A 60948-nucleotide genomic window follows, 5' to 3' on the forward strand; every position below is an offset into this window, starting at 1 on the left:
ATAGCTGGAAATCAGATCAGAGACCTACAGACCCAAATAAGGGTGCAGGTGTGTTTAAACAACCCAAGGTCAATGGGATTTACATTATGTTTTTTATACACTACACACAGGGAAGGTCATTTTGTGTATGTGTGTGTGTGTGTGTGTGTGTGTGTATAGCTCTATAAACATTGTTTAAAGCAATTTCTTTCTTTAAAATTCGATTTTCAGTGGGAAGAACAGAAATTATACAGCAAGTGCACAGTTAAATGAGCTCCAAAACAAAATGTAAAGGTGAGAAAATCAAGCTCTACTCCGTTTGGAACTTATGACCACAAATGCTTACAGAACACGCAAGTAAAGGTTCAGAATGTGGACACTGTACCTGTAGGGGAAGTTTTGCAATGTTTGGTTGATGATGCCCTAGGTACTCCTTAACCCAACAGCACACACACACACACACACACACACACACACAGTTGGCTCAGTGATAAATTGACTTATTCTGCAAAAGTCAACACTGTAACCACCACCTTTGCTCTTTATAGAATTCCTAGTTGACTGCATGATAAATTTAAAACGGGGACATTTGTGTTTGTGTGTCGTGTATAATGTGCAGCAATCATTTGGTGATGAGGTTGTGTGCTAATGCTCGCTCATAAAGCTCTAACAGTACCAGGAGTGTTCTACTGTAATGGGCACTGTGATGTTGAGGTTGTTGCGTGATGACGAGGCATCAATAAGTCATTGCACATGCACAAACGGAGCAAATCAAAAATACTAATATATATTTATAGAAATGCAGAAATTTGCTTTATTCCTAAATTATCAAAATACAGGGCAAATAAAAACGGAGGCCAGAAGGTCAAAAAAAGAAATAAGATGCCTTAAAGCACAAAAGGCAGTTTTATGCAAGAGACAAGTAGAAAGTAGGAAAAATATTGATTAGGATAAAAAGTTTGATTTAGCAATTAGGTTTCAATTATTCCAGCATATATTTCTTTGTGTTTATGTTGTGCTTGAAATTACAGCAGTTGCTGTACATTTAATTACTTACGCAACCAAAATGCTGTTTATGTCCAGTTTGATTCAAACTCCAGGTGTAAGGAAAGGCCGAAACAAGGAGAAGAAATTGGCTTCGATCTCGGGAAACGGGACCAAGCTGTGAAAGGGGAGCAGGACGAAGAGGAAGAAAAATGAAGCAAAAAGAAAGACTTGCAGAAGACAGAAAAACTCCAATTAAACAGAGTAGACGGAGACGTGGGAAACAGATGAGAAAGAGACACAGAAAATATGCTGTAACACTGAGTGGAGAGAGTTTGTTGCCACTGAGTGATGAAAAGTCTGTATGTTACAGAGCCATCATAAATTATGTCCCACAACGTATGGTGGAGGGGGCATGGGGCTTGGTGTGTGTGTGTGTGTGTGTGTTCGTGTCATCCAGAAATAGGACACCCACCCAGCTAGTCAGACAGCTAGCCAAGGAAACAAATAGCTCTCCTCGCTACCAGGACAGACCTGCTGCACCTATGCCTGCCACACCTAGTGCTGCACACACTCTGAAACACGCTTCCATGCGCTGGCTGCCACCTACATGATCTCAACTGAGACATTATGCCCTCGAGGATTTAACAGAAAGATGAAAAAAATGAGAGAGGGGGCAGATTAGATCTCTGAGGGTACATGCAAACATATGGTATTTATTCATACTTTAAGCTGGACATGGTGGAAGGGGACAGGTGAGGTGCATAGTGCAGAAGAAGTCATAAAGGGGCACAGGTAGCTGGGAATCTGAGTGATGAGACAGAACGAAGCAGCACGTTCAAGTGAGTCCTGGTCCGAATGCAGCGTGGAAGTAAGAAAAAAAAAAAAAGAGTTCAACAACTACAGCCAGTCTGCCAGTTAGCGCCGCAGATCACCAGCAACGACGGAAAAAGACTGGTTACATCACCATGCTGTGAATGTAAATCAATGAGGTAACCAATGCGGGACTGAATGCAGCATCCTTCCTGACAGCAGCCATCAGAAGAAACAATAAAGAAAAATTGCACATTGCACATGTTACATCGCTAATTTGCACAAATTCTCCTATTTTTTTTTATGCTATTTTGGTTTTTTTAATCATTCTTTGAATCTTTTCTGTTGTTGTTTCTAGTGGGCTGCTGTAACAAAGTAATTTCCTACAAAAGGATCAATAAAATATTATTCTATCGTTCTAATCAAGGCGGGCTGTGGCTTCGGGGGCAGTGAGGTCAGTTAACGGTAAATTCCTCAGCTCGTCCTGCGCATGTGTCTACGGCCGTGTCTGAAATCTCCACCAACTCACCGATTCGCTACTCGGTGTGCACCCAGTAGTTCACTCAATAGTGACCAGTCTATTGACATTTTGCACACTTAACAACCGTTGTCACGTTGCGTCATCACTAACAGCTGTTTGAGTCGTGCAACAGTAATTTTGCTCGTCTCTGAAATGAAGAGTATTGCATTGTGGGAACTATAGTTACCTGCAATACTAGTATTGCAGTGGTTCCCCGCTCGCTTCCCAACTGGTGCACTACTCATGTATGTAATGTAAATGTAATGTAAATATGTTCTTCATTTCCCAGAAATAAAATGATTATCTGAGTAAACTCATGTCTCGTGTGCAAATCGGCATATGGAATATAAAACACTAAATACACCACATGCTCCCTAAATGTTTCCAGAGGAAAACAAGGAAAGTATGAAGCTAACAGCAATAACACAACAACCTGTGGATCTGCTCCAGTCTGCAGAGCAGACATTTGGAAGATACATGGCTCATCCGTCGCGCTGTAATCGTTGCTCTGACCCAGTAGGACACAGCCAGAGGGGGTTTGTGATCTTGCCCCAGCATATGATCCCCAGACCACAAACTGCAGCATTGCTACCTGACTGTCTGTGTCCCTGCTCTGTTTGTGTGTTTACCAAATAAATCATCCCATTACACATCATAAGTAGGCCATCATAATTAATTGGCCAGTCGAGAGAAGCTCTGACAACAAGCCCCCAGCAGCGAGAACGCTCACACACAGACACACATGCTGCACATACAAGTTCACGCACACTTTGTGCATAAGTACGGATAGAATGTGGTCATGCATATCATGAACGCGAGCACATTAAAGTGAAGATGAAGTTATTGTGTTGCCTCTTACGTGCGGTGCAACGTGCCATAATGTTTGGTGCATTTGCTCCTGCTTCTACGTGATGGCTTCAAGTCAAAGACAAAGTAAATTCTTAACAGTATCCTCCCTTCCTCTGTCTCCTCTCTACCTCTCCACACTCTGCCATCTGCCTTTGTCCCCCATTGTTGGGTGACACTAAAGAAAGTTGCACGGAGAGCGATAATGCTTCACATCCTTGCAGTCTATGAGAAGGTCAGGAGGTATTCAGATACATGGAAACACAGGAGGAGAATGAACAATGTCCTGACACACACAATAGAGCTCACTGCAGGGGTGGTAAAGCTGTTCCATTCTGTGCGTGTGTGCGTGTGTGTGTGTTTGCGTGAGTGTGTCTAACCCTGGGTGAGAGAATCTAAGCATGTATGCACATGGCTGCTTAATTTTTTTAATGTCTGTGTGCATGCACATACAGTATGTAGCAGCGTGTGTCCATGACAGCGTCCTATATAACATTAATGGAAGAGATGGGGAGTTGAAGTGTGAGAGTGTGTGTGTGTGCTAAAAAGAAACGTGTAAAAGGTGACCCTGGAAGGAAGAATGAATGACCTCTGATACCCATCTTTAGATCGGAGGAGAGAAAGACACCTGATTGGGTTCTGAATAATTTAAAGGGACATTCCACACAGACGTGTGACCCCACCTCCTAACATCGGGCTAAAATAAACAAATGTTACTCTTGACTTCAGGTGAATGGTTGATTTAAACCATTTGTTGCTTGTGTAATTTTCCAGTTTTATTATTTTTTAAGTTATTTATCATTTCATTCGTTTTTTTTTCATACATGAAGGAGTTTTTATCTAAACTAAGCCGTCTTCAGCAGGTGCAACCTTTTGTTTCTAATCGCAGCCTTTTTTTTACAGACCTGAAGGTCACAGGGACAGAAACGTGTGCGTTAGTGTGTCTTTGTGGAAACACATTGGGCAAAGGGGAAATTGAATCAAGATCCAAAAACATATTTGTGACAGAAGACGTGAAGCAATAAAATCCAGCATGTGTCGCAAACGTACTGCCAACAAAAAAAAAATCTAGCAGAAGAAGTTACTGCACAGCAAACACATGGCAGCCCCATAAACTGGGACATGCAAAACTACTGTGAGTGCAAGTCAACAAAACCAAAACTGTACCTAAGTACACGTACAAATTAACAAAGAATTTAGTACTCAAGTAAAGTAGAAGTACCCGCTGAAATTTCTACTTAAGTAAGAGTAAGTCAAAACATGATTTATATTTTACTTTTGAAAGACTATTTTTTTTTTTTTTTGGCTCTTTTCTGTTGACCAGTGCTGCTTCAATGTGTGGGGGGATATGAACTAATTTAGGTTAATAGACATAAATGATGGATTAAATCTGACTATACGATCTGATGTTTTCTTCAGATGTCGAGTGAGAAGTTCAGGAAGCCAAAGAGTAAAATTACTGCATACCAGCTGAGTACTGCTAATATGTCAAATAAGTGTTGGAAGGAGACCATGGAAGAAGAAAATGACCATATTTTATTAAAAAAAAAAACAATGGAAAAGTGTTTTTTTATGAAATGGGAAAAGTGACTTGATTGTAACACAACTTTACTTGGAAATGTAGTGGACTAAAAGTCAAAGTAGCCATATTTACATCTACTGAAGTAAAGCAGAGATGCAGGACAAATGTACAGACATATCATCAAAATGTACGTGAAAAATTACAGTTGTGTTTCGTTACTTTCCACCACTGCACAAAATGAAACAGAGACAAGCCATCACATACAGCTTTAGCAATTATTTCTGAGATATTCTTATACCTTTTACATATTAAGGACTCACTATGTTGCCATGCAAGCTCAAAACACACAAAAAAGATTTATTGGCTTAATTTGCTGACACGTGAACACACACACACACACGCGCACACGTATGCGTGAGAAAGGAGGGTCTTCAAGGTCAGGTTTAACAGGGTCAAGTTCAGTCCATCTCCCTGCTGCATTATATTATGCAGTCAGCTCACTGAATTAGCATGACAACTGGATTTAGCCAACCCTCCTTTGCCCAATTCATCACTAATACACATGCACACACACCTGCACACATGGGCTGTAGCGCACAGGTTTATTTGTAATAGATAGAAACATTGGTTTTTAATCCAATAAACCTTCTGTGTTTGTTGGCAGTCACTGAGGACCACTGTCTGAAGATGCGGAGAAAGACAGACAGGGCACAACACAATGTCATCTTCATTGATCAGAAATTCAATTCAAAGTCTATAGACAGATATAAATGATCTGTGCCGCCAGAAATGCGGATGCCTTGAAATATACTTGGGCGACTGCAACTCCGAAGAGACAGCAATACTTTCATGAGATCAGGCGATGTCATTTTTAGTACAGTACATTATGATGATTATGTCTGAGGTACCACATGACTGCTAGCGGATGAGCTCATAAATGGAGATAACGCTACTCGACATTACACAAAAGCGCCTGTCAAACAAGCACTGGAATCCTGAAATTCTCCTGAGTTTGTCCAAATGGGGTCTATGCGAGAACGCAAATATCTGAGCAAGAAGCTCTCGACATTATCCCGACTAAATTTTGCCAGCCCCCCTAGTACAAAGTCTGTAAGAAGAGCGTGAGGCCGTGCATGCAGCACGCTGCTCTGTTCTGTATTGTCGAGAGGATTCAAAGCGGGTAAATGATGAAGATCACTTTTCACTTTTTTTTCTATCACGTTGTTGATCACGCACTGCAATCAAGCAGAGCATTTCCCATGAGGACACATGGGGGATCTCCTGCTGTGTGTTACATGTGTGAAACACAACTCGGGACAATGTCCAGAGTTCTTTGGCCACTAAAACCTAATCAGTTTAACCCTTAAGTCCAGGTAAATGTTCGTCCCATATTTTGAAGGAATTCTCTCAGGGCGCTTCTGCGATGACACATTATGGGCCAGATGTTTGGATAGACCACCTGGGCTCATTCCTGAGGCGTCAAAAAGCACCACTTTGTCCAGTCCTTTCGCGTCTCATGCCTGACACGCAGAACTTTCAGCCGAGTACAATGGAGACCCCGGCACTTCCATATTTGACCCCTAAAGCAAAGACGCTCTCTATAAAGCGAAAAAGTCCCATAGGGAGGTGGACGGGTGGTGGATGTCACAGCAAGACACGGGAGACTGGGGTAGGCAGTGCAAGACACTGTGCACATAATGATTGTTCCACAATGTTCCGCATATGATTACTATAGTAAGGAAGTACTTGTGTGACGTTGTTACTATTGCAGCGTTTTCTTTTTATGTAATTTGTCTTTGTAACGTAAACCCACCCTGAAGTTGTTTTTCCTGACCCTAACACGATTGTGTGTGTATATAAAGTTTTTCCCGTGGCATCAAATGGTGGGCATCCCGTGTCCAACAGTGACGTCAAAGGGTACCCACGGTGTCAATATGAAGCGCCAATGGACATGGCAATTTGACACTTTAGGAAACATCATTATCTTATGCCGTGGGATGACAAACATGTTGGACGGACCAACAAGTTGTGGAGAGGACGTAAAATCAAAACAAGTGCTGCTGTGGTGAGACATCAGGGTTAAAGAACAAGAATAAATACTCGTGATTCATTGATGCTATAAAAAAAAGTGAAGAGCTGGTGAATGAGTTTCCGAAAAAGACATGTTGGCTAGTGGATTTAAAAGTTCATTTCGCACACTAAACTGAAAGGAAACAACCAAAGCAAGCAACAAACATCATGCCTGAATATGCAATTAGCCAAAGAAACACAGGCAGAGGAACAACTGACCATCCAGCAAAAGAGAGCGAGAGCGAGAGCGAGAGAGAGAGAGAGAGAGAGAGAGAGAGAGAGAGGCATGGAGAGAGGAAAAAAAAAGGCTAAGTCTAAATTAAGATGTTGGATGCTGGCTTTCCAATAGGACCTTGACACAGAGGTTGACCTACTCATGACAGGATCCCAGTGCCGCGGATTTGGAATTCTATTAGTATTACCAGCCGTAGGGGAGGGGGGAAAAATGTCATGCAGTCATCAGGAAGAGGCCAATCCATAGCTTCTATCCATCAGCCAATTACTGGTGCTAAAGTGGAATTAGATAGGTATTGACAATGAGAGGAGGTGGAGGGAGATTAGGTAGAGAGATGGAGAGAGTAGTGGGAGGAGGTGAAGTGAAGAGGAGGTGGGAGGAGAGGAGCAGAATAAAGGAATGGAAAGCCAAAGGGACTAAAAGGTGCAGGAGATGACATAGGGACTGAAAGGAGGGGGGGGGAGTTAGAGAGGTGAAGGGAAAATGTAAAAATAATTTTATTTTAAATCACAATCTTGAAACTAAAAGACTGGACGTTTGTGCCACATATGTTAAAAGAATATTTAAAGTATAATTTTATAGATGTTATCAGTTTTAAGTGCTGGGTGTGGTCGTTGCATCCTGAGGCCAGTCGGACGCGTTGGCAGGAAAACATCACAACGGCAACTCGAGCAAAACGGAAGATGGGAAAACACGGACTGCAGATACACAGACTGCAAACCGAGCAGCATCACCTCAGCATTTTCACACCACCTCCACTTACCACACACTACTTCTAATTGAGGACATGTCCGAGAGGAACTTCCGTACTGTACAAAATACATGAGACACACTGTGAAACATAAACGGGCACATGCTCACCGACTGACCGACGTGGTGCGTCACGGCCATTAAACTGTGATGACGAGCACAACAAGACCATGACTGGAAATAGAGAATAGGGACAGAGCGAAGGGGATGGAGGAGAAAAGGGGGGAAAAAAAGGGAGGGAACATAAACTCAGAGCTATGTAATGAATTTATGCCTGACTGGCAGATCTTTATAAGTTATTGGAAAAATAGCCGGGGCGGCGTATTGACACAGCTGGGCCCGAGATCAATACATCGAGAATGGGCAATACATTTTAATTTAAAACTGTTCAAACTTTAGCAGCAAATCTATGCGGCTCAGTGCAGCCTCTTGCCCCACGCAGATACTTAGACATACTCTCAGACACACATGTGCACGCGCACACACGCACGCACACACGCACGCACACACAAAGACAGCAGGTCGATCAGCACAAACACACACACGCCGGACACGGTAGGATGGTGAGAATACTGGACAACAGTTGCAATTTTCAAACTTGTTTTGGGCTTATTATCAGATTAATCACATGATCCTTTGTGGTAAAAATACATTTATATCATTACCAACATCACGTTTCGAGTCCTACATGTTCTTCGTGTACTTGTAGTTTGAAAACTTCTCCATTGTGACGTTAACCTCAGGCTGGTTGAGCAGGTTTAAAAGTCCAAAGGTCCAGTTGCAAACAGTCATTCAAGATTCAAGATCCAAGATTATTTTGAGCATGGGTAATATGTACTGACATCAGTGACAGCAACTGAAGCTTTACCTCCATGATTTCACCCCACATCTGCACTTTGATTGTCTTTTTTTTGTCCATCACTGCCAATTTTGTTTAGGTCAAACGATGCGCAAGAATTTCCAAAATTCTGCAGGATTTGCTGGGTTGTCATCAAATGTGTGCTCCTTCGACTGTTAGAGACTATTCGTTTTTTAGTTAGTCTTCAGGCGTGTCCCCACTACTATTTGGTCCACCAGTGTCTGTCCAGTGTCTCTCATCAGCTTAACTGTTCAGTGGATTGATGGAGGATTTTATTGTCCACCAGCTAAGAAAAGTACACTTACTAAAAATGCCCAGTGAGGAACAAACACACGCCAGCGGCAAATTGGGGTTCAGTGTTTTGCTCAAGACACTTCGAGACTGAAGGAGCTGGGGACCAAAACAACCGATTATTAGATCTTTCATAATTACTGTACGTGGATGTTATTAGATGCACAGAGAAGCCAATAACCCCACATGATTATTTTTTAAACTTGGAGCATGCACATTTTTGAAAATTGCTGTAAATGTGCCAGAGCTGACACGAAGCTAAGTAAAATAAAAAAATAAAAAAATAAATAAAAGGAATTTAAGAAAATATTAGGAATTTCCAGTGTATGAAATGTCCAAATTCTATGCACAAACACTTTAAACAAAGCTAAAATACAAACCTAACTTCAGAAAGTTTTTAGTAACACCACACACACAAAACTGTCCACCCATCCATCCAGTATCTGCAAAGTGCTTGTCCACTCCCACTGCCATTCACACCTGTTAACTTACAGTAGCTACAGACTGTGGGACGGGACTGAAGTATCAGACAAACAACCAGGTCAGGATCTAAACACAGGACTTCATGCTCCAGCTCACTGTACATGCTCCATCTTTTGGCACCCAAGGTTTTCATTTCAAAATAAAGGCATCATGTTACCCACAGGTCAAACTCATATGTCCTGAGTGCCTGTGTCAGTGTGACCATGTATTCAAAGTTATTTTTAGAAACCAATAGCCTCTGTAATTAAATGACCAGTTTTACCCAGGGATGAATGGAGGGGCCACTTTCGACAGCTGTTTTCATCCAGCTCAATTAGCATAATTAATTAACGTTAATCAATCCAAACAAATTATTTTTTAACACCTAGAATAAATCACAGCACATCTCTCCATTCCTCAGCCCCGACTGATCCAGCGCTCTGCAAAGCATTCATTGATCACCCAACAAATGAGACAATACTGGGCGATGAGGCTTATTGTATTGTATTCCTATGCTATTGTGCTTTCTGAATTCTTACATCATCCATCATTATCCTGCCAGAGACAGATAAATTGTCATTAGAACGTGGTAAAAGGTATAAAGACAGTTGGGCAGCAAGCAAGGAGGAAAAAACTTCATTTATTTTGCATTTTCCTTCTAATGTGCTTCAAAGATAAGTGACTTGAAATATAGACAAATTAACATGAATTGAAGAAGTAAAAACAGCTGGTTAAAGAAGCAGGGCAGAAAAGTCGGCACTGGGGATCGTGAAAATTAAAAGCAGAGTTATGAACTTCAGACTTGTACCATTTGTATAGTGGCCCTGAGAAAAGCTCATAGCACTGCAAGCTGACAAAACACATGCAAATGACAGTTGTCTACAATGGTTCTGGGGGACACTAAAATATGACAGACACAACGGGGACAAAACTTGTTGCCATGGTTCCTTACTGGCGTCGATTCTCCCTCAGTGGGCTGGGAAATAAGCCGGGCGACATTTAACGTTTTCAGATCACTGATGACTATTACTAACGTACAGTAGTATTAGCATTTTGCTAATTATTATCGTGCTGACTTGATTAAAATTACAAACTGCTGTTATTGTGATAAGCACAATCAAGTTCTCATAGATGTGATGCAATCAGATTATGACACTCAGGATCTTGCCCTGGGCCTGTGCCCCCTGTATGTTGTGTTGCTGCTGCATTTTACTGCCTTGAAACCTGAAGTAAACTTTAATTGTATGCAACCATCCTCTTTCTGCAGCCTCACATGTTTAACTAGTTCTGCTCGAGTCTAGAGGACTTTGTAGCATTTGCTGAAAAACCTGATTCGGTCCCTATTTTAAATCACTCGTGCATAAAATTATGTTTCCATACAACTAAACCGCATAGACAAATTACTTTTTGTGGGGAATTTTATTTAACTGCAAGATACTTACATTTTCTATTATAATAAGTGAATGAATGTTGGCAGATAATGTAAATGGCACAAATCTCAATATATTAATAAAATGTTCCCAGTTGTTGGTGTTACTGCATACGATGGCTGTGTTTAGACTTTTCCAGCACTTCGGAAATTAATTCACTTAATCTCTAATCTGAAGTGCTTTTCTTGCTTAAATCCAATCCTGCATGGGACTTTTGCCATCTGCTTTCTGTTACTTAATTTTGTGCTTCATTCATTGAATAAATATGTTGCATCCACTGGTTATATTTCCTACAAAAACATAATTGCATTTTCAGTTTAGCTGCAATGAGACATAATTGCATTTTGAGGCAAACAACTAATTCTGTGAAAAACCACAGAATGTCTTGGGAAGACTTTTGTCTCACAAGAGCCTCAGGGGCAGGTGTCACCACATCTTATGGTCTCTGTAAAATCAGATATAATTGACAGTTATCACGTTTCATGGCCTTTAGCCGACTGGGAACAACTGGCAACAACTGGTTTGTGCATTAAAAATGTGCTACAGTGATGGTATTTCGGTCTCATCAGCTGCTGCAGTCAGTGTGTGAAACCCTGCATTTTAAACTGTGCTGGCCAGTACAGAAAGTAAAAACCTATTTAGTTAATATCTCTGTCCCCCTCTCTCTGTCCCTTCCTGCAGGTGGCCTTGGAGCTGTGTGTCTTCCAGTGTGCAGCTACTGGTCCTACCAACCTGCCCGATGTTTTTCTTGTTGCTTTTTGTTGCTCTTTTCTTTTCTCTCTCCACTTTCGACATCACCTTTACCTGATGGCCACTGTGGCCTAGTGCTGCTCAAGGGAGATTTAGTTTGTTCCACATATCTGTCTAGTCTTGATGTAAAGTGACCTGAGATCACTATTTTGGACTGGTTCTATATAAATAAAGTTGAATTGACAGTGTCTCCTTTTTATATTTACTATTGCTCTTTAGATCAACGTCATTCGGCTTGTCCCATTGGGGACTTTGATTTGTTGTGTTTTTATGCCTCCCTGCCGCAACCCTCCCATTTTTACCTGGACTCGGGTCCGGCGCCAAGGTTGACCTTGGTCTCTTGGGGGGGCCAAACCTGGTGGGGTGGGATTCAAACCCGCAGCCTTCTGCATCCAAACTCAATGCTCTACCAATGAGCCATCAGGCCCCCATTTACTATTGCTCTTTAATAAAGCAAAATTACTTCTTATCAGATTACTTGATAAATCAATGGAATAGTCGATAGAATATTTGATTACTAAACTAATTGATAGCTGGAGACCTATTTAATTGATGTTAATTTTTTGTTGCAAATAATAATAATAATAATAATAATAACAATAATTTATTATTTATTATTAATATATTACTATAGATGCCCTGTTTTCAGTCATTATCTCATTGAAATGAGGTTCCATCGCCACTAGATACTATAAGCACACACACACACACACACACACACACACACACACACACACACACACACACACACACACACACACACACACACACACACACACACACACACACACACACACAACACATTGATAAGCTCAGTACAACAACCATACTCGTACCTGTAAATATGGCTGTGGATCTATCCTGAGGGTTTTATGATAAGACAAAGACAGTTTGAAATGGACACACACACACACACACACACACCTACAGAAAGCTTCACATACACATACGTATGCCACTAATATTGTTATATTGCTGTCAGGTTTTCAGTGGTTGGGTTAATCAGTAAGGCAAGGGGAAGGGTGCTATCTACTCACCACACTGCCACATTTATCGATTCCATTTACACACTAATAAACACACACACACACACAGTGACACCCATTTTCACCACAAGAACAGGCGCCCATAACACCCCTTTAACTATTCTATTGGCCCCAAATAGATTTTCCCATTTTACGCTGTACAGGCAGGAGAAACACTGGAGCAGAACTGAAAGTGATATAAATTTATCAAAAAACAGATGAACAAACATTGGGGGAAGATTTATTACTGGGGATTTTAATAAAAATTGGAGGCGGATGAATTGATTTTGGTTTAAGGGAGGGTGTTATAAGGAACAATTTATCGGGATGGCCCAGGTAAGATGCATTATTTTCCGATTGTTATCCGGCTTCACTGTTTAAGGGCCTGATTTGTGTTGTGTATTGCATTTTATGGGGAAGAAGGAAAAGGGAACTTTCGATGATTTAGGTGGGATGTATTAATCAAAGGCAGCCGGTGTGAACCATAGATCGCCAAGCAAAGGAGGTACAGGTGACAGCTCATTCTGCTAAGGAATGTTTTGGAGCTGCACATCACCGCCTCTTAATTCTCCTTTCTTCTTCTCCCTCCCCCCCCCCCCACCAACCTCACTATGTTTCCCGTCTCATCATCTAAGTCCTTTTCTCTTCCCTTCCTTCCTTGCACTCTTTCTATATCCCTGCCTCTTCTCCACAGTTCGGTGCACATTTGGTTTTAATTTTATGAGGCTGAGAGTAGCTTTTAGCCATCCATGCGGCAAATAAACGGGGGCTTAGGACTATTTAGTGTTTTCCTCCCCCCTAAAAGCCTCATACTTCCTGAGTGCTCAGGGACCTTTTCTGCTGGCTCTGACATGAAGAGACAAACCCATCATCCTCGCGTTTACGCATTCACTCTGCTCTCAGTTTGTATGGTAGTGCTTGTCAGTGATGTACTGGTTGCCTTGACATCAACTGCTTGGTTTCGGCTCTGTCTCGCCTCTGGGTCGGCCGTCTTTGTCTGGGTCTCAACAGTTGTTAACGTTTTTGCTGCATCTTTCTGTACTGACGGCACAATATCAGCACCAGGGGACATTGTGGACCAACCTTTATGACTGATGAGGTAGTAACATTGCAGCATAGGTTCTGCCTCAGCCTCTGTCTAGAAGGGAATAGGCAGCTCTGGAGCTTGGGCACAAAGGCGTGGACACCAGGGTTGGTTCACCTAGGAATTTCTCTCACATACCTTATGGAAGAAACAACACTTGCAGTGTGATTGTGCACATGTTTGAGCAGAAACACAAGGTCTGTCACAATGTGCACACATTTGGATGAAGCTGAAAAAAGGTGATCGGCTGTGTGCCATGACGCTTGAAAGGTAACTAGTCATTTCTAGAATTAATTGTGCTTTTAACAATATCCACACTGCCCCCTTAATGATCTATCCCTCATTCACTGAGCTGCTTGCTCCCATCTGCATACTTTTGTTGTGCACATGCACTGTTGGAGAACGCACATTAGAAACCTGGTTACTTAACTCCAATAGTGCGTTTAATGTACACTGACTTACGTAACTAGGTTACGATTGGCTTTCTCTGGAAAGCTGGTTTATTAACTGTCATGTAAATGAGAAAGATGGTTTCCAAAATCCTCAAGGTCCTCGACAGTTTCTCCTTATTGCACAAACACATTGCCTGCAGGAAATCAAACCGGTGCTTATGATCATTAATATGCACTTGAAACACACACACATAACACACTTTAATATGATAGGATAAATGAGAAATGTTGGCCACGTTGCAATGTGCAATAATGGGACTTTCAGTGTTAGACCCCCCCACCCCCTTCTAAATCCTCTAGTCTAGAGCAAAACAAACAGGCCAGCACACACACATGCACATAATGAAAGGCTATTTGTCCAGGCTAGTCACCTGGGGCCAGCGCTGATTTCTGTTGATTTGAAAGTTAGACTGATCCTTTGATGAATGGGCCTTTTTCTGCAAGTGGGCAGAATAAATGTGTAACAGACTCTATGAACTCTTTTTGCAGTAACCTGATTATAGAATGCTCACTCTAATGCAAATGAGTTGGAAACAAATTATGTGCAAAACAAACAGATTATTATCAAGTAATCTTTTGGTTTTTTTAGAATGAATCCAGTAAACCATATTTACATATGTGAACATGCTCTATGAAGACATTTTAAATTAATACATTAATCGTCCAATTATGAAAATATGTTAGCAGGGAAATAAAAAAAAAAAAAAGAAAACTCACCTGTGTGGGGATAATACCCAAAAGGCCAAACCTACTAAATTTTCCTTGGACACGCACAGTGAACCACAAATACAAGTGCCATATTGCATATTATAGTGTGGTCACTTGCAGCCAGCAACTACTTTACATTCAGAAGCATGGCCAGAGTCAAGCACAGAGTGTGTGAAAGCCAGCATGTGACTGCCACAGTTCACCACCACACATACATACTGTTCTCAAACGTAAAAGTATTTAACATAAACAGTTAAATATGGTTCTTAGTATACTAGCATGACATAGTCCGTTGGACACATCTAACATTCAAGGATTATTTTTCTTTGTTTAGGTAATGTCATTTGTTTCTTTAGGCTTATCCTCCGTCGTGTGTTATAAGTGTCTTTGGTGTCTGTGCTTAAAATGAAAAGGTAACTGCACTGAATGAGCACATGTGCATCTACTCATAGACACTTTCACAGCATAAACGTAGAAATGCGATCAGGGGCCTCAGGAGCTTGTGAATCAGTCCCACAGGGGTCACAGGTGAAGGTCTTCACGAGAAGCTCTGAAACTAAAGGTACGTAATGCATTTATTTGCCCCCCCTGCTTTCCTTTTTTTTCTCTCTCTCGCTCCCTCATTCTGGTCAGATAAGAGTAAAGCAATTTCAAGAAAAGTATGTATCCACCCACAGGGATGATGATGGCTGTGGCAGTAGGGTGTGGTTTTGGTATCAGTCTGCATTGGGAGGGAAATGTGGCTGGCAGGGCACTGCAGTCACAGCTGCTGTCAGTTGGTAATTAGCACTCGTGTCAATTTATCTGTCTACCAGAGAGAGTGAAGCCCGTTTTCCTTTTGACCACACCACACGTGGGCACACCTCCTGGACTCAGAAACAAGCATCTGAAGCTGAAGCTGAAGCTGAAGCTCAAGTTAGTGCCCAGTGTTAATGATTGTGTGTCAGAGAGCACAACTTCACTTTAGCTCCTTTACACTGCCAAAAGACTGTCAAAGTTGTCTTACCGATGGCCAATGGGAGGGTAAGGGTGCACAATATGGATCTGCAGCCATGGGATCAGCCTCTACTGGACCAAGCTGGGCCTTACTGCAGGAAAACACTGATGGAGATTCCTGCATGGTCTTTTCTCTGGCACACAAATACAGCTGAAGCAATAGATGATTTCTGTAACCCACATAGATAACTTCATTATTTTGGATGACAACTGGGAGCAGAATATGCAGATGGTGGCTGTGGTCCTGGAATCCCCAAGGCAGGACTCCTAGCCAACCCCTAAAAAGTGTGGAATTGGGCGGGAGGAGATTCAGTGTCTGGGGAACTTGCTGGCCCAAAGGCAGGTGCGCCCCTGGCTAAACAAGGCCATTGCCATTACCACCTGCCTGAGGCCAACGCTTAAAAATGATGGGGGGTGGTTCAAATGGCAGGGTGGCCTCTGGCTGTCGGGGTTTTATTCTCATTTTTGGGGTTGACCAATACCCCCACGCCTCATCATGCTTGAGTCTCATTTCGGAGGGTGGATGATGAGGAAATGTACCAGAGATCAGATTCAGAGACGGGTTTGGGACCAAATTACATGTTGGATTTGTAGAGTGATTTTTTTTAAGCGTGTACTACTTCCAGGATACAAATCAGTCATGTTCTTAAACTCTGCATATATCCAGCATTACACAGTTTACTGTAGACACAGTAGAAATCATCTGCATTTCAAATGTGCACAGATTCCACAGGAGAAGAAGAAAACTCCAGAGGGGCGGCCTCTGGAGTTCGGCAAGCATGCAAAAACTTTGACAATAGCAACATATGTAGGTACAGATGTTCACACAAGAAGAGATTCAATTAATCATCAAGTCAGTCCACATGTCACTGCCACAGCTAAACAAGGTCCAAAGTATCTGAGCCAGAACCACAATACGTTCCTGTGTGTGCATGTCTGTGTCCCTGTTGTGTGTCATAGCTGATTGCTCTTGACTTCATTAATCTCTGCAGTGTGGTTATGATTAGCTCTCTGAGGCATGCCAGAGGACATCTGACACACACACACACACACACACACACACACACACACACACACACACACACACACACACACACACACACACACACACACACACACACACACACACACACACACACACACACACACACACTGTCAGAACTGGCCACCTCTTCAGCCTGTCTCTCTCACAGCCCAACCAATTAGCTGTGACCAAAGAGGAATAGACTGGCTCCTGCAGTAACTGGGTGCACGCACGCGCACACACACACATACACACACACACACACCCACACACGCTATAAGTTTGTTACACTTGACACGGAAGCCATAAAGTGTGTGTTCCGAATACCAATACAGCAGTAAAAACAACTGGGTGTTTTGGAGCTCTGTGCACTAAAAATGTTTGAACACGTTTTTATTATTGTTAGGATGCCTGAAGAGCTGGGTGACCCTGCAGATTCCAACTGAAACTGATCAAATATGTGGATCTCAATAAATTGTTGACTAATAGCAATAATAATAATAATAATAATTTGCCGATAATGTCACAAAGAAACACGTTAAGGGAAAAAGAAAGAGAGGGAGAAACAGAAGTTTATATACCGAGCGGAGACAAAGCTGAAGACAGAGCAAACAATGTAAACCAGATGGAGCAAGCAAAAGATAGACACGAATCCGAACAAGAGAGCAAGTGATGAGCATATTAGCGAATGGATATGGGTAGATGAAAAGAGCAAGTGAAGTGTAAGTGCTACAGAGAGGGTGAAGATGGAGAATCCTCAGATGCACGTCTACTCCCTGCCATGATCAGAGTCTGCACTGGATGATTTATTTTCTCTCTCCAATACCGAGTCCATAGAAAGAGGAGAAAAAAAATAAATCTACATTCCTTTAAACTACTGAGGGTTTTATTTTGAAAGGAGAGTGTGATTGTGGGTGTGGATGTGCGAGGGTAAAGGAATGGCCATCAGATGTGGCAATCATGCAACTAAAAGTGTCTCTCGTTATCTTTACTCCCTTCAAATTCCTCTATTCTCTTTACCCCCTTCTTTTTATAAAAAAAAAGGCAATAATAACGGACATTGTTAAAAAAAAAAAACGCTTCAAAATAAAACAGATTTTGCAGCCACATTCACTTAGTTTCCTACACAAAATTATTAAGAGAATTTGCTCTTTGTATTCTTGGGGTAATTTTACATATTCTGTACATTTAAGGGCAAATTGGGCAAAAACTGGGAAAGCTTTATAATAAATGTAACTGGTGTAGGGGTTACACGACTGAAACGAAATACCTTTATTCCTGCATGTTTAATAGCAGCCCAAGCACAAGTTTTGAAATGTTATTGCATTTCATCATGGCTCAAACTGCTGCTTTGTAGTTCTGGCCCTGAACATCTACACAGAAAACATGCTGCCAAATGTTTCGCTGTGTGTGTGTATGTCAACACAGACAGCAAAATGACAAATTGGTGAAAAGAAGAATGAGGAGTAATGATGGAACAATAATGCCACATGTGTACTGCAGCCCCTGTGTGCGCGCGCGCGCGTGTGTGTGTGTGTGTGTGTGTGTGTGTGTGTGTGTGTGTGTGTGTGTGTGTGTGTGTGTGTGTGTGTGTGTGTGTGTGTGTGTGTGTGTGTGTGTGTGTGTGTGTGTGTGTGGTGATGAATCTCTCATTGTGACAGTGGGGCCGGCAGCAGTGAATGTCCTTCTGGGTGGGACGCACACACATGCACACGCTGAGGCAAGCATACACAGATGGAAACGACCACGCTAATGGATCACCCCTGTCTGCACGCAATCCGCCACAAATAATGATGAACCACCCCTGCATTTAACTATTTTACACAATGCTCAATTCATTACTTCTCTCTCTCTCTCTCTCTCTCTCTGCCCATCTCTGTGGGTATAGGTGAGCTAATAAAGGTATGATATTTCTCCTCTACCGGCACAATCATAGTTTTTATCCATTAGAAGGATATTAGGATGGAGAATGAGGAAAGGTGGGAGGGAGGGAGTGGGATGGAGAGGGGAAAAAAAAAAGAGATAGCTTCAAATTGGTTTAAAAGCATTACCACTGTAAAAAGTTAACCGCAACTCCAGCTCGACAGTGTGAAGATACAATTTGCATAGTTTGGCTACAAAGACCCGGGCTACCCTCAGGCCTTTCTGGGTCTAGCTGAGCATTTTTTATAATTCGCCTCTCCATGTTTTTACAAGCATTTTAGTGTAGTGTGTCATTGGGAGGATGGTGATGGGGGGAGAAAAATGTTTCTCATTTTACAGAAACAAGGATTGTGGTTTTCTGTTTTGTATTTGTCCATGTCTTAAAGTTTAAAATGACAACATTTATTCTTAAAAATTATTGTAAGTACATAGTAATTATTTAGTATATGTAGTAGAGTATATCTGTATAAGTAAGCATAAAAAAGAAAGTCCTTTAGAAACTTTGTGCACCAAGCAATAATTGTCATACACATTTCCCCCCTTTTTAAATATTATTTATTTATTTACAAACTCCCCCAAATATAGGCTTTTAGTAACAAGCATAGACATTGAAATGGGCATAAAATTGGCTGTTAACTAATTTAGGACAAAGGCTTTGCAAACATGCAAAAGTTTAAAACTTTAAATGCTGATGTAGCAGGTGACATCGGAAAGTGGGGTGCGTGCTGCTCTAGTTTTCGGATGCTCTGAGCCAGCATGCACCAAAATAACTCAGAGTCATACATCTGAGCTGCTATGCTTCAGCCTAATTGATTCTCATGGAAAATTTCCACATTAATCTTTGGTCGAGTATATGGTTAATCACAATACTTTTCTTTGGCCTTTCGATTGCTTTATTTTTATTTTTATTTTTTTTAAGCTTTGCGACTAATACACCAATAGACAAAAACGACACAGGTAAACTCATTAACTTGATTAATTAGTGTCAGGAAACACACTTGCTATGTTTTATTTTTCGCAAAGTCTAGATTTTGCAAGTCACCTTAACGGTGCATTAGGCTCTTAAAATGTGCCACAATGGGTGAATAAATTTGACTCGAGAATATTTCGATAATAGCTGATAAAAGCCTGCTTTTCTCTCTAAAATCCACTTCCCAGCTTCACTTTGCTCAGTGTGGGAGAGAAGAGAAGAAAGAGTCATTATGGATTTCAATTAAGTGATCCCTGGGCAGAGAGGGATGCGTCAGAGTGGGGGAATTAATGTGCTGCGGACAGATGTTTAATAATAATGGCCGGACTGGCCCTGCCGAGAAACACACATTCCACCCGCCGCACCCTACTGTGGCTGTAGAAACACACATGCACGCACAGACACAGACACTCATGCAATCACTCATACGCTGACACACACAATAATGATTTATACACATGTAGCGCAGAGCAATGTGTGACACACTCTTTTGATCTCACACACACACATACACAGTCACACACTTTGAGACACTAGTATCACCACTGCCGTGTGTGTCTTTATGACCAGTGCTGGTCACAGCGCATATGGACCTCATTTAGGAACAATGGGCATGGAGAATGACTGGTTGGATGAGCTTCCTGACTGTGAGAGGTGACTGGAGGCATGTTAAATGACATGCCCCGTATGGAGAGAGAGAGAGAAAGAGAGAGACAGAGAGAGAACTGGCGTACACGAGTGATCCCGGGGTAAGGAATTACTGCCTCGCTGAGTAACAAAAAAATGTCGTGATTGAGAAGGCATGGAGGACGGGGACAGGAAATGCGAAGCAGAAAAGTGAGAAGAGCAGGTACAATAACAGAAGACGTGAGATGAAAGGGGAAGATGTCAGGAGAGATGAGAGTGGATGAACTGGCTTGATGGAGGAGTGTATTACAAGTGTAGAGGGACACGAGGAAGATAATGGTCTGGCTGGGTCTCGAAGTGGGTCATTAGACAGCGTGTAAACAGCATGTGTTTGTATGAAGCGCTCTTGATCTTTTTTGTGTCGTTCTCTCACTGATACACACCTGGTGACACCTAATCAGCGTTGCAGAAGGACAAATGGCTTCCAGCTGTCCTTACAATCTTGTCAAAAACAACACTTCCGTAGAAATCCCTCTCTGTCCCCTCTCTCACTCACATACACTCTTGTCGCAACAACATTTCTCCGGTAATTACCAGGGTGGCCGCCCTCCTGCCGTCTCTGGATGGATGGGCTGAGCCACCATGGGTTCGCCCCTCCAGCCATAACTCTAGCATGTCTACCTACTGCTCCTCACCACATCGGTGGAGCTCAGACAGCAAATTGGCCTCAAACACAAAGAGGCGGAAAAAGAAACTCAAATAAGCGCTGCCTGGCTCACAGAGTAGCAGGCTTACCGCTGCAGAGACATGAAAGAGCATGGAGACAGATACACACACACACATTCACTTTTGCTATTTGCTATTTGTCATGTGCCTGTCTCCAAGGAGTAATCTATAATACAGACAGTCTTTACCTGCGACCGTTGGCCCAACAGATATCTTTCATTGCACTGATACAAAAAAAAATGCACACACAAACACAGACTCACCCTGCTGAGGTGATCATTTTGACAGGTGAGTATGGCGGAAGAGGAGTGGAGGAGTTAATAAGACGAGGGGCAGAGCAGGGGGGAAATGAACTGATAACTGTAATGTATGATGAAGGGTGATAACGTCAGGAAAGGAGGGAAATAAATGGATGGATGGATGAAGCAAGGCACCTGGCAGATCAATACACAGATCCACAATCTGCATCCAGAGACCATCCAGAGATTTTTTTTAAAGGTTTTTCTCATCATTTTTACACTATATTTTTTGTACGGTGTAGGAGTTGGGGAAAGCGATAAAACAAACAAATAGAGCACTGAACAACTTTCTTTTTATATATTCTTTTTGATATTTTAAGCATAAAAAATGGGTGCTGTGCTATGTTTTATGGCGACCACTGTCAAGGGATTTCTCATTTGTTTATGATTTTATTTCCACGTGGAAAATGTTTTACGGATTTTTCCCAAAACCTGTGAAAAACAAGACAACGAATGTTGCATAATGTTGATTTCTGGTGCAATATCGTTCGAACCAAAGTGAGGGTTAAAGAAAATTGGCTGCTTATATTCTAAAAGAAGTTAAAAACAAACATTGACTACAAACATAACCTTTACCTTCACATAGATTTAAAAAAAAAAAAAAAAAAAAAAAAAGGTGAACAGTCAATGTGTTGCTCCTGATTCCTACATGACGAAAACGTCTCACCGGTTACCTTCGAAACAACTGGGTTGTCAAGACAACGGGTAAACTGATTGACGGCTGAGGAAACATGGCGGAGCTGTTGAAAATAAAAAGTGAGCTTGAAGAGTTTCGAAGGGAATACTTTTATCGAAACAGGTGGGTGTCGTGTATACACGTTATGGTAATCCAGCGTTTGCTAGCTGTGTGGCAGTTTGGCAGTTCTACAGACCCCTTGGCATTAGGTGAAATGGTAACTAACTTAGCTAATGCTAGCGTCAGTTCACCTGCTCTACACTAATGTCCGGTTTGTATTTGCTAAACGTTGATGATAATATCGGTCGACATTAGGTCACCTTATTATTTAGCAAGCAGCCTTGGCTCTGTGTTCTGCTTTACTAACTGTTTAATCTCCGAAGCACCTGCCAACCAGAAAGGTCCAAATGAACCTTAACGTGGAAGAAAACACTTACCTTTATGTACCTGTGTGCTTTAGTCAAGCTGAGGAGAACAGACAAAGAGAGTACGAGGCCGCCACCCGGATTCAGAGCTGGTTCAGAGCCTGCAAGGTGCGGGCTTATCTCAGGTATTGTGTGTGTGTGTGTGTGTGTGTGTGTGATTTAAATGTCGAAATCAAAGAACAGACTTTTGGTACTCCTCATTATGCCAGAGGCAGAAACATATAACAATAATAATAATACAAGCCTTAATGTTTTATATACCAATGTGAGGTTTTCCGTTTTTCTTCAGGGGTGGAAAACACCTGAGCTGGACTCTTATGAGTTAATTGCAAGGAAAACCCTGCTACTAGCTCGCTCCCGTAATTATCCCCTTTCTAGAGCTTTGCAAATGGCCTGGAGGGATAAATGTGGCTTGCACTATGTGCTCCTTCCACACACAGAGAAATAAATGTCTCTATCTCTGTGCCTGTTCCTATACTGTGACCCCACCACCATTCTGCAGGGTCAGCAGACAAACTTTCAGACAGTAGGTTAATTCCGATTACTTTAGTTAATTGATCAATGTGTTAAGTGGATAATTAGCAACAATTTTAGCTGCCTAAGTGCAACTCTGGGGTTGTGCTATCCCCACTCTAAGCATTGATTTTCTGGGCATATAAATGGCCTTTTGGAAATTGATGGCCTCATTGGAGGCAGAGAATCGCAGTGTACTTGCATTTAGAGTATGTTTGAAGATGAATACAAATGTGTGCCACTGACTAAACGGGGTGAAAGGCTCATCGGACATGATCGAGAAACCTTGGAGGAGCAAAAGTGTTCTGTGTGCCTGTGTTTGGAAGTGCAGTGTTTCCCTGATCTTTTAATTGAAGGTTGTTTTATTTCTTTATTTATTTTTACTTAGCATTTTGTTATTTTTATTGCTGTAATTACATTACAGCAGTGGCGATGTTAGGGAATATTGATTATTATATATGATTTAATAAGTTACATAACTACATTTGTAACTTCTTTACATTTCTAGAAGAGCTTAAATCTCTTGGACCTTAGGTTTTAGTTTTCTTTTTGTACTCAGTGTGTGTGCATAAACAAAATTAGAAGTGTTCGAATCGAAATATACAATTCAACGTCCTTGCATATGTATTGGAAAAAAATATTTTCTTAATATCAGAGTTTTTCTTCCCTTCCAACCAACAAAGAATATCTGTCCAATTCTCTCTCCACTTTGACTTTATTACAGACATCTGCACAAGAATGCAATCATTATACAGAAGACATGGCGGGGCTTCTTAGCAAGGGCATGTTTCAGACAAATGGTGAAGGTAAGCCAGCGCCTGGAACAGCTATAGATATATTGATTATGTTATGATAGCATGCATTAGAATTCAATTGTTATATTTCTAAGTCCCTGTGTGTGACCTTAAGAAATATAATTCACTCATTACACATTGGGAAATTAACACTTAGGAAATATGATGCATTGTGATAAGGAATTCCATTTATATTCCAACTCCTGGGATGCATACTGTATAGCAATAGTGTGGAGAGGAATAGAGAACGAAAGAGTAAAGGAGCTGTGTGTATGGTGTGTGTTTGTGTGTGTGTGTATGCTTTAGTAAAACAAGGCCCCATTTTCGGCATATTGCCTCCAACTGCTTCTTAATTGAACAGATTGTTGATACCGGATCCAATACCCAGCGCTCTTACGTATAATTTTCCCCTGGATTGAGTTTTGTAAACGTATCACAACAAGCTATTTATCATGCCTGTAAATTGACTGTTTGCTAAAGCATAACTGCCAGCCGCCGTTTGGGAGGCGTTCAAGAAATGGAAAGGGGGGGGTTGTTGAACTAAACGATGAAGGATGTGTCACAACACACATATGGGCTAAAAAGAGGCTGTTTGGTCTCATTTGGAAACAGACGAGCACTAATTCAAATCACTCAAAATTGCCACCGTGCACTATTTTGAATTAGCCCTGAGAGATTCTATTCCTCCTCTCCTCCCTCTCTTTCTCTGTCTGCTTTTTTTCCCCCTCTCGCTCTCAAAGACCTTATCATGTGTAATGTGACGTGCACAAAGCCTCATCGCAAAACATCAAGCTGAATTTACAACCTCCCTTCAAGTCTTTGTCTTCCTTCCCCTTCTCTCTCTTCCCTGTCGTTATTAAAGAAGACGTGTTGAGATATGAATCCCTTTTATGGCCGACTCTCCAGTTTGCTCCTGAAATGTGCCCCCAGTGGTCGGCCGGCACGTTTGGTGTGCGACGGCTTGTCAAGTATGCCGCTGCATATTCTCTGGCCTTTTGTTAGTCTCTTCTGGCAGTCCTGTCATTGATTATGAAATCCAAAGGAGAGCGTTTGGCCGTCATACATCTCCATTAGCTCACTGCTTGACTACCATAGATTTTCTTGGCCCCTGCCTGCATTGGTGTATTAAGGGAGTACTGTCATCCCCTTGGTACAAAGTCCCGCTAACCACTCTCTCATTCTCACTCTCCCTCTCTCTCTTTCTCTCTCTCCATCCCCCTCACTTTTTTCTCTTGTTCCTCTTGTCTCTCCTGTGTTCCCTCTCTCCTTTTCTGCCCCACACCCTACCCCTCCCCTCTACAGTGGCCCTATCTGTGCTGCTTCTGTGCAATGTATTATGTATAAAGAGCTCTTTATCTTTGACGCCTGCTGTGGACAGATCAGAGGGTTAGGAGACAAGATGTAACGCCATCTTTCCCTTTGTGTTCACAGGAGGCATATTTTATCATGAAGATGAATTTCTACGAGGGGATGGCGGTCAGGGTAAATATCACCACAGTGTCTTGTTATAGCAAATGGAGTGTCGTGGTGGGGGGACTGTACATTTTTGTGGGTGTGCTGTGAATTGGGAGGCCCCATTATTAGCAGTCCATAAGCATGTCGTCACACAAATTGATTCCAAAAATTATTGATCATAGAAACTTGCAATCAAAGTGCTATATTGTGCATTTTGTTTTTTATTCCTGTACAATTAATTTAGACTTCACTCGGGTCAAGTAGAAACAGATACAGAAAAAAAAAGTCTTATAATGTTATTTCCAAATTGGCTAAGCATCGTCTGATCACAGCTGCTCAATTTACACATTGTAAACATATGTAACTTTAAACCTAATCTCATATATTGACAGTGCTTAGTCTTCGGAATCAAAATGCTTATTATTTAACACTGGCCTTTCTGTTAATATCTGGGCAGTATTTCAGTTCCAGCAGCATTTGTTTTTATTTTTCCTCACTGATCATGTCCATGAGAAGTTCCGTGTATGTACTGTATTTAAGTTCAACCCATAAAGCAATGAAATTGTACACAAGGATATTGCACAGAAACCTTATATTGTTACAATTCCATCAGCTTTCTTTTCTGGCTAAGAGTTTTTAAGAGTCTTTTTAGACAATTAAATTATTTGATGTGCCAACTAAAAGAATTCCACTTATTAAACAGGGTGTGTTTGTTACAGTATTTTCATACTGGGCTTCAAGTTTGACACTTAATAGAATTTCCACATATTAAACAGACCACCCTAAATGCCCCATTATAGGAGAGACGCAGATCAGGCGGTAATGTTTGACCCTGCTGCTTTAGGTCACAAAATGAAAGGAAAGGGTGATGTCACCATGCAGGTCAAACTACAACTTTTGAAATTCGTGACAAGAAACATTTCTTACTGATATAAAATAAACAGGTTTTCCTCTAACAAGCCATAGAGAATTTTATGGAAAACTAGGATTTGTGAATCTGGGTTAAAAGTGGCTCAGTGGTCAGCAACTCAAAAAGTTCCCGGGTTTGAACACTAAAACAGCCTTTTATGTGGTTATTTATTTATTTTTATTTTTGTGTGTGCATTTTTTTCTTTGTTTGTCTGGATTTTTCAGATTGCCCTAATTTTATCCCATCATAAGATGCATACATTAAAGTAATAAGAACAGTTTTGTCACTGTCCTTGAATGAGGCCAAAGGACAGTGGGAAAAGGGGCTTTGCCTCAGTCAAGTGGCACAAGTGGTAGCTGCACTATGCACTGCCCACTGCTCTTAAAGACGTCATGAGGCGAATGCAGATTCCCCCAGACCAATAAAGTGCAACTTAAAACGTCAAAAGGTCAAAAATACATAATAGTAAAAGGTATTGCAACATATATATCTAGTTCCTGAACCTGGGCCTGTCTTTTTTTAACGATGCCACCTGTTGAAAGCTTTAATGATACAATAAGTTAAAAATAGATTGCTTTTATTATTTTTATTTCGATTTAGTGCGAGTGCTACACAGCAATCTCTTAATCCCTTCTGATGCTCTCGACAAACTGAAACAATGGCAATTGCACATGTGCGTGAAACTTGCATAAAAAGAGAAGGAGACCTTGGGAAAAATGAGTGATTGAAAGACGTGTACTCACTGACATAGAAATACTCAATAGGTAAATAGAGAGAAAGAAAGACAAAAAGAAACAATCATCTCACAATCCCCTGGTGACACTTCCTTTGATTCATTTGAGATATTTTCTCTCTATCCTCCTGATGTCTTTATCATGGCATTGTAGCTAACAGAAGATAATGTATTATGGCCATAATAGAAACCAGTGTTTACATGCCGCATCTCGGATTTGTATTAGATTCAACAGCATCGATTTCACTAGTCAACAAAGGTCAGCAAGAACTCAAGAGGTGGCAATTACTTTATTTAAAATTATCTATTGACTGGCAGATCAATGCTAATTCTCATTTTGGTCTTTGTTGTTTTTTTTCCCATGCTCCACTCCTCTTCTCTCCTCCTCCTTCTTCTCATAGTGTGATTATTCTTTTACCTGCCATTGTTTTAATCTTCTAATTAGTCTGAAGGACATCCACCCCCTTGTTTTAAAATGGTCCACTGGTGTGTGGGGGTGTGTGTGGTAGCTAATCTGCAGCCTCCACAATCAATGTGGACTGATACAGTTAAATGTACGGAGCTGTGACAGCTGTCTGTCCCACCTTGGACTGTCCCTCCATCACAACTGGGAGAAAGCACGTCTAATCATACATGGTTTAACAACCTTCTAACATACACGTGTTCATCTATTTGATTATGTAACGTTTAACCATTGCGAGAAAATCTAATGAGAAAAAAATGGTGTTTTGTGTAAGAGAAAATTAATGCAATTGTATAGAACAATGTTTTGTTTATGTGAGTTAGTAATATGCTAATAATTCTCATTGTTATTTGTTGGAGGAGGAAAAAGAAAAAAAAAACAAAACGTGAAACATTAAACCTAATTCCTGTCCCCATAACTTTATTGCTCGGGTTCCCATCTTTTTGGACTGCTGCTGAGAAAAGCCTCTGTCATGCTTCAATCACTCACAGATCCAGCGGAGATGGAGAGGATTCTTTGTGAGGAAGTACATCCATAACTTCTATGCGCGAAAGCGCTATCTGGAAGGACTTTCCCGGACAAATGAACTTGTCAGGTAAAAATAAAACACAACAAAAGGTGCTGTATTTGAAAGGGCAATCAATTTGACATAATTACTATTGAATTAATGTCAGCTCCACATTTAATTTCAATTTATTTAAAGATGAACAGTTTGTATATAGCATTAAAGCTCACATCTAGTTTCGTTGTTTTTAATGTATTTCAAAATTTTAAAGTGAAATTGAAAATACTCATAAAGAGATTGGATGTTACACACACTATACAACAGCTGCCTCAGTGACCCGTAAGCTAAGTATATGCTTTTGTAAAGTGTCGTACAAGGTTGAAAGGAATGAAAATAAGGACATTAATGACTAATGATGCATCACGATTTTCTCATGCTTACAGGTTTTTTATCATTTACCTTTTACAGTTTAGGGAATAACTTCTTTTTTGTCCAGGAACTGCTATAAGTTCAGGAAGGGAGTCCGCTGGTGTGCGTCAGTCAAAACGAATTGATTTGATTAATGTAAAAAGTTGTGTGTTTAAAGAGGTGCTTCTGTACCCATAACCTTAAATTGTGTGTGCGTGTGTGTACGGGGGGGTGATGTTGGTCTGTACTTGCATAGTTGTTACCCCAGAGGAAGGGAACAGGGGCGATGGAAGAGGGAAGGATAAGTGAAGGAATGAAAGAGACACAGAGAGAGAGAGAGAGAGAGAGAGAGAGAGAGAGAGAGAGAGAGAGAGAGAGAGAGAGAGAGAGGGAGGGAGAGAGAGAGAAGTCCTCTAAAGTGCTTGAGGCTAAGGGAGAGAAGTGAACGATGTGAAGAAATTAAAAATTAGCCTCTGATTTGAACTGCGGCTCCTGCATTAATAAAATATCCTGTGCTCCAGGGCTTACTGCTAGAGATACGCCATCTTTTATTTTTGACAAAAAAAACCCCATCACGTTTAGCTAATAGTCACATTTTTAATGTTGCTAATATATTTTACCAGAAAATATCTTTAGGCCTCTGCTAAAATTAAATGTAAATTTGTTAAAGTGCTCCTTGGATCACTGACTTCCCCCCTCACTTCCCCACCAGCATACTACCTTTCCTCCACACTCCTTGCCGCTTTTAAAGGTAGGGGGGGACTGTCGGCTCTTAAAGTCCATTACCGTGTGCCATAGACATGCGAACACGCACAACTTTACCAAGTATAGTAATGACACACAAGTGCTTAAAGATTAAGAACTTAAAATGCACATTTTCAAAAGTAATTCTAACATTTCAGTATATGAATAAGGCTAAAAACCACACAGTTTATAAAACTGTAACATAAAACGGATAAATTGAAAAAATAATATGCAAAAGTAAATATTTTGATTTATTTTTACATTTTTGTTTAGATCAGCAGCCCATAAAAATTTGACAGTTTTTTACCTTATCTAGACAAACAAGAAGGGGTTAAATTAAGCTAAAACTAAGCTTCTTTGTTTTTACTAACCGTTTTTACTAACTAAGTGACTTCCTGATTCTCCCCTTACACACACACACACACACACACACACACACACACACACACACACACACACACACACACACACACACACGGACACATATACACAGAGCCCCTCCTCCACAGCGATTTGGGGTGTTGAGGTCACTTTCTCTGCAGTTAATCACATGTTTATTTAGTGCTACTTGGGTCACAATCAATTAACGCCGTGCTGGCATTTATTTAAAATATCCTTTCTGTGTTAGCCACTGAGCCCTCACATCGCACGCTGCCCGATCACTCACTCCACAAAGGTCCACTTTTTAATCCACCAGCATGTTCTCTCCCTCTGTAAGTCTGTCTGTCTGTCCGTCCAACCTGCCGCATAAATTATTCAAAGACGCACTAATGGTCCCCATTTAGTGCAGGCTGTTCTGCTGTGCATGGTAATGATATAGGGGTAATACATAGACTGTTGAACCCCTTTCTGTTCTGTGGCTCTCTTTTCCAGAGCTTTTTTTCTCGCTTGTGACAGATCTCCCCCACATGAAACCATCTGTGTCATTTCGTCGGGGGCAGTATCTAGCTAATACATGCTACTTACACTGCCCTCTTTTATTTACTTCGCTCACTCTGCCTCTCTCCCACAAGCCGTTCCTCTGTCCGCTCTGTTTCTTTTTCTCTGTATATTAGTTCTTCTTCTCTCTCTGCCACTGGTTTACCTGTGTCTATCCTCATTCATCCTTCCCCTCTTTATGCATAGCCTAATGAAGTCAAGACCCCAGTGCAGTCCCCACCATGCCACAGTTTTTCTTGGTACCCCAACAATTCATCACTTTGTCAGGGAGACACTTTAAGTTCCTGGGCTTTAATAAGGGCATGCAGTGCGATGGTGGGGGCAATTAGGAAAGCAGTGCAAGCTTACTTTGCATGTTTACTAAATGAACTGGTGTCATCGCTGCTGCCACCAACATGGCCTGTTGACTGGATGACTTATTCCTGGATTTGCACTGAACGGCTGGGTAATTATTACTGGCATATTCAGATAAATACTGCTCTATGTGACACTGCGACACGGCAAAATTTCTTAACTTACCCTGAAGAGAAGAGAAAAGAAAGAAGCTCAGAATTTATAGACTTGCTGTTACTAGGTTGGGCAGCAGTAAGGACTTGTTTTTTTAGTTCTTCTCTTCTTGTGCTACAGTATCCTGTCTCTCTACTTTATCCTCGTCTCTCTTTATTCTAGCGATCTCTGTTCCTCCCTCTCTTGTGTCCCTCTCAAGGACATTCATAAAAGGACAACTGCTATGGTGGAGAAGAGTGTGAGCCTGCCTGCACGCCTGCCCTACCATCACTCTCTGCTTCTGTGCATCCGTCTTTCTTTTGCTGCTCTTTCTTTCTGATCCAGTTCGGGTGGAGACAAGTTCACTCCTTGAGACTGATTGGATTTGTATATATTCTGTGTGTGTGAGTGAGTGAGCAACTGTGTGCGTAGTATAATCTGGGTGCTCTGCTCTCCCTGCCTCTTTAGGAAATTACTTTTGAGAGTGATATAATTGAGAAACTATGGAAAATGCATGAAACATAAAGTCTTTTTCTGTTTTAGAGTATTATGCACATTGATTGGAGATCATCTCAATGTTTCACTGAAGTGTTGTTGGCTTCCACACCTTTCATGTTTTACTACTTTAGTGAATGAGTTAATCAATCAGTCAGTCACTTAAATGGAAAAGCTTTGTTCTAAGGGTGTTGAAGGCTCGATACATTGAGCTGGTCACTGTCTGAATTGACCGGCTGACTACTCTCTCTTTGCCAGCTATTGAATCATTTAATTGGAGCAATTAAAACAGCCAATCAGGTCAAGGCTCCATTAAATATTTAGAACCTGGCCAATTAGCTGCTCTCCTGCTGGCCTGGATGACCGCAGGTGTGGCCTGCCGTCCCATAATGCCTCGGTCTCTGATATCCCACCAGTTCTTGATGCCCCATTGTGAACCAGAGAGTAAATAATGAAGGAAGAAGTAGAAAATGTAGCTGTACTATCTCATCTATTTAAATAGGGTAATAGTTCAGGGTGAGAATGTCAGTTAGGGTTTCAGTTATTAGAAAGTAGTGCAGCTATGCTTGATTAGCGTGTCCAACAGCTCAACAGCCATCAAAAGTGCGCTAAAACATTATATGGCATGATAAGCCCATCAGAAACATCCCATGATCATTGTAATAGAGGAAATGTAATACTAAAATAATATTACAAATTAAGTAAGTAAATAACTATCATTATAATCTATGTATCAAATTAACAGTTTTACATTTTACTGCTGAACTGAAATAATATCAAATCTGAATATATTTTCCTGTAACCAGACCACATGGAATTGCTGTTGTGGTTATAATTATGAAATCCATATTCTTTATGTTTTGGGGGGAAAACATTCAATGATATCTGTGGGTCGGTAAACCTTATACTTCTACCAAACAACTTTTAAAATTAAGCTTTTCACATCGAGTCTAACGATATTATATGTGCTCGAAGTTTAAACTCAGTAAAGCCAATAAGGCCTCGAGATATTATTGCTGTCTTATTTAAATCACCAAAGCCTATGTTTTCCAGTGTTTTAACTGGCTGGCATGCTTATAATAGTGACAGCTTAAAGCAGGGATATAGTCTCTGGCCACTTTATTAGGTACACCTGCACAATCTAATGCAGTCAAGTATAGCAGCTCCGCAATGAATTCTACTTTTACAATGTTATCATTTCTTTTAAGTTGAAACCATTAGAAAGGTGATAATTTTACTCTCTATTTATTATTGAGGTTGAAGTGGGTAGTGGAAAGTACTGACGTGCGTTATATGAAGAAGCTGCTCTAATGTTTTGTCCACCTCATTAAGTTTAAATCTTTGGTCCTTAGGTTTTTTTACCCCTTTCTTTCACTCTGTCAAACACAAAAACACACAGAGGGCACGTGCCACATGCCGAACAGGGCTAATGAGGGTTGTATGTTGTGGTGGCTGCTTGGGTCGACACAGATCGAGGTGCCTTCAGCCGTTACAAATCTGTTTGGCTTTTGTCCACTACACAGCAATTAATAACACTGAGGCTGGGGGCAGGGAATCAAAGGTCACCCATTCAGCATGACATATACACACACACACACACATGGGCTTCCACACACACACCTACACATGGATGCAGACGTGTTAACACAGATACGAGCAAAAGCGTGCAAATGCATACTATGAACATTGATGTCCATGTGTGTCATGTGTATGCCTGCACACACACATACACACTCATAGTAACACATAAACACTGACCCCTTTGACACGTGCTCACGCGCGCGCACACCCACACACACACACGAACACAGGTCCTGGCCCCCGAAAACATCGTCAGGGAGCTTTTAAGGCAGTATTAACACACACGGTAAACACACACAATTGGTTTGTGAATCAGACTGTACCACAGTAAACTAAAACTTGATATTTTACAATAATACGTTAGCCATGTGGAAAATAGAGGCCAAGGAACCTCTATATTTACACACAGACATACAGTATTAAATTGCCGTGCTTAATATTATATAAACACACAGACATATTTAGACCTGCTCCCCTTCTCACACCACATACACACACAGACACTTACACACACACACACACACAGTGCGGTGCATATTGCATTTATTTTGTAATTTAATCTGGTGCTGAAGAAGGAATGAGAACGCAAAGGCAATGAGAATGGTTGTTGTGATTTCCTTTTAAATGTCAGCAGCAGCAGAATGTGTTAACCTCACATTGCAGACACACTATGAATATTCTGATTCTTCTGTGGAGGCTTGTAATTGAAAGCAGAAACTGGATATAGAAGGAGACAAAAAAGAAGGGAGAGGAAAATAAAAAAGAGATGGATTGTTGATGAGCTTTGGCTAAACTCATATTAGGATTGCTCTTGTGAAATTAGATTGGTTTTACTCTTAGCTTTGTGTGTGTATGTGTGTGTGTGCGCGCGTGTGTATTTTCACATTACCATTGCATGTGTGTTTTAGTAATTGTTTCCAAGTTCCGTTTTAAGTTATTACCCCCTTGTAACAATAAGGCTGTGTGATTGCAGAATGAAATTGCTTTGTATGGGCTTTTAATACATCCCATTTAGCTAGCTTTACTTAACAGATGTCACAGACAGACCTGTCCTGGCTGCAGTGATGAAATATATCCATCATCCTTCCATTTACAGCCTCTTGAGCTCTCACATAGCTTTTTTTTTTCCTTCCATGAAGTCTCATTCTGTTGTTTTTCTCCTTCAGCTCTTCTGCCTTTACATGTTTATCCCAGTCTTTTTCATATCATTAGGCATGTTTTCATCCATCAAAAGGAGACTTCTGGGAATTGTAAGCTTTATGACAGAAGAAATACACACTAGCACATAAGTACTTGCATTAATTTTCTGCTGTGTTCAGGTCTTTCAGTATATAATGATCGGACATAATGTCAGCTTACTCTTCTATCTAAGAAATGTTTAAATGAACAATGCTTTGTTTAATTTGATCAACAATTTACAGCAGTTACAATTTTGAGTCTTAAGGCAAACACTTAACAACTGTAAAGCTAATGATGAATGTTATTTGGCCGTGAAGACTGGTTGGATATAGTTGGTCCTGGTCAGTGCAGTGCAGACAGTCAGCAGAGAAAATTGTGTGCTGTGTAAAGACTCAAGCCTCACAAAGATTTAGGAAAACAAAAAGTTTAATATTTATGACCTTTATCTGTGACCGATGACATCACAACTGCAGCTTTACCTGAATGTAGCAGTGTTTTATAAAGTTTTTTTGTCCATGTTAAGCCTCTATAGTTTGCATTGTATCACTTTTACATGATTGTGCTGCTTTTTTTCCATCTTTTGTTCTTTCAAGTAAAAAAGTCAGACTTCCAAATAACCTCCATAACACAAGAACACATGAGAATCATCACTCTCGTGGTATTTGGGGGTGTGTCCATTGCTAGGACTTCCAGATGATCCTGACCAATCATTAATTGTGTTGCCAACCCTTTACATTATCCGTTGTGTGCACCTACCTGTGAGAGACTAGAAATTTGTGATGGAAATGGTCTTTATGTGTGAATTGTCCGATCTTGTCTTCAGGTGTGACCCCAGCCCAACACTGTGTATGTACCAGCACAGAAATATTTATACACATTCCTTTTGTCAGCTTTATAAAGAAACATGTTCACCTTTATTTTACATATCAACAAGTGTGCCGGCTCCACCACTTATTAGACCTGTCGATGTGAAAAATTGGCAATAATTAGTATAGAGTTTAATTTATTGCGCGACTTTGATGATGGCGTCCAATAGCTCCAGATTGGTTATCAAACATGACTGTTACGCACATTTCTGTCATACAGAACCTGTAACACTGACTTACAGTATCACATAAACAGTAACTATAAGCCAACAGCACTTTGATATCTCAGTCATCATTATTAAACAATATAAAGATGATTGATTACTGGCTTATAGTGCTTAAGTTGACTCACAGTGCCCAAAGAGGCTATTTCAAAGTTTAGGATATTAATAGATCACTAATAAGGAAACTGTTTGCATCCATCACTTATGAAAAGTTTATTAAGGTGTGTATGAATCCATCCCTTATCTATAACCACTTATCCTGTTCAGGGTCTTGGGCAGTCTATCTCAGGGCCAGCACAGAGAGACTTACGTAGAAGGAAATCCATTTACGCTCACATTCACACACTGACATTCTAGAGTCAGCAGTTAACCTAACATGTGTGCCTTTGGACTGTGGGAGGAAACCGTAGTACCTGGAAAGAACCCACGTAAGCATGGAGAGAACATGGAAACTTCACACGGAAAGAGCATCGTTTTAGTTGTAAGCTTCAGGACATTTGTGTCCCCCCAGTCTCCCCTTCAAGACTTCTCTGCATTCATAATTCCCTCAGTTAAGACCAGTCTCTCCATCGCTGCCGCTGAAAACCACGGCCATAGCATGATGCTGCCACTGCCGTGCTTCGATGTTGAGATGGTATTAGCCTTGGTGCTCGGAGGTGGCAAAATTAGTGTTATTCCTCTCTCTGCTTTAAGAGTCCTTCAGATGCCTTTGTCAAAATAGACTGTCATATGCCTTTGATTTTAAAGTTGCTTCAATCTAGCCATTCTACACTAAATTACTGTTTGATGTACAGCTGATGAGATGGCTCTTCTTCTGCCAGGTTTTACAATCTGCAGAGGAATTTTAAGTTTCATTAGAGCTCACTGACTAAGGCCATTCCTGCCCAACGTACCTACTTTGGCTGGAGATGATCCGATGGTTCCAGTCTTTTCCATTCACAACTTTGCTCTTCGCCACAATTTTATTTTAGAAAGTTCCTGTTGGAAGGTGTTGGTATTTGCTTTGTCTTGTAGTGTGAATTGTGGAGTCCTGTATTGGTGCACAAGTGATTTTTTTGTGCAGAAATATTTTTTTAAAACATGAGACATATATCATCAACAATAAAGGCTCCACATCATTAACATAGCAAGTACATTGAAATAGAAGACCCAGCTAGTCATTAACTAATAAAATTAATGCATTACACAATGTGGATTTATGTGAAAACACATTTGACTCTGATCCTTGTAAATTACCTTAAATAAGAAATTAAGAGGTTTTTGAACGAATTGCAAAACTCTGTGTGTGTGTGTGTGTGTGTGTGTGTGTGTGTGTGTGTGTGTGTGTGTGTGTGTGTGTGTGTGTGTGTGTGCATCTAGGAGGGATCTGGATGAACTTGAGCAACTCCAGAAGAAAGAGAGAGACTGTTTGGACATGGTAAAAGAGCAGACAGCCAAGGTCTACGAAGCACAGCGTTTACACCACCTCCTCAGTACAAAGCAGGTTAGTCTTAAACAACACAAAACTCTCGCCTTGTAAATGTAAATGCATTCAAGCATTTGTCAGAGATATTACTGCGATCATCATTCTCTAACTAGGGGCACATTTTAAATAGCCTACTCACAATTGTTTTATATTACAATTCATTTGGCACAACATTTCTGTTTAAAACTACTTTTGTGTTCAGTCAAAAAACAATGTCACATTGAGCACTGTCAACAAACTTCAAGCTATAATGGTAATCAGCACCATATCAGGACCTTGCATCAGCACCTGGAAAACTGGATTTCATAACTACCATCAGTTGCTGCAACATGATGAAGCATGTTGCTCATAAACATGATAGCTAAACATGCAGTGACACTTACAAGCACTGAGAAAATAATTATAGATAGGAAGTTCCTTTAGAAATTGAGACAGAGAGAAAAGTCTTTCTTTACTTTTGCTATCAAAGGTGGGCTGTGTGAAGTTAAGTTGTGTATGCAGGCATATGTGATTCTAGTGTGTGGCATCCGTACATCTCTGTGACTCCCCACTGGGATCATAATGAAGACAAAGCACACTGGTCACTGTTGATTCAGCACCACGACTCTTCGTGCTCTCTCTACTCCTCTCTCTCTCCTTCATGCCTGCGTGGCTAGCATCACCATCATCTCACTACTTCCTCCCCGCAGGTATCCCATGTTCATCTAAGTCATAGTAAAATGCTCACCTACACAAAAAGTTACAAAGGTGTTGTAAGATAAAGTGCAGTGGAGTTTGTGTTTTTACTCTACAGATTTTCTGGATTAGGTTTTTACCCAAACATTAACAGTTCCTTTCGAATCATTTAAAATATATATGCGGGTATTTTGTGATTAGTCCGGCGTGAAGGAAAACAAGAAGAAAAGTTGGTGCACCCTCTATCTCATTGGCTTTATCTCTCTCTCTCTCTTTCTCTGCATATGGCAGGGGACTCTTTCCCTTCGTAGCTCTGACCTTGTCAGCAGTGAATAGATGGCTCTCCCACACAGTTCATCCTTCCTCACTTCTCGGGCCCCAGCCCACACACACACACACACGCACACACACACACTTTCTCACACACAGCTTACCAAAAGGCCCCAAGTCCCCCTGACAGAGACAGAGCTGGTGTGTTCCTGGGGTCAACATCATTGCTCTTTCCCGTAGCTAGGTTGGTAGTTTTGGGTTTGTATACGTGTGTGTGTGTGTGTAGGAATGTCGAGATTTACATTGTGTATGTGTTTGTGTGGCATGTATGTCCCTGTCTTCAATGCTGTTTTGTAGTTATTGTTAAGTCAGCACACTTAACAGTGGTATACAAATAGTTTGGCATTAATGACCTTTTGCCATCGTATTAATGTTGTGATATCTTCAAATGTTCGCAACCTTTTATTTTCGTGCAAGCTTCAGAAATGTGTTTCTAGAGGCACAAATACAGTATATAGCACCCAAATTATTCTTTCAAGGACACACCATGTCCCATTATTCAATGTTGAAATAATCTTTTTATATTTTTTTTAATTATCAGATTATTGAAGTTACTTTATAAGACAAGCATGAAAATTAAGCTATTTGTATCATTAACATAAGTTATGTTTTAATAACCAAACCTAAATGAATACAATGTTGTTTCTCCTGTAGTTGAACTTCTGATATTGTCTAGTTCTTTTTTAACATCGGCACATAAACATAATTAGTCACGTGACATCCAGAGCTTTATTGACAAGACTTTTATTGAGATGTACCAATAGCATTTATGTCCTGTGACAGTAACTCGGTCAGAGTTTCAAACGACGTCAGAACTGAAGTGGAATCCTCTGCTATTCCAGACTGAGCCATTGTTACAGCTGTTACCACTCCACTTCTGTTTTCAGTTTCTCTTATCAGTTAACCACCTGGGTGTCTTGTCACATGTTTTTCACTAAGCCAACACGCGAGTTAGCACTGCTAGACAATAAGCAATGCAGTAAAGTAGATTTTCTGCTGCCTCACATGAGGTCGCCATTTGAATCTGACTTGGCATTTCTCTGTGGAGTTTGCATGTTTTCCCTGTGCTTGCTTGGGATTTTCTGGTAATTCCATTTGTCAACTTTCAGCGTTCATGATTTTTTTATTATTTTTTTACTACGTATACACAGGTGAGTTGTATGGTTTCTTTGTGAACAACAAATATGTTTAATCTATTTTGTATGTTAACATAAGTTTACTTGTGAGCCTTTATAAATTGCTTTAGTTTTAAGTGGTGGTCCATCTGTTTCAAGGCAACTAAAAAAGTGCTGTAATTTCCCTTCCCAAAAATATGTGTATATTTATCCATCCATCCATTATCTTCACTACTTATCCTGTTCAGGGTCACAAGGGGCTTCAGTCTGTTTCAGCTGACTTTGGGCTAAAGGCAGGGTACATCCTGCCAGTCTATTTCAGGGCCAACGCCCAGAGACATACACAGACACACAACCATTCACCCTCACATTTACAGCTACTGGCAATTTAGAATCACCAGTCAACCTAAGATGCTTGTCTTTGGGCTGTGGAAGGAAACCAGGGTACCCAGAGGAAACCTAAAGATAAAGTGCTTTATTTGTCATTATACGTACAAGGTGTACAAGGAGGGATTAGTCCTGAGCCGCTGCAACTATGGGTAACTGTTTTTAGGGGTAGCGGAAACCCGAGCACCCAGAGGAAACCTACGCAAATACGAGGAGAACATTCAAACCCCACACAGAAAGGTTGTGGCCGGTGGGTGGATTCAAACCGAGGACCTTCGAGCTGTGACGTGGCAGCGCTAAACACTTCACCACTGTGCTGCCCTGCTGTTATTCAATGCTGTCTAAAGCTTGTGCTTTATGACATCTGGTTCAGTGGCATTGAATTCTTTACTTTTAACTCATTCTGAAACCCTTGACATTCACATCAAATGTTTAATAATGAAACATTTCCTAAATAGCTGGTTTGATAATATGTTGTTTTAAAAGTGTGAGGTTTGGGTTGATCTAGTTGCAGCGGTTGCTCAGTTGTGCCCTTTCTCTCTCCTTTCTCCCCACTGTCCCAGTCTTCTAGAGTGGCCTAAATAGCAAGCAGTGTTATTAGCATATAGAGTAGATACAGAGTCCTCCAACTCAAAGCTTTGGTCTGGTAATTAACACACAGTCAAAAGGATCACTGTGATTTGAATAATTATTGATGAGACTGTTTGTGTCAAATCTCTGCAGCACTTGAGAACCGTGGTGTCAAAGTTTGTGGGCAAGTGTATTTGAAGAGGGCTATTTGTGTTTTTGGACAACTGTAGATTTCATGCCTTGTGTTCCTTGAGACAGGTAGTTAAGTTAATCCTGTAGTAATTTTTGTTATCTGTCTGTCTGTCAGGTCTGTCTGCTTCTCTGTATGAAGTGCAGCCCCATTGAACTCTTTCAAGAACAAATATTTTTACCACTCACTAGTATTTAAGTGGCCAAGAGCAGTGGTGTACAATATGCATCAGAAGTAGGAATTTCACGAAGCGTGGTTTATTAATAATGGTAAGAGGCAATAATATTTGATGAACATTATTACTTTTTGCTTTTTTTCCAAACTTCAAATTGATTTTAATACATGTTACTGTAGTTCTTGGGAGAGAAAAAAAGAAGCGGATATCTTAATTATATCATAATTCAAAATTCATGCCATAACACTTGTGGTTCAATTACTTCCCTAAGACACTTGGAAGACATGGAACCAGGTGGAACCATGAGAAAGCTTCCTGCCCAGACTCGAACGTGGGAAGATGGGTTTATGTACAGTATTATGTGGCTTAACCATTCGGCTTTCAGGCCACTCTGTTCTTTTTTTCCAGGACACTGGAAAGTGCGGCAGAAATGCACATACAAATTTAATTCTGTAATATTGTCTTTCCCTGAAATGTAGAGTTGACTTTCCTTCATCTCTGTTTTTCTTTCTTCAGTGCCCAGGGGTCTTTAACTCTCCATTCAGGACAGCCCCCCATGAGATGGAGCTACTGCTGAGGCAGGTCAAGTACCAGGCCCCCATCAGACTGGCCCCCAGGGATCAGACTTGTCTCTTGAGCATGCCTGTAACAACAGCCCCTAATTCTCCTGGGAGTCTAGGATCCCCATGGATTAAATCTACTAAAACCTGCTGCTCCTCCAGACCCATACTACCCCCCATTTCCAGCAAAAAAAAGCAGGTAAGATGGTCATGACATTCAAACTGGTAGTGGACAAGTGGCACTGACTGTAAGGCAGAAGAAAAAAACACCATTGACAAGAGGTAAAAAAGACCAGTAGTTAATTTGCCCTAACTAAATGTGCACATCTGAGAGTTCATGATATAGAACTCCATAATTAAGGTTAGAGAAAGATTTTGGTTTTGTTTAAAAGTTAACGTTCATGAAAAAAGAATATCTGGATATATTCTGTGATTTTATTAATATTGTGATTTAGCAGTTAACATTATTGGCGATATGGGAAAGTTTCTGCTTGGAACGTCCAAATATGATACCAGAATCGGGTATTTGGTCCGATACTGCCCTCGTGTACTCCTACTTGGAATACTTTTTTGATACCATACCTTGGTAACCTCTCTCGCTGGTTGAGCAGGTAGGCCGAGGTGGAACTGTTTGCGGTTGGGAGTTGTTTTAAGATAAATGGCAATAACAAAAAATGAAAGCCAAAGTCACTTTGTTTTACAAAGCTATTTTACCTCCGACTTCTTCTGAACACTCTACAGTCTGAGTTGTTTGCGACTCTCCATTTTCTTCAGCTGTATGCTCCTTCCAGACTGTCAGAGACTAGAAATCTGTCACAGTTGCTGGAAAAAATGTTTAAGTGTTAACTGTCCAGTCTTATGGGGCATAAATTATACAATTGAGGCACAGCTGACTTAAATATTTGTGGCCAGGCAGTGTGTATATTGGGTCTAAAGTAAGGATTTTCAAAACTACTTTACAACTGCCGCACTCAACAGCACCACGAATTGGCACCATGTTACTTGCTAAGGTTTGTTGAGTGTGTTTTGGTACTGGCACCATGGTTGGTTCTGACCTGTCTGAGTGTTTTGTATTTTTCATGCAGTGGTTTGCAAATGGTGAAAGTTTTCAAGTTGTTTTTAAGGATAAAAATTTCCATCATAGTGCCATCTTTTTAAAGTCACACCAACTTCATGTGTGTTGCTTTTTATTTACTTATGGCATAATGACTTAATGGTGGTCTGCACTTATATAGCGCTTTTCTACCTATTGGCACTCAAAGTGCTTTACACTGCTTCTTATTTACCCATTCACACTCACAATCACACACACATTCATACACCGATGGGGGAGCTGCTATGCAGCTGGCCCACACTCACCGGGAGCAACTAAGTTGGGGTTCAGTGTCTTGCTCAAGGACACTTCGACATGTGACCGGAGGAGCCGGGGATTGAACCAACAACTGTGAGATTGGTGGACAACCACTCTACCTTCCTGTGCCACAGTCTCCCACAGTCTTAATGCCATAATGCCTCTAATGCTTTTGCCACCCTATTTCAAATGTGTGTATGTTGATTTAATTAGAAACCAATTCACCATTTGTGTTCTTTATGCTCTGTAGCTCTTTATGGCAAAGAGTTTTTCCTATTATTAGTTTCTTATAAAAACATAAGTGAGCAGAAATGAGCCGTGGATTTGTTTCATTTTATTAACTATACTTGACACACACACAGACAACTGGCTGTAGTTATGGTGAGCTCATGTCAGAAAAGTCTCTTGGTGCTGATATGGAGATAAATTCATTATTTATCTATATTTATACACCTGTCTTTCTGTGTTTCTGCCTCCTTATGTTTCCCTGTTTTGTGTGTGTGATTAGTTAAGGAAGTCCCCCCCTTTTTTTGTACTCACCCCTACACCTCACATCCCCTCCTTCCCTGGTGTGATAACTATCTAGTGGTGATGGATAAGGTTGAGGTGCTGGCTGTGGATGTGGTCAGGCCAGGCCACTGATCCCGTGGCGATAGGAACAAGGACAGGGTCCCTGTCCCTCCCTCTATCTCTCACCTCGTCCTTCCTCCTTTTTTAACACCAAACAACAAACTGAAGGTCACCTCAAACAAAGCAAAAACAGTTAAGTTAATCTATACTGCCCAGAGTTTACACATCACAGAAAAAAGTGTTTACACTTTTATGAATTCTAAAGTTCTGCAGTTTTAGAGGTAATTCATTTTTCTTCTTTCCTGGACACATACAAGTTTCAGTTTTCATTACGTATTGGTAACACAAAAAAATGTCTTGCATGTAGGATTGTTAACATTTTAAACCACTAGGGAGGTAACGAGACCAAAAATGGCACAGCGAGATAATGCTATGATTCAGTATTTGTACTCATTTTTAATATTATAACATCTGTGTTGTTGTAGCCTTATGAAAATGCTATCCCTTTTTTCATTGTTTAGCTGGTGCAGGCTTTGAAATATTGGGTCTAACGTAGTCCTTCCTCCCCAAGCAGACACGTTTACAACTGCTTGGGACACACGGCTTAAAGAGTGTGCAAACGATTTATTTGGGGAAACCAGATTTGTCGGGATTGAGGCCGGACTGGGAAGAGCAAAAACTCTTGCATTGCTATTTTCACATTTTGTTCATAGTCTAACAACAGTCATGTTCAGGCACCTGCCTGAACCATGTTTGAACCAATCAGAACAGAGCAAAAACAACCATGTAGCATCCTGGTAGTAATCATCACAGTCCCACAGTTACATTAAGACATTTTTTTCAAGTGCGCTATTGCGGAATTAGAAATATGAGTACATCCATAAAAAACACCAGGGGACATCGAAAACGGCATAGGTGCTGGATCAAAACTAGAAAACTAATGTGTTAATGTTTGCAAAGTTTAAGACTTCTAACTACTGTGTTGAAATATATTTAACATGTATTCACTTTCTTTAGTACAATAGTGTGGCAAGTGGGATGGAATCTTAAGGGGGAATAGGGAAAATGAGGTACAGCTAAGAACAGCAACAACGTGTTTTGTGCTGTTCTGAGTTTTCTTTGGCTTTGCAACTTTGATGTATGAGTAGACATCAGAAACCCATGACTCCAGGGAAGGAGTCGCAATGTCAGGAAGATGTACAGGGAATAAAATGACAGACAGCTGCTTAAAGTTTAACTGACTTGTTTTTGAGATTTGTTCCCAAAAATCGGCTGTGTGAGTTAAGTTAGAGAGGCAGTACATTTTATGAAGCTACACTTCCAGCACTCTAAGGATTAAAGATGACAGTGGTGTTCCTTCATTTTTCTTTAACTCACACACATTAATTTAACCAGTCTGAGTAGTTACAGCCTGATATCAATAATGTCTCTATTCTATATAGAACGTCATTGGTATTAAACACATGTAAAAACTATTCTGCTGTATTACATACTGTAGTCCTTCTGTGGCTGTTATTTTTAAAACATTACTGTATTTTAATGTAAGCATTTAAGTTAATGCTTTAAAAAAAAAATCACATATCCGTAATTCCACACTTTTTCTTCCACAGATGATAAAAAAATTGGATTTCAGTTATATTGAATTTTTATTTTAACGTGTCTTTCAGATTTCAGTAGTGTGATGGTGATTTTTAAATATCATATATTATTTTGAAAAAAATATTTTGAGGCTTTTCAGACAAGATCATTGGTGTACATTTTCACTGTTATCCACTTTTATTACAACATTCTCCCTCCTGAAATAATTGTGTTCAATCTTTCTCTTTCACCTCCTTTAGTATTTCTCTTGATTCTTTGTCACAGGAGGAGAGATGACAAGAACTGCCCTCTGGTTTTAGCAGAAAGCTATCACTACCTGAGGCAGAGGAAACAGGAGGGGACCTGAAACAAAAACATACACTGATCATTATCTGACTCTTGTGTCTGTATGTGTGTGTGTGTGTTGGCTGTTGTGGTTATTTCAGGGTCTGCTCAGAGAGCCAGGGGAACTGTGGGAGCAGCACGTGCATTGTCCTGACCCGATGTCGCGACTGCAGGCCTCTTACACACAACTGGAGGAGGCCCGGAGTCAGCTACGACAACACGAGCCTGTAAGACTTTACGGTGGGCACACTGTGGGAACAATACACAGACACAAATAGGCCCATGTGTATTGAATGCACTCAACGTAGTCACGAGTAAAATCATGCAACAATCAGTGGCAAATGGACACATTCTATACATACAATGGTTGGGTATATGCCAGAGGATTATTTTATTTAAGTTATATTTATTTATTTATTTTCACATTGTATTAATTTTAATTAGACATTGTTTAAGTGTATGTATGTGCGTCTTTACTAAAGCACTTGACTGTGACTTCATCAGCAATCATAGGCTAATTTACCCAGTTGTGTTCTTGTCTGGGAAGCAGGGTTTTAATAACCCTTTGTTTGTTCTGTCTTGCACATTAATTTTCATGTCTACAGTATAAATGTTACACCCATCTAGGGGTGGCCAGGAAATAACAGGGAAATAACCTATTTCCCCAAGTCTCAAGCAGCCACAAGCATGAATTTCTGATGGGCAATAGCTGTTATGTTTGCAATGCATTCTGCAGTAGGTAAAGCACAAAGAAACTTCAGGGTGCACAAAGGGCAAAATAACAAACTAAACAAATTTAAAGTCATGAACATTATCTAACCCCCCCAACCCCCCCCCCCCCCCCCAAAAAAAATCTAATTACTAACATACACAGCAGAAAACAAAACTCACTCTTACCAATTTCAAAGTTTCTTAAAACCAGGAAACACTGTGGCCCTATGTAGCAATGTCACCATCTTTGCTCATTAATCTAAATCGCTTTCATTTGGAACAGCTGGAAAATAGTCCGCCAATCACCTCCTAGATCTGGCACACATCAGGCACACATTCAGACTGGTATGAAATTACGGGCCTAGTCACAACAATGAAAGAAAAGCCAATTTTCTTGCAACGTCAACCGTCTTCAGTCTTATGCCTCACTGCAATCAAATGTCTGCTTCCTTGGCCTTCACACACAGAATTCATTAACGTTGGCATTTCAACTATTTTCATAGACTGGAAATAGTTATATACTGAAGATAAACCTGCATAGTTCATCCGAGTCTGCTCTCACATAGTTTAAACACTGTTTACCAAAGTTTCAGGAAAGCGAGCATACAGCAACAACACACAATCACAAATACATGACATCAGTTCATTAAGGTTAATGATCAACAGAGCCAAGATTGAGATGAGCAGAAGTTAAAGTTAAAAGTGGAAAAAAACCTGCAGCTAATATATAGTATGGCTTTATAATAATCCTATAATGATTTATAGTGATCATAGTTATTATATCAACCCATTTTCACCTTTTCACATCAAAGTCAAAAATCAGACCTACATAAACCCAGTTCTTGAGCTTGGTCATCAGCCCAGCTCAGCTCAGACATCACCTTTAAACCCATGCAGATTGATGACAGTCACGGGTTTTTCCTGGGGTTACCTAGGCTCCTGTCTGAAATCGGTAATTCTCCTCTAAAAGAAAAAAGGAAACACAGAGAAGCAGTGCAGCCTAAACCTTTCAACTTGAGTTGCACAAATTTGTCAAAAGTGACAGCAATTTAATAAATCACTGCCTTACGCATATGCACACCCACCCACACGCGTACACACAATTCCCAGTTATGCCCTCCACTGCCCCCTCTCCATGTATACGTAAATGAGGTGTATGCTGTGTGTGTGCGTATGAGTATGTTAGTGAGAATGTCTGTGTGTGGGCCCTGCGGTCTGGTCCAGGCATTAGGTAATTGACTGTGTCTTTGCTCAAGGCCTTTCATGGATCACCGTCCTTTATTAGCTCTCTTCCCAGCACACACACACGCACATGCATACACACACACACACGAAAAGTTCCCAGCAGCCCCACCCCAACCCCTTACCACCCCGCCACCAGCACCCTTACCCAATTGCCCGGAAACGAGGAGTGAAACAAGAGAGAGAGAGGAGCAAGGGAAGAAAGAGAGAACAGCGACAGGGGAATGAACTAACACGGCCCCAGGAAGTGGAAATAAATAAGCATGGGGAGTGAGTGGGCGGGTGAATGGGGTCTCCAGTCATTTGGGGCAGTGGGATCGCTTTGCACTGTAGATTTGTAAAATACAAGATTGATAAAAAAAAACAATCCAAAGCCTTAGTGTTTGAGCATGTGTGGTGAATGAACAAAAAACTAATCAGCAGGTATAATTTAGCACACCATTAAAATTAGAAGTCATTATACAGCGTCACCCAAATGCAGACATTTCCATGGCACTGCAAGCTGCAGATCAAGTTAAAGCCTTCAAACAAAGAGGATATTGTGAGAAGACAGTCTTGTTTGAGATATCAGTATAAATAAGATCTGCTTGCAAAACATTCCTCTCATCATTTGAGGGCTAAAACTGCTACAGAGTATCAGTTACATTATAGGCAGAAGTTACATTACGCTTGTGCAAATCTCCATTTGATGTAGTTATTGGAAGATACACTTTTGGCTCCTTTTTTCTGTAGACTGGGGTTTACAGCAGTTTTAAAGCACTTTTCAGCAGACACTTCAGATGCATTTTCATTAACAGTAAATTACTGTAAGCTGTAAAAAAAAAAAAAAAAAGCTGGGATTGTGTATGTGTGTGGTGTGATTACCCGATTACATGTGGACTCTTCAAAATTGAACATGTATACACACATCATACACTGACAACTTATTCCACACACATACAAACATAGATGCTGGCTAAATGACCTAGCTCCCTGCTGCTGCTGCTGCATAGGATGGATTTGAAAAAAAAAAAACATAATGAATATAGTAGTTCCTGCTCTCAGCCCGGTCATGTCATGGTGCTGTCACTCAGAGCTCATCAGTGCTCAGATTTCTCCCTCCCGTCCTCATGTATGTCCCTCTACTTCTATTTACTCTCTCTTCTATTGCTCTTTGGTAATTAGTGCATTAGTCCTATCATTGGCATCACCCCTAGCTACAGCAGCAGCCAGCAGAGCTTCTTGTCACAGCTCAGAGGGCCAATGGAGTGGACAGCTCAACCATGGTACTCATCATCTTCATACTGTGCTCAGCCAGCCTTCCCCCCCAGCCACATTATCTAGCTATGTTATCCAGCCATGCTCCTAATTATTTACAAATCCTAGCCACAGCCTTCTCACCCAGCCTCTGCCACATTACCTAGCTCCGCTTGGAATCATCACCCTAAGCCTTGATCCAGCCCACTACACACCCTAAAGCTGCATCATTAGCATATCCCAGATTTTTCCCTAGTTGCAGACCACAGCTCTTCGGCTTGACCACTACAGCTCTTGGCAGATTGTACATAGCATCCTCAGTCCTGGACCTATATTTACCATAGCCATCTATGTTACAGTAAGTAAGTCTATCAATGCAAATGTAGCCCAGCTTGTCAGGTCACACATACATCCACACATTATCGATGCCAGCTCCTACTTCATCATTAAACCAATGGCCACTGGGGACCGTGTAAGCTCTTATTTACATAGAGGTTTTTTTTTTTAATGCAGCCCCCGTGCCATTTTAGCATTAGTGAGGAAATTTAATTTCCTCTACCGGTGAGATAATGACATTCAAACTAGCATGTCCACTTGAAGGGATCTAGTGTATTTAAAAACCTTATGAGACTCTAAAACATGACACAACGGCTTGTATTACTCGCAGACAAGATAGAACGTATCAGGAAATTAATCAGAGTGGCAGCTGGTCCACCTGTGGTTGTTGAAATAAATATAAGAAATGTAATTTTTCAACGTGACCAAGTGAAATTAGTGCATATATTTGATTGGCCAATGTAGTGCGTTGCCAAATGATGTCAAATCTACGTAGGTGCAGAAAAAGCTGAACCAGATGTGTTTTTGTGAGTGAACAGTGCCTAGGAAGTTCAATACAACTAGCACTGTAATGCTCTCATTTTAAAATAAAACATTTAAAGGTTTTTAGTTTCTGCACCAGCAATCATTCATTTTGTATGCAGTTATGGGAAAGCCCTGTCTGTCCATGCTATTTTTGTGGTTGTGTTATTAACCATGTCACCAGCGGTGCTGCCTGTAACCATAGAAGATGGCTAATTAGGAGGCTACGTGCAAATCAAGTACACTACAATGAGTGGTCACGTCTGTGTCTGTCTTCGCTCCAAGCCGTTCCTTCCTTTCACATTAGACTGACACCCGTCATAACTTTAAAAAGCTAGCATCTAATCAGAACCAACACACCCTGATACACACCAGAACCCACGTTTGGTTCCCTGAACACATGCACACAGAGATGCAAAATCACATTGAAACATTTGTAAAATACCCAGACTGACCGCATACAGTATACTTTTTGTTACCCCAGTATCATTCTCAACATCCTCCCACCACAACACACACCTAATTTTAACCCGACAGACACACCACAGTCTGCTCCCAGCTAATCTGGTGTGGCTTTATTATTGTCATCACCGTATTGTGGGTAACACGCTTAAGGCAGTGAGCATCGGAAAAGTGTGTCTACGCACATACACACCCACATGGCTCACTATTAATTGCCTAAGCTCTACTGCATGACCATGATGCAGACAGCTGATGTATGACAGATCTTTTTGAGAATGCTCATTATTTGCAAAGAATACATAACCTGAAATAGGCCACTAATAGGGACAATGGAATTAGGTGAGGCAGGGCAGCAAATGTGTGAACCCACACGTGTCCACCTTTTCTGTCTATGTATGTATTCCCTTTGTTGTCCCGTCCATCTATCTATGCAGCTATGTTGCATTAGGTTTCTGCAGTGAGAAAGAGAGAATGCTAATTCTCCATAACCATTTTATGGCGTGTGTAAAACTCTGCAGCCCCTTCATTTGCACAGCTGTAAAACATTGCCCCCGCCACACTCCTTACTCAGGACCTCAGATTTAGCAATTAACCCAACACTTTGCTTCCATTACGGTGGCATTTTGTACTGCGAGGCCTGCATTGTAACCATGAAGGCTGAGTGCACAAAGCATGATTTTAAATGGACACTCTCAATTAAATGATTAGCAATAATATTTCAGTATGACTTAAGATAGTGAATGACACTAGAATTTGCAGTATTATTTTTGTTCAAAGCTGTTGGACGCAGTTTGACCAGATTTTTTAAAATTTAAATTTTTTGCTTAATTGTTTGAATTTGTGTTAACCTCCTCTCTAAAACTAATAAATACAAATTATCTTAGCAATTTATCACTAAAAATTCTTCTTCTACTTAGAGTATCATTCAGCAATAGCTATACATTTTTATTTTAGATGAAACCTTTGGGCCTAAGTTGGGCCTTTTTTTCAAACGAAACACAAATAAATAAATCAGGTGTTTTTGTTTTTATAATTTGGTTGTGATACACTAGCATGAAGCTAATGTATAGTCCTACACATATCAGATCTCTCACCCAGAGACGTGACTCAAAAACGTAGCTTGAAATTTTAGATTAATACTGCTACACAATCTTGAGTAAAGTAAAAAGCAGTGGTGCATTAAAATATCGAGCATTGAAGTTATTACAGTATGAGCCGAACACATGGGTTCTACAAAATTACAAACATACATTCATTGTGTAATAACTCAGCATATACATAAAGATGTGATGTGCATTATTTTAGGGAAGACAACAGTAAGTCCCGATAAAAAGTTAAGCCAAAACATCCCTACTCCATAAAATGCCTTGTCATGATATTTATTCGGAGGTAAAGTCAAGATTTAAAATGTTAGATTGTGTAGTTTCTCTTGATGCACAGTGTACACGGATATAAGAGAAAAGGGGCAGACGAGCAGGATAAGGATGTCTGTGCTTTAATGGACTGCCTGTCCCTGCATGGATCTGCTCCACTGAACCATACTGTATGTATTGTGGTATAATCACCGCCTGGCTCTGACTACCTATTTCCTGCCATCACTCTCTTTCCCTTGCTGTCTTGTTTGTTTGCACACTTGTTCTCCTTTTCTCTCCTTTTTTTACCTACAGTACCTAGCTGCCACATTTTTCTACCCCCTAACCCCTTTTCTTGCAAAGTGTGTGCTTGTGTGTATGCGTGTGTGTGTGTGTGTGAGCACACAATACTTGAGGAACATGACAGCCCTCTCATACTGTATAGCAGTGTGTTGGTGATGGAATGAATGTGACGAGACGACTGTTTAGACAGAGAGGACACAGAACAGAGGATACACAGGACTGTATGAGGGGGTTTTGCTTTCATAAAATATGGAAAAAGTGGTTTGCTTCATAAAATCTGCAAATTTGTAAATTGCAGGTAAATGTGTATACAGTGTTTACTCTAATCATCTTTTATAATTATTAATAAAAAAGATTTCTGATGATTCTGTTACCGATCCACTTTTGTATGCGGTATCCATCCATCAGGGTGTCTATCTGACTGACTGACTTCTGACAGACAAAACAAGACAGGCATACGATTGTGGGTTCAAGGTGTGTATGCATGCAAGTGTGCCACTGTATGTGGGAGCCTGGCCTGTGGAATTTGTGTATGTTTTGTACACTTGGTGAGTAGTGTGATGTTTCTAGGAAGGCCACATCTTCCCCTGTGATATAAAGTACAGTATATATGTGCTTGTGAGTCTGTAATGAGCACATGTCTTATTGCAGATGCATATGTCACTAGGCAGCGCACGAAACGTGTGTGGGGGGCTGGGGTGGCACTGGAATCTGGAAAGGGAAGCAATCACAAACACTTAAACCCACAAATGGCCTTGATGTCTTGGGCTAAGCAGCCTGTGTTGACTGATGAGCCTGTTAACCCTGGCTGAAACAACTTCAGCAGAGGGGATTAGACTGCAGTGCTGGTCCTGGCTGTTCCTGGCCCATTTTGCATGTGAATTGTGCATATTTAATCTAAAGTGTGCCGAGGTGCAAAGACAAGCCCCCCTCGTCACCGTTTCTCATTATAGATGTGTAATAGCGCCCCGAGGCTGGGGGCCTTAATTCACCAGCCCCAGCCCCAATCTTAATCTTACCCTGTGTCTCAGCCCCCACCTTCCCGCGGTGCCTTCTATCACCCAGAAATCAAAGTACTAGTCCCAACCCTCATCCTAAGCTTTGTCTCTCCTGGTCCTTTCCTGCTGTTTGGTTTAACGCTGGTAGTGGGCTTCATCCAACATGCTTGTTGGATGTTTAGACTGAATTTGTAAACCTCGAAAGCTATTTCGAGGGCTTGTTTCAGACAAATTAGAAATTTTCAGAGACAATTAGTATTGAATAAAAAATAATCTAATGTGCACAATTACTTGGACTACTTCACAAGATAACTACTTCACACAACAACTGGTTACACACATCTGTGACTTGTGCATCATTGTGCACTAACATATTATTTCTGCACCTTTAAGTGTGGTCACTTGGAGCAGCTAGAAGTGTCACGGACTGGGTATTAGGTTTTAAGGACCCAAGTAAGGAGAAAGCAAGAGGAGGTTTCCAAGAACTAAAACTAAACCGCAACTGAGCTGGAGAAGGATGGAAACAGGCACACACACACACACACACACACACATACACAGGACAGAATCTGGACTAGACAATAAACTACAGAATTTTTAAGAATGTGCACATACAGGGACTGGACAGAACAGTAAAGGGATAAACAAGGATAAACTAATGATCAAACAGAGGCAGATAAACAGTGACCATGTGAAGGGTTAGAGTCTTGCAGGGTGTCTGGGTCAATGAGGCAAGGAGCACATAGCCCCTTCAGCCGGCGACAATGGCACAACCCCTAGGGATCGGTCTGGCTGGAGGCTGGCGTGGGCGGGTAAACCCCTCATGGGGGGGATTGGAAGCCAGGCTGGAGGCTGGCAGCGGCAGAACCTGTGGAGGCCGGACGGAGGCCAATGTCGACGAAGATGGTGGAACCCCAATGGGGCTGCACTGGAGGCCGCTGTCGACGAAGGCGGCGAAACCCCTTCGGGGGCCGGAGTGGAGGCCGACATTAACGAAGGTGGCAGAATTCTGAGACAGGCTCAGGAGCAGGAGTAGCGCCAACAGAAACGGGTTGGACGACATTGATCCCCTCTAAAACAAGCAGGGCATCGGCCAACCCTGCACCGTGAAAACAGCGAAGACCCTGCAATGTTCATGCAGCTCAAAATCTGGAACCGATTTATGTGGCAATGGGAGAATGGTTGACTGAGAGTGAGACCCTTGTTGTGCACCCAGTATGTCGGCTGGCTCAGGAACAGACACCAGGAGCTGTGACAGCAGTGGTGACACGCTGGAGAGCAGGCGCAGGAACAGCAGTTGCAGCTGTGTCAGCTATGAGCCTAGGAGCAGGAACTGGGGCAGGTACAGACCGGATGGGTCTGATGCATACATAAACCTAAATAAATGGAATGAGAACTACAACTAAACCGCAACTGAGCTGGAGAAGGATGGAAAAGGGGGTGTGCACATATTACACGACAGAATCCGGATTAGACAATAAACTAAAGAATGTGCACATACAGGGACTGGACAGAACAGTAAATGTATAAACAAGGATAAACTAATAATCAGAGTATAATATTAATAATAAAGAATAAAAAGGCCAAAGACGGGGGAACAATCCAGAAGCTTGTTATTTAGGGATAGACAAGAGAAAATGCAAAACCAAACTGGCCAGAAACTGTGGGGTAAAGCCAGGTTCAGTAGACAGGAGGCACAGGTGAAAATAATGGGGGCTGATGACAGGTAGTAAGGACGTGAAGCTGGCGAACAGGGAGTTTTTCTTGTCAGGATCGTGACAAGAAAGCTTTTTGACTCTACAGTAGATGTAGTTGGATGACACAACATAAACACTAATACCCAGTGTTCAGCCTAAACTTTAATTACAATAACTTTTAAGTTCTGAACCATCTCTCCCCTTATGCTCTGAAAAATCTCTTTTTACCTAAGGGGTTAATTTCACCGGCTTGTAACTGTCCATTTTGCACTGAAAATATTTGTACTGTTGATAATTTGTTGTTTTTACTGTAATGGGTTTTCGTGAGATTTCTTTAGCCGAGGCCTGATGTTCTACCTTTTGAGCTACCAGGCCACTCAGTCGCTGAATACAAATAAATAAACATAGAGCTTTTATGTAAATGAAAGTACGTGAAAATGTCATCGGATGTTAGGTTAAGCTTTACAGGTTATTGTACAATGATTGTTTCTGACATTATTTGACTGAGTGACAATTTTCCTTTTTGTCACAGTTAGTAAAACACTTCTGTAGCCACTCGTTCTTTTTGTATTTGAATCTTTGTGTGGTGTCGCTGCTGCCTTCTATTTAAATGGTTTTTGACTTTGTTTCTTTCTGTTGCATTAGTTGTGAATTCTGCATCCATTCCCTGATTAATGTGATTGAGTGTCAATGACAAGAGCTCTTGGAGGCATCTATCTAATTCACTCTATCACTTCATCTCTCTCTTTCATCCTTGTAAAATTCATCCAAAACTTTTTTCTGCAGTACAGAACAATTCACGTGTCTTCTCTCTTACTTGTTCTCTCTTATTTTTTCTTTTTCTGCATACTCCTCTTCAGATAGTGGCGCTTTTTCGTGCATCTCTCGGGCATCATATTACTTACTAACTTATGAGAGGAAAGTATAGTAGAGTTGTGTGTGTGTGTGTGTGTGTGTGTGTGAGAGAGAGAGGGACCCCATGCGGTGTATGTAATTTCTTGTTTGTACACGGCTCCAAACATCTTTGGCCACTGCAGCGCAGGGGAGAGATGTGTAGAGAGACAGCGAGACAAGAAAAGATTGAGAGAAAAGGCAAAAGAGAGGGGGTAGAGGGGAAAAACAGGATGATAACAAAAGCAGCTCGGATTTCACAGACGCATATTTCATCAATCATGTGAATAAGTCGTGGTGATTATGCATGGCGGTGGCAGGCCGAGGGGAGGCTGATTACCATACACCATAAAGCCTGCTTTCTTATCTCACACACACTGATTAGTTTCTGTCTGCAGATAGCCTCTCACACTTTGCTCTTTGTCTCACACACACACACACACACACACACACACACGTACTCTCTGGCGTACAAACACATGCATGCAAATGGAAACATGAGCAAACACAGACATACAAAATTCCAGGTAAATGGAATTTACCTAGTGGTAGTTGTCCAGCCCCAGATAAATAAGGCAGGTAGGTAGGTGGGTAAATGGACAGATAGTACAGCCCCTACCTGTCCCTGAGCCCAGTCCAAGGGCTCAACAGAAGGCCAAGCATAGAGGCAGCTATGCACATTCGCTCGCTCGGTTTGTTGGTTTGCCTGGCTGTCATGCTGCTACCGCAGCAGATAGCAGTGAAGACCTTTGCCTTAACCGCCAAGTGAAGGATTTGGAACATTTACTCGCACTCCCGTTAACTACTTTTGCTCTTTTACATAAGCGTGGTTAAAGCATGGGAAGTGCACTGACAGGTTCCCTGAGAAGTGCTTTTGCGTTCTGAATGGTGCAAATGACAAGTATGTTATGCTGTACGATTTTATTCTATATCAGTCTGTACCTAATAAGCTGAGATGTGTTCATTTTATTTGAAAAAGGCAGGCGTTCTGAAAAAGAGTGAAGCAGAACCTAGCAGGTTGTTTAAAGTTTAGTCTCTGCAAGTTGTGATCAAGTTCTGAATCAAATAAGATAGTGAAAGTTTTTTCACAATTAACCTTTAGCATGTTCCATTACATTATTACTACAATAGGCTGGAAATTATACCATCACGCATATTATCTCCTTTTTCTTTTCTACCTTTTTTGGGGGGCAAGGAAGATGAATCCACTATCGTACCCTGTGTGATTCCTTGGTGTCGAAGTTTTGGCACTGTAGGTCGTTTTTTTCTCAAATACGGGTCTTTACGTAAAGCAGAGTAAGTGAGAGAAAGACAGGAGGAGCATGAGGAGGTGAGGCCTGGGCAAAATTAGCTACGTATGAAAAGACTCGCTTTGTGTCTCAGCCAGGGAATTAGAAATTACTCTTTTCTCTTGCACTCCCCCCTTCTCTCTCTCTCTCTCTCTCTCGTGCTCTGATATATAATGTAAACTCATTTGGTAACCAGGCGGGAGCTGCGTTGTGCTGTCTGAGTGCTTGCATGTGAGAAGTGCGCGTGGGACACATTAGGGCCTCCTGACAGGGGCCTTGGTGAAATAAGTGAAATTAATGGAGCTCCTTTCATGTCGGACAAGGCCGCGGCACCCCTTTCACGCCACATACAGTCACAGAAAAGTCAATACTTTTTTATTACTCCTCGCTTGCCCTACATTCCCCGCTACAAGTGCTCTGCTCGCTAATTGGTTTCAGTTTGCAGAGAAAGAGAGCCAGCGAATCGGGAGAGAAAGACAGGGAGAGGACTCCATCCCAAAGAACACTGAAGCAAATAAATCAATCTCATATTTTTCTCACTGCTGTCTTTTTTTCCATTGAGTTACATCATGGCAGAGAGAGGGAGGCGTGAGAGAGAAATGGAGGAGAGAGGGAGAGGGTAAATGGTTGGTTAGAGCACACCTGCTCCCCAGGGAGCATAATAATATTTGGGAGCCTATTAATGGACACGAGTGGTTAAAGTGGTCTGGGGGCCTGGCCAGGTCACCCCTGAGGTTTTCTGACCGGCTACTTCTCCTCAGATGGCTGCTTGTCCCTTTGGCTCAGAGGAACAATGGAGCAAACGCATCGATACATTTACAGAAAATCTTTTTTAATTTTTTTTATTTAGTCAACTATGAGTGTGTGCAGATGTGTGGAAAGGTTAGAATAGGGTTTCAAATGTGGAAAAAGCCTCTTTGGTGATTAGATTTGTTTGCACGCTGTTTCTTAAGTGATGCTGCAGTGCCATCTGTTATGTAACAGTACTAACAAATATGGTGCACATTTGTATGTATCCTGCTGTTATCCTGTATTGCAGCTGGTGTTGGGCTTTTTACCCCAAAAATGCAATATAATACTCATGACTCTTCAAAATGTATAATCTAAAAGTAATCAAAAGTAACTCGTTACACTATCATTATATTATTTTCCGATGAGTTAGAGTCAAAAGTGAATGTGGGTAACATTTCATGTATGCAGCCACAAGCTTCCTGAACTGCTGATGATGAATAAAATTAGTTGTTTAGCCACTGAAGAGCTATAGCCATCGTTCACAGCAGCAGAGGTTACAGAAATGCACTTATCACCTTTTGTCCCAATAAAGTCAAAGTAATGGGAATATTTTCCAGCCGCTGAATATTAACATCTTTCACACCAGCTTAACAGCTTGTGGTGCATCTATCAGTGTCGCAATGACCACAAAAATAAAATGTTGTCTTTAAATATAGAGTGATTTGCTTTCGGAGGACATGACTAAAATTCCTACTCAAATTTGAATTGAAATTTTTTGCTACTTATTAATCTTAAAGTAATTATTACAGTAACACGTTACTAACACGTGACGGGTCAACACTGATTGTTGCACGTGGTTCTGAATGATCAACACATTCTAAGTGTTTTGCCGTGGAAACTATGTGAAAATGTTATAATTGTGTGAATTTACAGTTATTTGACGGTCTGAAAGTACAGAGATCTCTGAGTGTGTGTGTGTGTGTGTACTACATGTATGTGTTCTGTCTGCCGGTATGCTGTTCACTGTTGTGCTAAACTTAAGTGGCAGTGGGGTTAGCCTCTTTCAGAAACAGTACTGCCACAAATTGATGTGACACTTTGAACCCCCTCCCGCCTTCCCACCATGCCAGCCCACCAACTCACACACACACACTCACACACATGCACCAATCAGCCTGCAGTTAAAGGGAGGTTCCACCAGCCTCATTTTCTTTCTGAATTCCAGCTTTCACAGCTCTACAGTGTGGGCTAGGGTAGGTTTGGGGCGGCTACAGGATGTGTGTGAGTGTTTTCGTATGTGTGTGAAGGGGCTGTCACACAGGGCTGGCATCACCATCCAGTTTGCCATCTCTTCCTCAGCTTGACAAGTCCCTGCTCTCTACCCTGTGGCTAACACACACACAGACACACACTATCTCTCTGTCTCCGTCTCTCTAACTCGTCTCTCTCTCACACACACACAAAGAATATGTGACTGCACCGATCACAAACTCACATGTATTGTTTGAATGCACAAAATGAAAAAATGTGATCCTGATGCACAGACAATGACATGATGCGTGGTATACAATAAGTGTGTTTGACAAAACATGCAGTGGACATAAGACACGGTGACAGCACCACATCACGTCACATCATTGTTACTGAAACAAGGAGCTTTCGTTTTAAATTTAAACTGGGATTTGCTTCATTTTTACTGTGCAAGACTTTCTATTTATGAGGCGTCACCATGTGATGGTTGTTGTGTGTGTGTGTGTGTGTGTGTGTGTGTGTGTGTGTGTGTGTGTGTGTGTGTGTGTGCGAGACATCTTCATGGCAGTCGCTGGCGTCAGATCGTGGAGGGGTTCTGTTTGTTACAAGGACAGGCTTGTCCCCACCCCCAGGCATTGGCATTATGATGATTGTCATGGCGATGGAGTGTGAGTGACAGGCGGGATCACATGTGGTAGCCGGGGAGCAGGGACCTCGAACCGCCCCAGTCCCTGACATTAGTTTGTCCTTCATCAAAACTTTACACTCATTTATAACTACTTACTCCCTCTGTTGCAAAATTTATCTTATATTCCTTTTTTTTTAACCATCTGTCTCATGTTCTGATCTGGCTTTAATTTCTATTTTCCTTGCGTTCTCTCATTTACATTGCATTTTAATAGTTACATCTCCATTTATCTTTTTCTCCTCATCTCACTTCTCTATCATTCTTTTGCTGTTCTTCAGCGACAAGTTTAAGTTGTTTTTCTTTTCTTTTTTTTATTTGCTGGACCTCGAACAGACATTTTAGTTAATGTAAGTGATCAGGTGAAGAGGGAAAATTAGTATCATTTCAAACTTGTACACACTCTTTGTGAGTGTGGGCATGCAAGTATTTTTATCCCTTTGTTGGGTTGTTTTTTTTTTTATTTTGGCAAGATGTATGTGTTGATGCAAGCTTATGCATGTAGATGTGTGTTTCAGAGAGCTGGAGCTTTTTGTGTATCACAGCAGAAAAGGAGGTCAGGGTTTGCGCTGAGAGTCGGGCATTCATCATTAGCTTGCTGCCGCTGCCGGTAATGTTGCCCATTACAGCCGTGATTAAGAGCCCCGCTTAGTTCCAGCAGCCGGTACAGACACACAAACACACACATGCACATGTGAGGTACCAACTATTGCTCCGGTGCTCTGTAGCGTTGTGTAAAACTCTCTTTTCCACCATCATCCAGATCAGCATGTGTTCCTGTGAGTGTGTGCAGTTTTTTTGTTTACAAGCTATGCTGTATGCTCACTAATTCCAAGGAGGCCTCAGGGCCTGATGAGAAACCTGTCATTCTTACTTATGAAAAGAGCAATTCATGGCATCACACAAATACACACACACACACACACACACACACACACACACAAACGCAACAGGAAACTACACACGGTCTTGGTAAGTGTATTTGTGAATCATAATGGATGGAAGTACATCCTCACCCACATTTATAAAAGCCAAGAAACTGTCGTGGAAAGCTTAGAGTTCATCAGCCATCATGGGATAAATGTGATTTATTTGGAAAAGTATATAAAGTTCACTTCGAATCACTTTAGCCTTCCTGCCCCCAATTAAAGGGCATCATATCATGCCACACCACATTGGATCCTGGCTGCTCTAATGGAAATTGACTGGTTAGATTTATAGAATGAAACAGTACGTATCCAGACATCCCCACTGTTTGGTTCACAGCCACAGAATAAATATGTTTGTGTAAATATGTTTCCTTACTGCAAAGGTCATTTTTATAAATATAAAGTCATGGACCTGTTATTATTTGCACATTTGAAGTGGGTAATAATGTTTTTTTTCTGGCCAATTAATGAAGCTTCTGTTTCAAATAATCAATACAAAAACCCCCCCCAAAACTTAATGGTCTTGTTTTCCTTGTTCATCCCCCTTTTCTCCCACCCCCTCCTTCCCCTCCTGTTCTCTCTGGCTTTCTTCTCTTGTCCTCCCCTCCAGCCGTGCAAGTCAGCGTTTGCCACCTACAAAGCCTTCAGGAAGTGTGCTCGTCTGAACTCCAAGGCAGGCAGCATTGTGTGAGAAGTAGAAATAAAGTAAGATTGTTTGTTGTATTTAGTGTATTGAATTTATCACGGTGCCTTTTTGTTAGGTTTCTTTCTTCTTCTGAGGCTTCGAGTCTAGTGTTTACCGCCAAGCGGGGTTTAATATCGTCTAGCAATGCAGTCGCATCGTCTAGTATGTGTGTGAATTGCAGTGACTGAGTGGGAATGTGCAACACAAGCAGGTCTAATCTGTTGACCCACTGTGAGAGACAGCGTGTGTGCCTGCGGGTCATGAGAGTGTCAACAATGGAAGAGTTCTCCCATGCTATTCACAGGCAGCTCGGAACAGTTAAAATTAACATACATGTGTCACACCCCATCACCACGGCTTGACACAAACACCAACCTGCCAAATGCACATGGATTTCAGCAGTGCTGGGTAACACAGTCACTAACTAGCCACATGTTTAATTGTAGTCTCAGAAGCCTTCTCAACGAAACACTGTGAAGTCCACAGTGAAGCACTAGTGACTGACGACACTGTGAACAAGACGTCCCTGTGGAGAACATGGTGATGTGAACTGGAGATGTGTGGTGGCACACAAAGGCTTTAACATAAACCCGGAGAAGGGCCTGTCACAATAATTATGTCATCAACTTGTCAGATATGACTTTAGTCATTTTTGCTAACTCAACAGCCCTGTACATCCCAATGTCTACAATATATTTAATTTCTGAGTAATTTTTGCGTTCTACTGTAGATCTGTTGTAATTATGATTTAATTCTGTAGTTTTTAAATCGCACTTATCACAAGTCTGATTTGTAATAGTGCAGTGTCCAACAGGCCAAAAACTTTAACAAAGCTTTATGGATCCTTAGAGGTTACATTTTTGGATTTCACAACCATGAATTGATTGTCAATAAAAGTATTTAGAAACATGTATTACTTCTGCGATGATTTGGATTCTGTATTTTTATGATTTGATAAAGGATGCCAGAAGCTTTTGATACTGTGTATTTTACTGTCTATAATTAATATGTAAAGTTAGATTCTTGAATAGGAGAAACGTGTTAGATTATAGGTTACCTTGGTGAGGGCCATTAGCCCAGGATTTACAACAGCTAAACAGTAGCTGGTTATTTGGGGTAATTCAGTTTATTATTTATATGGAATTAGACAGTGTGGGTGGTCAACTGAATTTTAGTATTTTGACTTATATCATATTGTGTTATCTTTATTTGCAAAGGCAATATAAACTGGATATATTCATTAAGACAGTGGAGCAAGAAATTCTGTAAACTATAAAGCCAAATAAATCCAACCCCAGGAGACTATGAAATCCATCAAATATTCACATTGCGCAGCCAAAACAGTGACGTGCCGTTTTTTTTTTCAGTAGAGTGTTTTTTGCACGGAAAATATTCCACAAATCAACATCATCTTTCTTTAGCCTGGAACCTATTTCAAATAGTTGTGTAGCTTATTTAAAATTAGTGACTAAATTATTCAGACCAGCACTGAACTTTGGACTGGAAGGGAAGACTTCACATGACACCTCCTCATCTCTCAGGCCCTGGGGCTGAACTGTGGTTGATGGTGAAGTA

The 60948-nt window shown here is 41.1% G+C and overlaps 1 protein-coding gene across 2 annotated transcripts; it reads left to right on the top strand.

Annotated features, from left to right (window-relative positions):
- Window positions 1-22041: 22041 nt before the first annotated feature.
- Window positions 22042-60324, top strand: spata17 (spermatogenesis associated 17). Of its 2 annotated transcripts, XM_067493296.1 has the most exons (10): window positions 22042-22144; window positions 22482-22571; window positions 23684-23765; window positions 25185-25235; window positions 27806-27909; window positions 36101-36224; window positions 40165-40407; window positions 44154-44279; window positions 59299-59393; window positions 59820-60320. In XM_067493296.1, the coding sequence occupies exons 1-9, from the start codon at window positions 22077-22079 to the stop codon at window positions 59377-59379; spliced, it is 969 nt and encodes a 322-aa protein (XP_067349397.1). In that variant the 5' UTR covers window positions 22042-22076; the 3' UTR covers window positions 59380-59393; window positions 59820-60320. The 2 variants fall into 2 exon arrangements, with proteins under 2 accessions (XP_067349397.1, XP_067349388.1); XM_067493287.1 differs by having other exon boundaries at window positions 59299-60324.
- Window positions 60325-60948: the final 624 nt, after the last annotated feature.

This window comes from Channa argus, chromosome 2 (assembly GCF_033026475.1).
Source record: "Channa argus isolate prfri chromosome 2, Channa argus male v1.0, whole genome shotgun sequence".
NCBI lineage: Eukaryota > Metazoa > Chordata > Actinopteri > Anabantiformes > Channidae > Channa > Channa argus.

Excerpts from the sequence above, each read along its gene's own strand:
- spata17 (XM_067493287.1), top strand. The coding sequence starts at position 22,077 with ATGGCGGAGCTGTTGAAAATAAAAAGTGAGCTTGAAGAGTTTCGAAGG. Across the intron at positions 22,145-22,481 it reads GAATACTTTTATCGAAACAG|TCAAGCTGAGGAGAACAGAC; the intron begins GTGGGTGTCGTG and ends TGTGTGCTTTAG. Across the intron at positions 27,910-36,100 it reads CGGACAAATGAACTTGTCAG|GAGGGATCTGGATGAACTTG; the intron begins GTAAAAATAAAA and ends GTGTGCATCTAG.